At 31.8% G+C, this 72,089-nt stretch overlaps 3 protein-coding genes across 3 annotated transcripts in view; all 3 read right to left on the bottom strand.

The window, feature by feature from the left end:
• Positions 1-17,093: 17,093 nt before the first annotated feature.
• Positions 17,094-19,446, bottom strand: LOC130828679 (uncharacterized). The gene is made up of 4 exons (XM_057694642.1): positions 17,857-19,446; positions 17,634-17,759; positions 17,346-17,483; positions 17,094-17,234 (listed from the first exon to the last, which is right to left on the bottom strand). Exons 1-4 carry the CDS (start codon positions 19,444-19,446, stop codon positions 17,094-17,096), a joined length of 1,995 nt encoding a protein of 664 aa, XP_057550625.1.
• Positions 19,447-32,193: 12,747 nt separating this feature from the next.
• On the bottom strand, positions 32,194-53,011 carry LOC130828873 (probable inactive purple acid phosphatase 29). The gene is made up of 4 exons (XM_057694899.1): positions 52,363-53,011; positions 51,320-51,741; positions 32,636-33,080; positions 32,194-32,554 (listed from the first exon to the last, which is right to left on the bottom strand). Exons 1-4 carry the CDS (start codon positions 52,673-52,675, stop codon positions 32,514-32,516), a joined length of 1,221 nt encoding a protein of 406 aa, XP_057550882.1. The 5' UTR covers positions 52,676-53,011; the 3' UTR covers positions 32,194-32,513.
• Positions 53,012-70,890: 17,879 nt separating this feature from the next.
• Positions 70,891-72,089, bottom strand: part of LOC130828761 (probable inactive purple acid phosphatase 29) — a 20,810-nt gene continuing 19,611 nt past the window's right edge. The window contains exons 3-4 of the mRNA XM_057694732.1: positions 71,333-71,777; positions 70,891-71,251 (exon numbers count right to left, since the gene is read on the bottom strand). Of these exons, the coding sequence (XP_057550715.1) occupies positions 71,211-71,251; positions 71,333-71,777 (486 nt within the window). The 3' untranslated portion in view covers positions 70,891-71,210. The remainder of the gene's footprint in view (positions 71,252-71,332; positions 71,778-72,089) is intronic.

Below are 72,089 nucleotides of genomic sequence, written 5' to 3' on the forward strand. Positions count from 1 at the left end.
GGCACGAAAATTGGCACACAACACTAATTGGAATATATTTTTTTGTAGAAAAGGTTAGAATTGAAAACAATAGTAATATGCGTGAAATTACATGCTATGTTTCCTTTTTATGGTTTTTTTAAGTGTTTTTAGCACGTTCTCGCATGAATTGGTCCAAACTTGGTTTGTTTAGCACGAAAATTGGCACAGGATACTAATTGGAATATGTTGTTGTGTTGAAATGGTTACATTCGACAACAATAATCATATGCTTGATATTACATGCTAATTAGTTTTTTTTAATTATTTAAGCGTTTCAAGCATTTTCTTGCATAAAGTGATTCAAACTTGGTTTGTTTGGCACAAAACATAGCACAAACACTATATGGTATATATTACTGTGTTGAAATGCTTAGAATCGAAAGCAATAGTCATATGTTTGATATTATGTGCTGAGTTGCTTTTTTAATGTTTTTTATGCGTTTTTGGCATTTTCTCTTATAAATTAGTTCAAACTTGGTTTGGTTGGCACGAAACTTGCCATAAAAACACTATTTGCTATATATTGTTGTGTTGAAATGTTTTGAATCGAAAGCATTAGTCATATGCTTGATAATACGTGCTAGGTTGCTTTTTAAATGTTTTTAAAGCGTTTTAGACACTTTCTCGCATAAAGTGGTTCAAACTTGGTTTATTTGGCACGTAACTTGGCACAGAACAATATATGGTATATATTTTTGTATTGAAATTGTTAGAATCAAAAACAATAGTTATCTGCTTGATATTACGTGCTAAGTTGTATTTTTTAACGTTTTTTAAGCGTTTTTGGCACTTTCTCTCATAAATTGGTTTAAACTTGGTTTGTTTAACACGAAAATTGGCACACAACACTATTTGGCATATATTGTTGTGTTGAAATGGTTAGAATTGACAACAATCGTCATATGCTTGATATTACGTGCTAAGTTGTTTTTTTAAGCGTTTTAAGCGTTTTAGGCACTTTCTCGCATAAAGAGATTCAAACTTGGTTTGTTTGGCACAAAACCTGGCACACCACACTATATGGTATATATGGTTGTGTTGAAATGTTTAAAATCGAAAACAATAGTCATATGCTTGATACTACGTGCTAAGTTGCTTTTTTAAGGTTTTTTAAGCGTTTTTGACTTTCTCGCATAAAGTAGTTCAAACTAGTTTTGTTTGGCATGAAACTTACCACAACACTATTTGGTCTATATTATTGTGTTGAAATGGTTAGAATCAAAAACAATAGTCATATGCTTGATATAACATGCTAAGTTGTGTTTTTTAACGTTTTTTAAGCGTTTTTAGCACTTTCTCGCATAACGTTATTTAAACTTGACACAACACATTATTTGGTATGTGTTGTTGTGTTGAAATGTTTTGAATCTAAAACAATAGTCATAGGCTTGATCTTACGTGCAAAGTTGCTTTTATAAGCGTTTTTGCACTTTCTCGCATAAAGTTGTTGAAACTTGGTTTGTTTGGCACGAAACTTGGCACACAAAACTATATGGTAAATATTTTTGTGTTGAAATGGTTATAATTCAAAACAATAGTCATATGCTTGATATTACGTGCTAAGTTACTTTTTTAAGGTTTTTTATGCGTTTTTGGCACTTTCTCGCTTAAAGTGGTTCAAACTATGTTTGTATGGCACGAAACTGGACACAGCACTATTTGGTATATGTTATTGTGTTGAAATGGTTAAAATTCACAACAGTAGTTATATGCTTGAAATTACGTGCTATGTTGCTTTTTAAAGGTTTTTTTTACGTGTTTTAGACACTTTCTTGCATAAAGTGATTCAAACTTGGGTCGTTTGGCACTAAACTTGGCACAGATAACTTTTTGGTATATATTATTGTTTTAATATCGTTAGAATAAAAAAAAAAGTAGTGATATGATTGATATTACGTGCAAAGTGGCTTTTTAAGCTTTTTTAAGCGTTTTTGGCACTTTCTCGCATTAGTAGTTCAAACATGGTTTGTTTGGCACGAAACTTATGGTATATATTATTTTCTTGAAATGGTTAAACTTGAATACAATAGCCATATTCTTGAAATTAAGTGCTAAGTTCTTTTTATCAGGTTTTTAAGCGTTTTTGGCACTTTCTCGCATAAAGGAGTTCAAACTTTGTTTGGCACGAGATTTACCACAACAACACTATTTGGAAAATATTGTTGTATTTAAATGGATAGAATCGAAAACAATAGTCATATGCTTTATATTACGTGCTAAGTTGCTTTTTAAAAGTTTTTTAAGCATTTTTGGCACTTTCTCGCATAAATTGGTTTAAACTTGGTTTAATTAGCACGAAAATTGGCACACAACACTGTTTAGAATATATTGTTGTGTTGAAATTGTTAGAATCAACAACAATAGTCATATGCTTGATATTACGTGCTAAATTGTTTTTTAAGCTTTTGTTAAGCGTTTTAGGCACTTAGTCACGTAAAGTGATTCCAATTTCGTTTGTCTGGCACAAAACCTGGCATACAAAACTATATGGCATATATTGTTGTGTTCGAATGAATCGAATCGAAAACTATTGATATTACGCGCAAAGTAGCTTTTTAAAGCTTTTTTAAGCGTTTTTGGCACTTTCTCATATAAAATTGTTCAAACTTGGTTTGTTTTGGCACGAAACTTGGCACACAAAACTATATGGTATATATTTTTGTGTTGAAATAGTTAGAATTGAAAACAATAGTCATACACTTGATATTACGTGCTAAGTTTCTTTTTTAAGGTTTTTTATGCATTTTTAGCACTTTCTCACATAAATTAGTTTAAACTTGGTTTGTTTGGCACCAAAATTGGCACACAACACTATTTCGATATATGTTGCATTGAAAAAGTTTGAATCGACAACAATAGTCATATGCTTTATATTACGTGCAAAGTTTTTTTTTTAATGTTTTTTAAGCATTTTAGGCGCTTTCTCGCATAAAGTGATTCAAACTTGGTTTGTTTGGCAAAAAAACCTAGCACACAACACAATATGGTATATATTATTGTGTTCTTAAATGGTTAGAATTGAAAACAATAGTCATATGCTTTATATTACGTGCTAAGTTACTTTTTTAAGGTTTTTTTATGCGTTTTTGGCACTTTCTCGCTTAAAGTGGTTCAAACTATGTTTGTATGGCACGAAATTGCACACAACACTATTTGGTATATATTATTGTGTTGAAATGGTTAAAATTGACAACGATAGGTATATGCTTGAAATTACATGCTATGTTGCTTTTTAAAGGTTTTTTACGCGTTTTTGGCACTTTCTTGCATAAAGTAATTCAAACTTGGGTTGTTTAGCACAAAACTTGGCACAGAACACTCTATGGTATATACGGTTGTGTTGAAATGGTTAGAATTGAAAACAATAGTCATATGCTAGATATTACGTGTGATGTGCTCATTTATGAACACATTTTCTACCGCTTTATTGTGCCAAATTTTATGCTTTTCAATCGTTATTATGCACAATACGCACGATTTTACTTTGTTCTTGTCTTTGGGGTTGTTTTGTGGTTATTTCAGGAGATTCGAAGACAACAAGGTCAACATTGATGCGTTGTGAGACTTCGGCACGCAAAGCGAAGACTTCCCCAGAGGACACACTGAGCTTGGAAGCCTCTAATCACTAGCTGTTACTCCATTTAGGCTAACCAAGACACCATTCAAGCAATTAGTGTTGTTCGTGCTCAAGTTAAGAGGCAAAAGAAGTTGAAATTGCCGAATCAAGCTCCATTCGGCCGAATGGAAAAGTCATTCGGTTGAATGCCCCTTTTTTCTCAAAGAAAATTCACCAAAGCTGCTGGAATAGGCGAATGACACACCGTTCGGGCAAATGGTCCCATTCAACCGAATGGACCTTTTATTCGGGCGAACCAACCTCAGAGAAAGTTCCTGAAATTATTCAAACATCGAGATTCGGGCGAATGGATCCCCCATTCGGGCGAATAGACCTATTTTCTGCGCGAAACATATTTCTTCTCAAGCCAAACTCAAGGGCATTTTCGGGCATTTGAATTTCCTTTGCTTAGAGGGTATAAATACCCCACTTTCTGTAGAAACAAGGGGGGCAAGCCCTAATACATTTTCTAATATAGCTTTATTACTTAGCTTTTTAAGTAAAAACCCTAGTTTTGTCATAGTTTTATTATCTCAATCTTTTATTTCAAGTATTTACTTTCTAGTTTTGATTTCAATCTTGATTATTGAATCTTTGGAACCTCCTTATTGTAGCATCAACATTTGGTTGTAAGTATCAATCTCCTCATTGCTTCGAGTTCATTTAATGCATTTACTTTGAGTTTATTTATTGCATTTATTGTCTTGTCTTATATTTATTGCTCATCTAGAATAGTTTCTACATTACTTTTACTATTGTTGGTTTCTTTTCATCACCATTATCTATGGTTTTTGTTCTATTGATTATCATTGTTTCAATCATCACCATTATATTTCAATCATGTGTGAGTAGTTCTCCTTGGGGATTGATTAGTGAGACCCTAGGAATGTTTATGCTCTTTATTGTTTAGGATTAGGGAAAATATGATAATGATTGGTTCTCAAAACCCAATGCGAATCTTGTCCTGCAACTCCTCCGGAGACATAGGGCGATTATAGGTCGTTCATTGTGATTTGTGGAATCACCAACTTCCTCTCGCACTCATGGGTGTCTAGACTAGTTATTGTTTTATTTCCTCTGACCCAATATATGCTCTTTTAAGATCGCCTTCCTAAGGTAATCTAATCTCAACCCCTTTTTCTCCACTTTGATTTATATTGTTAATCAACCATGCTTGTTATTTCCTTCATTAGTTTTAGATGATCTTCAACCTACAAAAAAAAATAGTTATGTTGAGACGCAGAGTTTATTGTCGACCTTGTCCTCGTGGTTCGATAGCCTACCCCACTATACTTGTGTAGTGCTTAGGTTGTTCTAAGTATTGTTTGGTTCAAGTTTTAGCATAGACGACTGTGAAAATCTTGCTATCAACGTGCTACGTTGCGTTCTTAAGGTTTTTGTAAGAGTTTTTTGCACTTTCTCGTATAAAGTTGTGCAAACTTGCTTTGTTAGACACGAAACTTGGCACACAAAACTATGTGGTATATATTTTTGTGTTCAAATGGTTAGAATTGAAAACAATAGTCATATGCTTGATATTACGTGTTAAGTTACCTTTTTGAGGTTTTTTAACCGTTATTAGCACTTTCCCGAATAAAGTGGTTCAAACTTGGTTTGTTTGGCATGAAACTACACACAACACAATTTGGGATATATTATTGTGTTGAAATGGTTAAAATTGACAACAATAGTTATATTCTTGAAATTACGTGCTATGTTTCTTTTTTAAGGTTTTTTATGCGTTTTTGGCACTTCCCTGCAGAAAACGATTCAAACATGGGTTGTTTGGCACAAAACCTGGCACATAACACTCTATGGTATATATGGTTGTGTAGAAATGGTTAGAATCAAAAAAAGTAGTCATACGCTTGATATTACGTGCTAAGTTGCGTTCTTAAGGTTTCTTTAATCATTTTTGACACTTTTTCGCATATTTTGGTTCAAACTTGGTTTGTTTGACACGAAACTTGGCACACAACACTATTCGATATATATTATTGTGTTAAAATGGTTAGAATTTACAAAAATTGTGATATGCTTGATATAACGTGAAAATTTTCTTTTTTAAGCTTTTTAAAACATTTAAGGCACTTTCTCACATAAGTGGTTCAAACTTTGTTTGTTAGGCACGAAAACTAGCACACAAAACCATATTCCTGAAATTACGTGCTAAGTTTCTTTTTTATGGTTTTTAAAGCGTTTTTGGCACTTTCTCGCATAAATTGGTTCAAACTTGGTTTGTTTGGCACGAAAATTGGCACACAACACTATTTGGAATATATTGTTCTGTTGAAATGGTTAGAATGGACAACAATAGTCATATGCTTGATATTACGTGCTAAGTTGTTTTTTTAAAGTTTTTTAAGCGTTTTAGGCACTTTCTCGTATAAAGTGATTCAAACTTGGTTTGTTTGGCACAAAATTTGGCACTCAACACTATATGGTATATATTCTTGTGTTGAAGTGGTTAGAATCGAAAACAATAGTTGTATGCTTAATATTACGTGCTAATTTGCTAAGTTGTTTTTTTTAAGTTTTTTTTAAGCGTTTTGGGCACTTTCTCGCATAAAGTTTTTCAAACTTGGTTTATTTGGCACGAAACTTGCCACAATAGAACTATTTGGAATATATTATTTTGTTGAAATGGTTAGAATTCGAAACAAAAGTCATATGCTTGAAATTACGTGCTAAGTTTTTTTTAAAAGTTTTTTAAGCGTTTTTGGCACTTTCACGCATAAATTGGTTCGAACTTGGTTTTTTTGGCACGAAAATTGGCACACAACACTATTTGCAATTTATTGTTGTGTTGAAATGGTTAGAATCGAAAGCAATAGTCATAAGCTTGACATTAAGTGCTATGTTGCTAAGTTGTTTTTTTTTTAATGTTTTTAAAGCTTTTTTGGCACTTCCTCGCATAAAGCAGTTCAAACTTGGTTTTTTTGGCACGAAAGTTAGCACAGAACACTAAAAGGTATATTTGTTTTGTTGAAACGGTCATACTCTTGCTATGGCGTGCTAATTTGTGTTTTTTAACGTTTTTCAAGCGTTTTTAGCATTTTCTCGCATAAAGTTGTTTAAACTTGGTTTGTTTAGCACGAAACTTGGCACACAAAACTATTTTGTATATGTTGTTGTGTTGAAATGTTTTGAATCAAAAACAATAGTCATATTCTTCATCTAACGTGCAAAGTTTCTTTTTTAAGGTTTTTTAAGCGTTTTTTGCACGTTCTCGCATAAAGCTGTACAAACTTGGTTTGTTTGGCACGAAACATGGCACACAAAATATATTTTTGTGTTGAATTGGTTAGAATTGAAAACAATAGTCATATGCTTGATATTACGTGCTAAGTTTCTTATTTAAGGTTTTTTAAGCGTTTTAAGAACTTTCTCGCATAAATTGGCACACAACACTGTTTCAAATATATTGTTGCGTTGAAATGGTTAATATCGACAGCAATAGTCATATGCTTTATATTACGTGCTAAGTTGAATGGTTTTTAAGCGTTTTAGGCACTTTATCGCATAAAGTGATTCAAATTTGGTTTATTTGGCACAAAACTTGACACACAACACTTTATGGTATATATTTTTGTATTGAAATGGTAAGAATTGAAAACAATAGTCATATGCTTGATATTACGTACTAAGTTACCTTTTTAAGGTTTTTTAAGCATTTTAGGCACTCTCTCTAATAAAGTGGTTCAAACTTGGTTTGTTTGGCATGACACTACACACAACACTATTTGGAATATATTATTGTCTTCAAATGGTTAAAATTGACAACAATACTTATATGCTTGAAATTACGTGCTATACTTCTCTTTTAAGGTTTTTTACGCGTTTTTGTCACTTTCTTGAATAAAGTGATTCAAACTTGGGTTGTTTGGCACAAAACCTGGCACAGAATACTCTATGGTATATATGGTTGTGTTGAAATGGTTGGATTCAAAAACAATAGTCATATGCTTGATATTACGTGCTAAGTTGCGTTCCAAAGGTTTTTTTTAGCGTTTTTGGCACTTTCTCGCATATAGTGGTTCGAACTTGGTTTGTTTGGCACGAACCTTGGCACACAACACTATTTGGTATATATTATTGTGCTAAAATGGTAAGAATTTTAAAAAAAAGTGATATGCTTGATATTACGTGCAAAGTTGCTTTTTTATGCTTTTTAAAGCATTTTTTGCACTTTCTCCCATAAGTGGTTCAAACTTTATTTGTTAGGCACGAAACATGGCACACAAAACTATATGATTTATATTTTTTTGCTGAAATGGTTAGAAATAAACACAATATTCATATTCTTGAAATTGAGTGCTAAGTTTCTTTTTTATGGTTTTTTAAGCGTTTTTGGCATTTATTCGCATAAATTTGTTCAAACATGGTTTGTTTGGCACGAAAATTGGCACACAACACTATTTGGAATATATTTTTTTGTTGAAATGGTTAGAATCGAAAACAATAGTCATATGCTTGGTATTATGTGCAGAGTTGTTTTTTTAAACTTTTTTAAGCGTTTTAGGCACTTTCTTGCATAAAGTGATTCAAACTTAGTTTGTTTGGCACAAAATTTGGCACACAACACTATATGGTATATATTCTTGTGTTGAAATGGTTAGAATCGAAAAGAATAGTCATATGCTTGACATTAGGTGCTTAGTTGCTAAGATTTTTTTTAAGGTTTTTTAGACGTTTTTGGCACTCTCTCGCATAAAGTAGTTTAAACTTGGTTTATTCGGCACGAAACTTGCCACAACAACACTATTTAGAATATATTATTTTGTTGAAATGGTTAGAATTCAAAACAATAATCATATGCTTGAAATTACGTGCTAAGTTTCTTTTTTAGAGTTTTTTTAAGCGTTTTTGGCATTTTCTCGCATAAATTGGTTCAAACTTCGTTTATTTTGCACGAAAATTGGCACACAACACTATTTGGAATATATTGTTGTGTTGAAATGGTTAGAATTGACGACAATAGTTATATGCTTGATATTACGTGCTATGTTGTTTTGTTAAAGTTTTTTAAGCTTTTTAGGCACTTACTCGCATAAAGTGATTAAAACTTGGTTTTTTGGCACAAAACCAGGCACACAACACTATATGGTACATATTGTTGGGTTGAAATGGTTAGAATCGAAAACAATAGTCTTATGCTTGAAATTACGTGCTATGTTGCTAAGTTGTATTTTTTAAGGTTTTGTAAGTGTTTTTGGCACTTCTTCGCATAAAGTAGTTCAAATTTGGTTTGTTTGGCACGAAACTTGGCATAGAACACTATATACTACATATATATATATATATATATATATATATATATATATATATATATATATATATATATATATATATATATATATATATATATATATATATATATATGTTGTGTTGAAATGGTTAGAATCGAAAACAATAGTCATATGCTTGCTATGGCGTGCTAAGTTGTGTTTTTTAACGTTTTTCAAGCGTTTTTAGCACTCTCTCGCAGAAAGTGGTTTAAACTTGGTTTGTTTAGCACGAAACTCGGCGCACAACACTATTTGGTATATGTTGTTGTGTTGAAATGTTTTTTAATGTTTCTAAGCGTTTTTTGCACTTTCTCGCATAAAGTAGTTCAAACTTGGTTTGTTTGGCACGAAACTTGGTGTACAAAACTATATGGTATATATTTTTGTGTTGAAATTGTTAGAATTGAAAACAACAGTCATATGCTTGATATTACGTGCTAAGTTTCTTATTTAAGGTTTTTTAAGCGTTTTTAGCACTTTCTCGTATAAATTGGTTCAAACTTGGTTTGTTTTGCTCGAAAATTGGCACACAACACTATTTCGAATATATTGTTGCATTGAAATGGTTAGAATCGACAACAATAGTCATATGCATTATATTACGTGCCAAGTTGTTTTTTTAATGTTTTTTAAGCGTTTTAAGTCTTTTCTCGCATAAAGTAATTCAAACTTAGTATGTTTGGCAAAAAACCTGGCACACAACACTATATGGTATATTGATAACAGGTTTCTAGCGCGTCACTAATACTAAAAACCAAGTTATACAAAATATTTATAATCATCATGATACTACTACAAGGAGTGTAATGGTAAGTCGGGGGTCGAACGACAAGGACAAGGAATGCTAGACTACAGACTTGGTGTGGGAAGGTTATATGGAAGGTTGGTTGGTAGGTGAACTTAAGTAATAACAAGAATAAGAAACGAAACTCAACAATGAAAGATAAGCGGGAAGTAGACTATGTCCACCCTAGGATGGTCTATTGGAAATAAAGATAACCTAGGTCAAGGGAGTTTGAACGATAATCAATCAAGACACTCTAGGTATCGAGAGGAAGTGGGTAACCCTATAAGCCACGCGAACAACCTTTAATCGTCCTATGTCTCTCTAGGAGTGGCAGGACAAGATTCAAATCGAATATCTATCAACAACCATCATCAACCTCAACCCTAATCCTAAACATTGAAGACAAGACCAAACCTAGGGTTTCTCTAACCTAAAACCCCTAAGGAAACTACTCTAACATTCTAGAGACAAAAGCAATGAACAAAGAAAGCATTAAAGGAATTGAAGAACATGAAAGCATTAAATCTAAACTAAGAAATCATTAAATGAAAGCATTAAAGAAAAGCAATAGAAAGAAGCAATAGAGGAAAGCAATAAAGACATCAAAGCATTAAATAAATAAACTTACATAAATGAAGTGACATGAAAGTAGATGAAAGCATAAATGAAGAATTAAAAATCCATATTAAGGCAAAAACTAGAGAAAGCATTAAAGGGTTTGATGTTCTAAAATGAGGCACTAAGGCACTCAAACTAGGCATCCCCTCTCTTACAGAAATGAGGGGTATTTATAAGCTAAGAAACAAAAGGGGTAAAATGCCCTAAAAGCCCTCAGAGTTTGGTTTGCGAAGAAAAGAAGTCGTGCAGTCTGGGGCTTAAATTCGGCCGAATTAGAGGTACATTCGCCTGAATGGGCACCCATTCGACCGAATAGGGCTCCATTCGGGGTTTCTAGCAAGTCTAGGTACATTTTCATGGGGTTTTGCAGCCATTCGCCCGAATCAAAGCCCATTCGCCCGAATGGTAATCTACATGGAGTTTTTTCGTCTTTTGAAGCTTTGGATGCTTTTCCGACTTTGTGGAGACCTTGAGGAAGACTTGAAATGCTTGGAAAGCTTCAGTACGCGTGTCTAATCTTTGATCAAAGCATGTAATTCTTGTACGCAACGTAAAATACCTTGAACTCTCCGAAAATACCTGAAATTACCTCAAAACACTATGGAGACAAGAACAAGGTAAATCGATACGTAAAGTGTGTAAAACGCATTTAAAACGAGAGACTCGAAACTACAATGAGGAGATAAATGTTCTCTAAAAACGAGCACATCATATATATTTTTGTGTTAAAATGGTTAGAATTGAAAACAATAGTCATATGCTTGATATTACGTGCTAAGTTACCTTTTTAAGGTTTTTTAAGCGTTTTTGGCACATTCTCGAATAAAGTGGTTCAAACTTGATTTTTTTTGCACGAAACTACACACAGCAGCAGTTGGGAAATATTATTGTGTTGAAATGGTTAAAATTGACAACAATAGTTATATACTTGAAATTACGTGCTATGTTTCTTTTTTAAGGTTTTTTACGCTTTTTTGGCACTTTCTTGCATAAAGTGACTCAAACTTGGGTTGTTTGGCACAAAGCCTGGCACAAAACACTCTATGGTATATATGGTTGTGTTGAAATGGTTAGAATCGAAAACAATAGTCATATGCTTGATATTACGTGCTAAGTTACCTTTTTAAGGTTTTTAAAGCGTTTTTGGCACATTCTCGAATAAAGTGGTTCAAACTTGATTTTTTTTGCACGAAACTACACACAGCAGCAGTTGGGAAATATTATTGTGTTGAAATGGTTAAAATTGACAACAATAGTTATATACTTGAAATTACGTGCTATGTTTCTTTTTTAAGGTTTTTTACGCGTTTTTGGCACTTTCTTCCATAAAGTGACACAAACTTGGGTTGTTTGGCACAAAGCCTGGCACAAAACACTCTATGGTATATATGGTTGTGTTGAAATGGTTAGAATCGAAAACAATAGTCATACGCTTGATATTACGTGCTAAGTTGCGCTCTTAAGGTTTTTTTAAGCGTTTTTAGCACTTTCTCGCATATAGTGGTTCAAACTTGGTTTGTTTGGCATGAAACTTGGCACACAACGCTATTTGGTATATATTATTGTGTTAAAATGGCTAGACATTAAAAAAATAGTGATATGCTTGATATTGCGTGCAAAGTTGCTTTTTTAAGCTTTTTTAAGCGTTTTTTGCACTTTCTCGCATAAGTGGTTCTAACTTTTTTTGTTTGGCACGAAACTTGGCACACAAAACTATATGGTTTACATTATTTTTCTGAAATGGTTAGAATTAAAAACAATAAACATATCCTTGAAATTACGTGCTAAGTTTCTTTTTAATGGTTTTTTAAATGTTTTAGGCACTTTTTCGCATAAATTGGTTCAAGCTTTGTTTTTTTGGCACTAAATTTGGCACACAACACTATATGATATATATTCTTGTGTTGAAATGGTTTGAATCGAAAACAATAGTCATATGATTGACATTACGTGCTAAGTTGCTAAGTTGGTTTTTTTAAGGTTTCTAAAGCGTTTTTAGCACTTTCTTGCATAAAGTAATTCAAACTTGGTTTATTCAGCACTAAACTTGTATTGACCCGTCTTAATAAAGGATGTATTGGCGGAAACAATACACTAAGTTGGGTCACTATTTTATAACTTCGAATAAAATAAATCAAAAGTCATTACATAATAATCCAGGGAGTAAAACACTCCCATAAATAAAAAGATAAAACATCTAAACTACAACTTAATGTTCTAGGTAACCCTACACTCTCTCAGTCTTATTCCCCAGTTGCTCCGAGTGAATTCAATCATCACCTGCAACAACTAAACAGCAAATTACCACTTAGTGGCTAGTAACTAGACTGTCCTAAACACCAAGGTTCAAATTTAAACAAAGAACTAATGCGAGGCTTAATTAAAATTCAAATTAATTAACAACGATCCAACCATACAAGCCAAACCAATTAAGTCCAAATATGTTGATCAATTCAAGTAATACCAAAGTAGGATAACCAAATCAATTAAAACCAAGGATAACTTTTCCAAAACAATTTAATAAAATCAAGTTAACAATATTTTCAAGTCGTACTTGGAACAGACGCAGTGAACAAATTTGCGGCCCACTAAGCCTAGATAAAGTCAGGGCGAACCTCGGGTCAACCACAATGATATAACCCTGTCTAAGAATGGCCAATCTCTCTCGTTTTCCGAAGATCCAGCATAACGAGAACGACAACTAAATCTAAAACCAATCTACTATAGATGTGCTGTCCAATCGAAGGAACCACTATGGACTTACCCAACGATTTCCAAATAACAACAAAACCAATGTTCATAAGGAACCACTATGGATTTACCCTTAAGAACCCAAAAGTCAAATTCCAAAACCAAATCAAATGTTCATAAGGAACCAATATGGATTTACCCTTAAGAACCCAAAGGCCACAATGACCATTTCCAAAATACCAAAACTCCTAAGGAGTAGTTCAAAACCAATCAAGATCAAAATCATAAAGTTTAAGTTGTAATGTCTGAGTTTGGAATAAGGATAATTCGAACTTAATCAAGAATACACCTTACTACAACTCTTGGCAAGAATATACTACAGACAATGTTATTTTATTCTTAAGTATAAACATGTCGACAAGCAACAAAACAGTTTTATAAACCATCAAAATAAAATCACATAACCATTATAATAGTCAACAAAAGTCAATGGTCAAGGTCGAAGTCAATGCCAAAGTCAAGTTCTGTATTTACATTACTTTAACAACAAATGGTCATAAACTATCTAATTAAATAAATAAGTAGTACATGAAATTAACACATAACCAAGCAATTAGGTACATGACCAAAAATAATAAATTAATAAATTAAATCAGATTTAAATAATAATTTTGTAAAATTAAACCCACGTTCATCAAAATTAATTTACACTATTACCTACTAATTGTAACATATTTTAGTGTTAAAATAATGTGAAAATAAATTAAAATCAATAAATTACAGCCAAATTACTATTAATAAAAAGTGTAGATTTTCCAGATTTTCATAATAATTTAAAATAAAATTATTCAAATCATGAAAATTAAATTTTAACCAATCCTAAATTAAGTCTATGTTATAACACATCATAGAAAATTAAAATAACAATAATATATGCACGAAAATAATTAAAGCAAAATTTACAATATAAAACCGAATTAATCAATTTAAATTTTAATTAATTCTAAACAAGACTTCTATGTTTAATTAAGAAACTAAGTGAAGAAAAATCTAGTTACCTGGATAATGGAGGAAAGTAATAATCTTTAGAAGATTAAAGAAAACTCCAAGAAAATCTCCCAAATAATTTGCAAAGTAAATTCCTTGAAGTAAGCTTGAATAATTCAAAATAACTCTTCAAAAGTAGCCCAAAAATATTATAATATTTTGGCACTTGAAGAAAAATAAAGCAAGTATTCTCTTTTTTTATTTTGAGAGAAAAGAATGAGAGAAAGAAAGTTTATGAGCTAGTTTATGAATGAATGAAAATTTTCATAACAATAGGCTAGTATTTATAGGACGGGAAAAACCATCCTAAAAGACTTCTCATAATGGCTGAAATTTGTGAGCATTAGGAAGTTCAATCAACTTGAGGAAAAGAAAGATGAAAAGATTTGAAGGATGTTCATGCATTTATTCCATTCTAGAATGTACCAAATAATTAAGCATGAATTAGAATCATTTAACCTAATTAAACACTAATTTTACATGCCTATCATGATAATAATGCACTAAAAAAAATATTTAGTCCTCCTAATTTAAAACTTGTTAACACAAGTTGGTCCAAAATTAAATAACCTAGGACATATAATAGTAGTACATAAATTTAATGAAAATAATATATTAACACAACAACAACAACAATAACAACAACAACAACAACAACAACAACAACAACAACAACAACAATAATAATAATAATAATAATAATAACTTATGCACATTTTAAATCACATTATAAAGCATAAAAGAGATAGTTATAATAAATCACAAATAATATCATAATAAATTATTTTAAATTAAAGACTAGACTTAAAGAAAAGTAACTAGAAAGAGGAATAAAATGGAAATTATGCCATAGAGAAAAAATTCGGGTCATTACAATCCTACCCACTTATTAAAAGTTTTCTCCTCGAAACTTACAAAGAGAAAGATGAGGAAACAAGGAAGAAATAATTACCTTTGTTCGGCTACAAACAACTCGGGATACTTAAGTCGCATTGACTCCTTAGTTTCCCAGGTGGCTTGTTCATACTTTTGACTACGCCACAACACTTTCACTAATGGAACTTCCTTTCTCCTCAAAGAACGTACCTGACGATCAAGGATTTTGACTGGCTTCTCCTCAAAAGTCAAATTAGGGTTGACCTCTACCGACTCTACGGCTATGACATGCGAAGGGTCACTTCGATAACGCCGTAACTGAGAGACATGGAACACATTGTGAACCTTAGATAGCTCGTCTGGCAAAGCCAACTTATAAGCCACTTCACCAATCCTCTCAAGTACCTCATAAGGACCCACATACTTAGGGCTGAGCTTGCCCTTCACACCAAATCTCATTACTCCCTTCATTGGGGACACCTTCAAAAGCACCTTATCCCCAACATCATAAGTAATAGGTCTCCTACTCAAATCAGAATAAGACTTTTGTCGATCCTAGGCAGCCTTCATCTTTGCTTGAATAATTTTGACCTTATCTACAATAGATTGGATAAGATCGGGTCCCAACACCAACGAATCACTTATGTCGCTCTAGAAAGTAGGACTACGACATTTCCTGCCATAAAGAGCCTCGTAGGGAGCCATTTGGATGCTCGCATGGTAGCTGTTTTTGTAAGAGAACTCTACCAAGCTTAAAGACTTCACCCACGATCCTTGGAATTCCAGGGCACAAGCGCGGAGCATGTCTTCCAAAGTCTGGATTGTTCTCTCTGTTTGCCCATCAGTTGTAGCATGGAATGCGGTACTCAACTTCAACTTAGTACCAAAAGCCTTTTGTAACCAGGAACAGAAATGAGATAAGAACCTGGGATCACGATCGGACACAATTTCCCTAGGTACACCATGCAACCTTATTCATTTGAATAAGCCTCCGCCATTTGTTCCATCGACCAAGTCTTCTTCATAGGAATAAATCTGGCAACCTTGTTCAAGCGATCAACTATTACTCACACTGCATTCAAGCCACCAGCGGAATTAGGAAGCCCCATCACAAAATCCATGGAAACGGAGTCAAACTTCCATGCTGGAATAGGAAGGGGTTGTAACAAACCACCTGGCCTTTGATGCTCAATCTTCACCTTCTGACACACCAAACACTTGGCAACAAATTCAGCAACCTCCTTTTTCATACAAGGCCACCAAAAGCTTAGCTTGAGGTCCTTATACATCTTCGAACCTTCAGGATGCACTGAATAAGGAGTGTTATGAGCTTCACTCATGATTTCGTTTTTCAAAATCGGATCATTAGGCACACACCATCGCCCTTTGAACTTTATACTCCCATCCTCTGCAATATCAAAACTCTCAGCTCGTCCTTGAGCCTTTGCAGCCCGAATCTTTCGAAGCTTAGGATCATTTTGTTGCTTCTCTCTTAACTCAGCATAAAGAGCAGGCTCAAAACTCATAGCGCTTAAGCGAGCTTTAACCCCACCTAATGATACCACTTCAATTTCCATCTTGCGGAATTCCTCACGTATGTACTTGGAGAGAACCTTCATAAAATTCAGCAAGGGTCCAGGCTTTCGACTCAGGGCATCAGCAACCCTATTAGCCTTTCCTTTCCTATACTCTAAGGTCAAATCATAATACTTAATAAGCTCGAGCCAGCGCCTCTGACGCATATTCAATTCTTTCTGAGTGAAAATATACTTGAGGCTTTTATGATCAGTGTAAATCTTGCACAAAACACCATATAAATAGTGTTGCCAAATCTTTAATGCAAACACCACTGCAGCCAATTCAAGATCATGCGTAGGGTAATTCTTCTCATGAACTTTTAATTGCCTTATGCATAGGCAATAACCTTACCTCGTTGCATCAACACACACTCTAGTCCACTCTTCGAGGCATCACTGAACATCTCATACTCCTCTCCTTCTGTCGGCAAGACTAAGACAGGAGCAGATGTGAGCTTTTTTTTCAATAATTGAAATGCCTTTTCGCACTCTTCGGACCATCTAAAATTGCAGTCTTTCTTCATCAATTTTGTCAAAGGTTAAGCAATAATAGAGAAGTTATGCACAAACCTTCAATAATAGCCTGCAAGTCCTAGAAAACTCCGAACTTCAGTTACACTAGAGGGACTTGCCCATTCTAGAATAGCTTTAATCTTCACTGGATCAACCTTCATACCTTCCTTGCTAATAACATGGCCTAGAAATGCCACCTCCTTAAGCCAGAATTCACATTTTGAGAACTTGGCAAACCATTTCTGCTTCCTGAGAATGTTTAACACCATTTCTAGATGTTTAACATGCTCTTCTTCATCCTTCGAGAATACCAGGATGTCGTCAATGAAGACAACTACACATTCATCCAACAACTCGTGAAAGGACCTATTCATCTGGTCCATAAACACAGCAGGGGCATTCGTAAGACCGAAGGGCATGACGACAAATTCATAATGCCCATATCTAGTCTGGAAAGCCGTCTTTTGAATATCATCTTCCCTCACAGGGATCTGATGGTAACCAGACCTAAGGTCAATCTTAGAAAAGACACCCGCGCCCTTTAATTGATCAAAAAGATCGTCAATTCTTGGCAAAGGATATCTATTTTTGATAGTTACCTTGTTCAGTTCACGGTAGTCAATACACAGTCGCATACTACCATCTTTCTTCTTCACAAATAGAACTGGAGCACCCCAAGGAGAAGCACTGGGCCGTATAAAACCCTTATCGATAAGCTCTTGCAACTGAGTCTAAAACTCTTGCATTTCTGAGGGTGCCATTTTATAGGGGGGGTTTAGAAATAGGAGCGGTACTTGGAATCAAATCAATCCCAAATTTTACATCTCTTTTGGGAGAGATTCCAGGTAATTCTTCGGGAAATACATCTAGATAGTTTCTGACAATGGGAATGTCTTCAAGCTTAACACCTTCGGAGACTTCAGTCACTTTGCACAAGAAAACTTCATTCCCTTTCCTTTGTATTTTCATGATCTTCATTGCAGAGACGATTTTCACACCAGGCTTTGCTTTGGTGTTAAAATAAGAAACTCTCTCCCCTTTATGGTTTCTCAACACCACCTTCTCATCCCTACAATGGAATACAACAAGGTATTCCTTCAACCAATCTATGTCGAATATCACATCGAATTCGTCCATGGGGAACTCTTTAAGATTTGCAGTCAGTTCTACCTCGTTAATGATAACAGGAACACTTCGAAAAGCGCGATGACAAGAAATTTTCCCCCCATTAGGAAGAGAAATCACAGATTTAACAGACATAGAAGAGTTCAACTTGGCTTTTTCAATAAAGGAAGAAGAGATGAAAGAAGCAGTAGCACTAGTATCAAATAAAACATAAGCAGGAATAGAGTTCACGAGAATAGTACCGGCAATGACATCAACATCTGATTCTTCCTCGGTTTCGATCATATTATAAACCCTGTTGCGGAGAGGGGCATTACCACCAGTAATTGTCTTGCCTGCATCAGAATTCTTAGGGCAAGAGTACGAACGGTGACCCTCACCATTGCAATAGAAACACTTGACAGCAGAACCATCACAACTTTTTCCAGGGTGCCAATATTTCTGGCACTTGAAACACTTCTTCGGTCTAGAATCAGAAGTATTCTCCTTCTTTGCAGGAATAAGCTTAGACTTCTTGGAGGGGTTTGCGGTATGAAATGAGGGAGGGGGCCTCTTGGCTGTGAGAGCACGCCTAGCAGCTTCTTCCTCCTGAACTGCAGCATAAGCACTAAGGGCAACTTCATAAGCCTTCTGGAAAGTAGCAGCACCTGAACACATCACTGGTACCCTAATCCGGGCGTCTAACCTCCTCACATACAACCTCACTTTCTCAGCTTCAGAAGGGATCAAAACAGTAGCAAAACGAGACAACTCTGTGAACTTGTCAGTATATGCTTGCACTGACATAGAACCTTGTTCCAGAGAGAGAAACTCTTCTCTTTTCAGCCACCTCAACTCGTCCGGATAGAATCTCTCCTTCAACTTCGTGGAGAACTGTTCCCACCCAAAGCCAGTGGTAGCAAGACATTCAGCTTTGACCATACCCCACCAGTTGTCAGCCTCTTTCTTCAGGTAATACGAGCCAATAGCTACCTTTTCAGCATCCAGGCAGCCGGTCGCGTAAAAGAGTTTTTCTATCTCACGCAACCAACCTTCGAGAACTACAGGATCGACAGTACCCTCATAGGCTGGGGGACGGTGACGATCAAACCGATCAAAGACAAACTGGTTGTTAGCCGGACCTGTGGATCGATTTGCGCGGGCAATGATAGCATTCTCTAGAGCTCTCAGACGTTGGCGAGAAGACTCCTTCTCAGCAGAGGTTCTTCTTTTAGGAGGCATCCTACAAAAACATAAATTTATATGTAGTCTTACATACTTCCTTGCTTTTCTAAAAGCAATTCTCATTTCTTACTATCCAAGTAATCCTCACTCTACGGTCAAGTCAATTGCTTAGGTTCCAAGTAACTTACTCAAGCAAGCCTCGGCTCTGATACCAACTGTAATGACCCGTCTTAATAAAGGATGTATTGGCGGAAACAATACACTAAGTTGGGTCACTATTTTATAACTTCGAATAAAATAAATCAAAAGTCATTACATAATAATCCAGGGAGTAAAACACTCCCATAAATAAAAAGATAAAACATCTAAACTACAACTTAATGTTCTAGGTAACCCTACACTCTCTCAGTCTTATTCCCCAGTTGCTCCGAGTGAATTCAATCATCACCTGCAACAACTAAACAGCAAATTACCACTTAGTGGCTAGTAACTAGACTGTCCTAAACACCAAGGTTCAAATTTAAACAAAGAACTAATGCGAGGCTTAATTAAAATTCAAATTAATTAACAACGATCCAACCATACAAGCCAAACCAATTAAGTCCAAATATGTTGATCAATTCAAGTAATACCAAAGTAGGATAACCAAATCAATTAAAACCAAGGATAACTTTTCCAAAACAATTTAATAAAATCAAGTTAACAATATTTTCAAGTCGTACTTGGAACAGACGCAGTGAACAAATTTGCGGCCCACTAAGCCTAGATAAAGTCAGGGCGAACCTCGGGTCAACCACAATGATATAACCCTGTCTAAGAATGGCCAATCTCTCTCGTTTTCCGAAGATCCAGCATAACGAGAACGACAACTAAATCTAAAACCAATCTACTATAGATGTGCTGTCCAATCGAAGGAACCATTATGGACTTACCCAACGATTTCCAAATAACAACAAAACCAATGTTCATAAGGAACCACTATGGATTTACCCTTAAGAACCCAAAAGTCAAATTCCAAAACCAAATCAAATGTTCATAAGGAACCAATATGGATTTACCCTTAAGAACCCAAAGGCCACAATGACAATTTCCAAAATACCAAAACTCCTAAGGAGTAGTTCAAAACCAATCAAGATCAAAATCATAAAGTTTAAGTTGTAATGTCTGAGTTTGGAATAAGGATAATTCGAACTTAATCAAGAATACACCTTACTACAACTCTTGGCAAGAATATACTACAGACAATGTTATTTTATTCTTAAGTATAAACTTGTCGACAAGCAATAAAACAGTTTTATAAACCATCAAAATAAAATCACATAACCATTATAATAGTCAACAAAAGTCAATGGTCAAGGTCGAAGTCAATGCCAAAGTCAAGTTCTCTATTTACATTACTTTAACAACAAATGGTCATAAACTATCTAATTAAATAAATAAGTAGTACATGAAATTAACACATAACCAAGCAATTAGGTACATGACCAAAAATAATAAATTAATAAATTAAATCAGATTTTAATTCCTCTTAACCTAAATTAATTCACAAAATTCAAATTCACTAGTTTAAGCCATTATTAAATAATAATTTTGTAAAATTAAACCCACGTTCATCAAAATTAATTTACACTATTACCTACTAATTGTAACATATTTTAGTGTTAAAATAATGTGAAAATAAATTAAAATCAATAAATTACAGCCAAATTACTATTAATAAAAAGTGTAGATTTTCCAGATTTTCATAATAATTTAAAATAAAATTATTCAAATCATGAAAATTAAATTTTAACCAATCCTAAATTAAGTCTATGTTATAACACATCATAGAAAATTAAAATAACAATAATATATGCACGAAAATAATTAAAGCAAAATTTACAATATAAAACCGAATTAATCAATTTAAATTTTAATTAATTCTAAACAAGACTTCTATGTTTAATTAAGAAACTAAGTGAAGAAAAATCTAGTTACCTGGATAATGGAGGAAAGTAATAACCTTTAGCAGATTAAAGAAAACTCCAAGAAAATCTCCCAAATAATTTGCAAAGTAAATTCCTTGAAGTAAGCTTGAATAATTCAAAATAACTCTTCAAAAGTAGCCCAAAAATATGATAATATTTTGGCACTTGAAGAAAAATAAAGCAAGTATTCTCTTTTTTTATTTTGAGAGAAAAGAATGAGAGAAAGAAAGTTTATGAGCTAGTTTATGAATGAATGAAAATTTTCATAACAATAGGCTAGTATTTATAGGAGGGGAAAAACCATCCCAAAAGACTTCTCATAATGGCTGAAATTTATGAGCATTAGGAAGTTCAATCAACTTGAGGAAAAGAAAGATGAAAAGATTTGAAGGATGTTCATGCATTTATTCCATTCTAGAATGTACCAAATAATTAAGCATGAATTAGAATCATTTAACCTAATTAAACACTAATTTTACATGCCTATCATGATAATAATGCACTAAAAAAAATATTTAGTCCTCCTAATTTAAAACTTGTTAACATAAGTTGGTCCAAAAATAAATAACCTAGGACATATAATAGTAGTACATAAATTTAATGAAAATAATATATTAACACAACAACAACAACAATAACAACAACAACAACAACAACAATAACAACAACAATAATAATAATAATAATAATAAAAATAATAATAATAACTTATGCACATTTTAAATCACATTATAAAGCATAAAAGAGATAGTTATAATAAATCACAAATAATATCATAATAAATTATTTTAAATTAAAGACTAGACTTAAAGAAAAGTAACTAGAAAGAGGAATAAAATGGAAACTATGCCATAGAGAAAAAATTCGGGGCATTACAAAACTTGCCACAACAGCACTATTTGGAATATATTATTTTGTTGAAAAGGTTAGAATTCAAAACAATAGTCATATTCTTGAAATTACGTGCTAAGTTTCTTTTTTATGGTTTTTTAAGCGTTTTTAGCACTTTCTCGCATAAAGTGGTTCAAACTTGGTTTGTTTGGCACAAAATTGCGCACAACACTTTTTGGTATATATTATTGCGTTGAAATCGTTAAAATTGACAGCAATAGTTATATGCTTGAAATTACGTTCTATGTTTCTTTTTTAAAGTTTATTAAGCGTTTTTGGCACTTTGTTGCATAAATTGGTTCAAACTTTTGTTGTTTGACACAAAACACTCTCTGGTATATATGGTTGTGTTGAAATTGTTAGAGTCGAAAACAATAATTATATGTTTGATATTACGTGCTAAGTTGCTTTTTAAAGGTTTTTTAAGCCCTTTTTGCAGTTTCTCGCATTAAGTGGTTCAAAATTGTTTTGCTTGGCACCAAAACATGGCTCACAACACTATTTGGTATACGTTGTTCTGTTGAAATGGTTCGAATCGAAAAAAATTGTCATATTCTTGATATTACGTGCTAAGTTGCTTTTTTATAGTTTTTTAAGCGTTTTTGGTAATTTCTCGCGTAAAGTGGTTCAAACTTGGTTTGATTGGCACAAAACTTGGCACACAACACTATTTGGTATGTATTTTTGTGTTGAAATGGTTAGAATTGAATACAATAGTCATATGCTTGGCATTACGTGCTAAGTTACTTTTTTAAGGTTTTTCAAGCGTTTTTGACACTTTCTCGCATAAAGTAGTTTAAAACTTTGTTTGTTTGGCACGAAACTCGCCACAACAGCACTATTTAGTATATATTTTTGTGTAGAAATGATTTGAATCGAAAAAAATAGTCATATGCTTGATATTACGTGCTAGGTTGCTTTTTTAAGGTTTTTTAAGCGTTTTAGACACTTTCTCGCATAAAGTGGTTCAAACTTAATTTGTTTGGCACGAAACTTGACACAGAAAACTATATGGTATATATTGTTGTGTTGAAATTGTGAGAATCCAAAACAATAGTCATATGCATGATCTTACGTTCTAAGTTCCTTTTTTACGATTTTTTTGGCACTTTCTCGAATAAAGTGGTTCAAGCTTAGTTTGTTTGGCACGAAACTTGGCACACAACACTATATGGTATAAATTGTTGTGTTGAAATGGTTAGAATTAAAAACAATAGTCATATGCTTGATATTACGTGCTAAGTCATTTTTTAAGGTTTTTTAAGCGTTTTTGACACTTTCTCGCATAAAGTGGTTCAAGCTTGGTTTGTTTGGCACGAAACTTGGCACACAATAATATTTGGCATATATATTTTTGTTTTGAAATTGTTCAGAATCGAGAACAATAGTCATATGCTTATTATTACGTGCTAAGTTACTTTTTTATGCTTTTTTAAGGGTTTTTGGCACTTTCTCGTATAAAGTGGTTCAAATTTAGTTTGTTTGGCACGAAACATAGCACACAATACTATTTGGCATATATTATTGTGTTGAAATTGTTAGACTTTAAAACATTTGTCATATGATTGAAATTACGTGCTAAGTTGCTTTTTAAAGGCTTTTTAAGCGGTGTTTGCACTTTCTCGCGTAAAGTGGTTCAAACTTGGTGTGTTTGGCACGAAACTTGGCAAAAAACTCTATATGGTATATATTGTTGTGTTGAAATGGTTAGAATTGAAATCAATAGTCATATGCTTGATATTACGTGCTAAGTTGCGTTTTTAACGTTTTCTAAGCGTTTTTGGCACTTTCTCGCATAAAGTGGTTCAAACTTGGTTTGTTTGGCACGAAACTTGGCGCACACTATTTGGTATATATTGTTGTGTTGAAATGTTTTGAATCAGAAACAATAATCATACGCTTGATTTTACGTGGAAAGCTTTTTTTTACGGTTTTTTAAGCGTTTTTGGCACTTTTTCGCATAAAGTGGTTCAAACATGGTTTGTTTGGAACGAAACTTAACACACAACACTATTTGGTATATATTATTGCGTTGATATGGTTAGTATCGAAAAAAATAGTCATAAGCCTTAATTACGTGGTAAGTTGCGTTTTTAAGGTTTTAACGTTTCTTTTTGCATTTACATCTATTTTCTCTTAGTGTTTTCGACAAGATAATGGTATTGTTTGGGGCTACTACACTCTCAAATATATGGACGATCTCTTACAAGTCTTGAAGAACGTTGGAGTTAAAAATATAGATGCGGTATGTATATGTTACGTTGCTTAGGAAAAATATAAGGGGTATAGAGTTTATAAAACTCGAGTACTAAAACAATATCAAAGCAAGAGTACAAGCGATAAATAGCAATGAATGACAAACAGGGATGGAGTAGATGTACCCTAGGAATGTCTATATTAACTTAAAAAAAGCTAGGTCAAGGGGAAATCAAACGACAATCAATCAAGACACTCTAGATGACGAGAGGAAGTTTGTGACCCTATCAATCACACGAACAACCTATAATCTCCCAATGTCTCCTATAGAGTGGCAAAATAAGCTTTACATCAAATATCAATCATTCAATCATCAACAATCTCAACCCTAACCCAGCACATGAAGAACATGACCAAACCTAGGGTTTAACTAAACCAAAATCCCTAAAAGAACTACTCACATATGGTAACAATAACTAAGACAAAGCAAGTACATAAAAGCATGATTTGAGGCATAAAGAACTAGAAACAAACCAATAAGAAACAATGAAGAAGCAATAAATTATAGCAAACAATATTAAAGAGCAAGTAAAACAATAATAAATGCAACAACTACTTTACAAAAAAGAAAGCAATGAAAGTATTAAATGAAAGTATTAAAAGACATAAAAGAACTAAAATAGAATAAAACTTACATAAACTAACATCTTGAAGGAAAGAATAAGAGGAATCCAAAATACAATGGTTGAAGATAAATAAAAGCAATAAACAAAGCTTAAACTACACTAGGACATAAATAAAAAGGAAAGAAATAAAGAAATTGACGTTCTAACTTCATCGTTCTCCTTTAAAATAACAAATGTTGATTAAATTTTATAAACCACTAATTAAATAAGTCATATATAATATGTGGATTGATGGTTTTGATATTGTTGACAACGTTTAGTTTTTATAAACTCTCTATAACCAATTAAATACAACATTGGATGACAGATGATTATTAAAGACTCAACTCAAAGAAAGATGAGAACTCAATACACATACTACCTCCTATTCAGCCTAAATGTCTCATTTTTTGACACTATTCACTTATCACTTTTAATTTGTATTTTACCCTTAATCTATAAGATAAAACATAGTCATGTGGGATCTTGTTTGATTCGTCTCAATACAAAGATTATTAATATCAACTTTTTATAATTTTTAATTAAGAATAATTTGAGATATTAAGGATTAAAATATTGTCTCGACAAGTGTGAAAAGTCAAATGGGACAATTGGGCTGAATTGGAGGGAGTATTAAATTAAGCAATAAATTGAGTAATTAAATTATTTGATTAATGATCTAAATTATAACTTAACATAAAAAGCGTTTTATTATTTATGTATGTCCAAATGATTAATTAATAAGTTAAATTGATTAAGCTGGAAAAAAAGTTATTCTAAGTTAAATCAATTACGAAAATCACCTAAAGTATAGGTATTAAAATATATTTGAATACTACCTGCAATTATGAATCTAATATTGTTGGGAATCTAAAATCTAACTTACACGTTTTTATCCACTTTGTTAGATAGATTGAAATGTAACTTTGAATATTCCAGAAGATATAATTTTTTTTTCCTTATATTAGCTAGATTATGCGTTAAATATAAATTTGTTTTAAAATAATAATTAGTTATGTTAGTTGCAATATTTTTTTGATTATTGTTTTATTATCCTATTATTTAGACTAACTTTAAAGGTTAAATTGATTAGAATTTAAATATTCAAATTACCATATAAATTGGATTCCTGGCTTATAAAGATCCAATGTTTTGAAAACCCAAAATTAATGCAACAAAAACTTAGAAATAGACTACATTATTGCAACGACTAAATTGAGAGGCTCTATTAAAAGACTCCTCATCAACACTCAAGAGAAGAACATACATACAACAAATGCCTACTATCAAACGTCCAAAGCTCAAAGTGTTAGATCAAATGTTCTTCTTTGTTTAGCTTTCACTTCATTTGTTTAGTTCTTATAAGTTAAATTAAAATTATAGTTTTTAAGTCACTTGTGTAGAATGCTTTTTAAAGTATTTATTTTTTTCATTTATGAAAGTTGGGTTTTATCTTTTATTAATAAGGGACTTACAGATCGTTCTTCAGAGGAAGAACGTGGTATGTAAGAAAATAGTGATTTCTTATTAGTGATATAGATTCCAAGAGAATAATAAAAGAGTTTGAATCCTAAGGGTTGCAAGAACCCATAGGCGTAAACTATTTGTAACCGAACCTCGATAACAATTTATTGTGTTTTGTTTCATTTTATTTACGTATTTTATTCTTGTTTGATTACGAATTGCAAAATCAGCCTAAGACCAACTTCCGGAAAACTGTTTAAAGCGATATACAAAGCCTTAAAACTTATTTCAAAGAAAAATAAAAATCTACCAAACTCTTTATTCACCCCTCCAGAGAGTTATCTTATTACTATAACCATTAATTTTAAACATAGATTTCAATTAACTTCAATTTTAATGTTAATTATAAGGGATGTACATAATTGGCTAACCGAAAATCGAGTACCCAGTTAATCGGGTACCTATTTTAACAACCTGTGTCCCCAACCGATTTATCCGGGTACTGAGATATCAGGTATCCGGATAAATCGAGTCGGGAGATGGGGCACCCAACATTAATTGTGTTGATGTTTTTTTTAATTTTTGTGGCATAATTTTAATATGTTAGAAATAACACAATTAGAATTTGCGGCAAATCATTTTTTAACACAACAAATGTAAGCATTATGTAGCAAAATTTAAATTAAACAATGATATTCTGATTGCTTCCCATATTAGTCGAGTAGAATGCCCATTATATTACCAGTAGGCAGTAGCAAGATCCTTTGATTCCTTTCGTTTCTAGTCCATTTGTTTGAGTTTAGTAAATCATTATGTAAAATTAAATAGGTGACAAAAAATTATATTCATCAACATTGTATAACCACTAAATCAAACTAGCAAAAACAACTGCATTTAGTACCATTTATCTGAACAGAGAGACATCATAAGAATCGGACTGTGGGACCTCTAGCATCCAAAGGCTTACAATAATAATTTATTAATGCTAACTTACTTACACCTATCTAGTAAGTAGCAAGTTATGGTCTAACAAAATTTATTATCACAAATTCTTAAATTTTACTTTAATATAAGGGGTACACGACTCAATATATTTTGTTGCCTATGATTCGACTTGCAACAAATTATTTTTAAAATAATTGACCCGCCATTTTAGGATGTACGTCAACGGATCGGTTTGTCAGAATTTTTGAAGACCCCTAGTTAGCTATTATCACTTGTGCCACTAATTATGCCACGAAAATTTAAATTTGTAGCAAGTTTTGATATTGTCACACTAAAAAATAGATTTTGAAGATGATGTCAAATTATTTACTACTTTATGCCATGGCTAAATATATATTGTGACAAATAAGCACTTGTGCCATGAATATAATAATGTCATGTGTAATTATATATTGTGGCAAACAAACACTTGTACCATAACTTATGCTATGGGTAATTATATATCATGGCAAACAATCTCTTTTGCCACGAATTATACCACGAGTAAATATAGATCGTGGCAAACAAGAACTTATAACACAAACTATGCCAAGAAAAATATTTATCCTGATAAAAAATAAGTACTTGTGCCACTAATTATGCAATATATGAATTAGTAACACTTTTTGATACCTAGCTTTTTGAAAATATTAAGTAACACTTGAAACATTTTATCATTTAGTAACACTTTAAAATTTGATAACACTAATATATATGTAGCACATTTAAAATCCGTAACACAAATATATAAAACATTAAAAAATAGTAACTCTAATATGTACTCCCTCCGTTCTTTTTTGATCTTCCACATTACTATAACGGGTAGTTTCAAAAGTTCTTCCACTTTAGAATACTTTCTATTTTTGGAAACTTTTTATCCCACTTTTACCCCTTAAAATACCCTCTTTTACCTTAATGTACCCGGAATCATCCGGATACATTTATTACTATTCTTGGTCTTTGCATTTTTCATTATGACCCCTACTGCCTTCATAAACGGTCATTTTTTCCTTCTTCCTCTTAAACGGTCCATTCTCTCTTATCATGAACGCCATTTTCATGGCTTTTCCCCCTGTTTCTTCTTCATTTTTAGTGCATTTAACTGCATTAAAATGTAGATCGGTTTATTCTCATCATTTTGAGGTTAGTTTTGTTTGTTTTGGCGAAGGTTCGAAATTTGAGCCTCTGTTCTTGAATCCTCCATTAACTTCCTGTTGAATCTTTAAGTATTTTCAATGAAAAACGACGAGTCTAAGAGTGACTCCACAATTCTTTCATATCTTTATGACGGCCTATGCGATTATGGTGAGTTGTGTTCTTGTTCCCTCAATGGTCGTTCTCATTCCTACTCCAATGAAATTTTGAGATGGTCAAAAAAAGATCTTGAGGCATATCAAAAGGTACTTGAAGATGATGCAACTTCTGTGTATAATGAATCTCCACCAACTTCTCCTATTGTTGAAAAGGTACTTAAAGAAGATGACATCAATTTGGTTGTCCTTGACACTCCTGAAGATGTTATTGCGTCTAGGGAAAAATTGAACCCCAAAAAACGTGCTTAATGATTGTAAGGTTGTTCTGATATTTCGTTTTATTTTTTTTTTTAATTAAATTTGAAAAAATTGGAGCTGGTTTTATCTGTTGTTGTTTGATGCTGGATTATGATGATCTTGTATTTATGTTTGATGTTTGTTTTTTCGTTTGTGATTAACTGTGTTGTTTTTGATATTGTGTTCTTCTGGTTTGGGGTTTTTTTGGTTCTACTGTTGGTTTTATGTTGCTGGTTTTAGGGATGATATTTGTTGCTGGTTTTATGTGTACAAGCCCCTGCGATGTCAAATTGTTGAACCTCTAAATTCTGAAAAATTTACTTTGATTACTTGGTTGAGTAGCATTTGGTAAACCATTACCCGTCACTTGATTTTTTAGCATGTTCAGTTAATTCATTTGTTGATGATAAATTGTAATCTGAGAGGTTTCATAACCTCTATGATGAATCAGGGGGCTTTTTTTTTGAAATTATGTAAAATAATGAAGTGACTTGCTAATCATTAACATGGGTTGTGATTAACAATTTGTTGCTCCTAAGTTTTTAAAGCTACAATTTTAATGATGATTTGAACAAAATAAACTGAGGGGCTTTGATGTTTGTCATCCTTGAGTTTCTTCAACTGCCTGATCATAAGCCTCTTGAATGATCTCTGTTGTTTGTGCAACATCCTCATTTTCTGTTAATGGTTGTGTTTGTTGCTAATCCCTGTTTAGGTTAATAAACGTATGAATTCGATCCAAAGTACCAAGTCCCCTGTTGCTCATCTTCAATTCCTGAAGCCATTGAAGGCTAATGATGCGAATGAACAATTTTTGGCTACTGATTTGAGGCTGTGTGAATAAGTGTTGGCTACTGATTTGGTTTACTGTTTGAAGAATTATGGCTACTGATTTGAGGCTGTGTGAATAAGTTTTGCTTCTGATTTTGGTTTATTGTTCTGTGAGCGGTTAATATAGTGTCATTAGGAATATATAAAGTCATTGGATTACAAGCTTGTAATTTCAGATTTGATGAAAAATTAATGTGAATCCATGTAATTAAAGAATGCCCAATACAAGGCTCTTTTGTTTTTTTTGGAATGGAGGGTCTGTTTGCTGCTGTGAAGCTTCAAATTTTCCTAATTTGGAAAGTTTGTTTATTTCCTCCAAAATGTAAAGTTCTCTGTAATCATTAATAAATCAGAATTTTTTTTTCATTTAGTTTTATTTATAATTATTTTATCTCTCATACTTTCAATACAATCATTACTTCACACTACTATTTAATTAAAATAATACCCACTACAACCAAAGATTCCATTTTTCTTAATTTGTGTGAAAAACACAAAGTGGAACATCAAATAAAAACGGAGGGAGTAACACTTTACAAATTGGGTAACATTAATATATAACACTTTGAAATTTGATAAAATTAAATATGCAATATATTTTATGTAAGTAACACATTTATAATATTAATCTATTTAATTATTATTTTTGTAACTTTTTATGCTACAAATTAGATTTGAATATACTTGATCTAATTAAGTAAATGAAACTAATTTAAACAATTAATTAGACTAGAATACGTGTATATAATTTTTGAGTTTTTTTAGTACATAAAAACTTTAAACTAACTCAATGAAACTATTAGCTAGATTATCTATTAATTCATTTTAAACTAAATTCTAAATATAAATGATTAAAACTAGGATTATTTAAAACAAATAATGGGGTCAATATTGTATGTAGTCGTAAATGATGAAATTGAATACTTTAGCTAAACTTTTCCAAGATAAAGAATAAAATAAGAGCAATAACAGATCGCAAAAAGATAAGAGCGCAATTAAAAAAATTAAAAAACAAAAAAAAAAGAAAGAAAAACTCTTACATCAACTGGGATCTAAATGCAAGTATAATGTTCTCTTATAAAAGAAAACGTAAAAGAGCAAAATAACAAAAAAAAACCTTGTCCAACATTGCTTGGAAAATAAATTGCAAGTCTAATACTTCCTTATAAAAGACACAAGGAAGAAAAGTAAAATATCAAAATAAATTTTATCTCACAGTGATTGGGAAAACAAAATAAAAATTAAGTTTTCTTTTATAAAAAAAGGGAATAGACCTAGCAAAATAAATGCTCCCTTATAAAGAGCCAAACAAATTTTATCTCAATTATAAAATAAAGTAGAGTAGCAAAATAAATTTACATTATTTACTAAGAGATAAGTTTTTTGTAATGTATCTATAATTAATGTGAATTTCATGGAAAATCTTGTTAATTATTGATAAAATTCCCTACATTGTTGCAATACTAGACATTAGTTTTTGAAACATTCATAATTTGATAGAATAAATTAGTTATAAACTTGCAATACTAGACATTAGTGTTTGAAACATTCATAATTTGATAGAATAAATTAGTTATAAACTTGCAATACTAGACATTAGTGTTTGAAACATTCATAATTTGATAGAATAAATTAGTTATAAACTAGATAGTGCTCGTACGATGCTCGGTTTTTTTCATTTTATTGTAAAAAACGAATAAATTGAATAAGTCCAGCATAATAATATAGATCAATGATGCTTTGTAAATTTAAAATCAAAGATAATAATTTGTGCATCTTATTACATAGTACTATTTATTACATTGTTTTTCAAATTATAATAATGTAATAGTCCCTAGTAAAGCTTTTAATGATGGTCAAATTAATCATCTTATGATTATTCTTAGCATTTAATATTCCTATAGTCATTCTAATTCAATGACATCATCTTAACTTAAAAGAGGAAAAAAAATCTCTTCAAAAGATGATAACTCATTAATTTCTTGAGTTGCTTATGTTAGCTGTGTTTTGTTTTACTATATTGTATAAATATGTTGAAATTATTCGATAAATTAATAAAAATTTGAGAAACTAAAATCAATCAATCAAAAAATTCTTGTAGTTTCGACTTGCTCTCAGTGAAAATCGGTATGGGTTTAAATAAGTTTAGTTAAACATCGATTCAAATTTACCTCAATAAAAAATTAATTTAGGTTAAGTCGATTTTAACTGAAATAAAAATGCAGAAAGAAACATAATATTGATAGTTGTTCAGTTTACTTTTTTGGTGAATTAACTACTATAGTAGGTCATTGCGTTACCCAAGTTACTTTAGATAAATACCCCTAAAGTTAAAATTATTTATGATTACTCAATATGCGAAATTAATGTAGGAAAATCAAAAAAATATTTGATTATTCGAGATAGTGTTTTCTTAAATGAAAATAAGCACCATAATTTAGGAAAATAACATACTCTCTTAACAACCATGTTGACCTATTAATAAAAGACAATTCAGGAAACTAAAAACATTGAATAATTTATAAAAGTGTAAAGCTATAACTTACTATTTTACTCGCTCATAATTTTGGAAAATAGCAAACTATTACTATTTAATTCGGGAAACTAAAATCTACTTAAGAAGCTTACTGTTTTCCGCTATTTTATTCGGTCATAATCGAATTCAACGACCCAGATCGATCACCTGCATAAATAAGTCATCAGTAAAATATATCGACACATAAATATTAGAAAACTTGTTCAAGAAAATTAATGAGTAAAATACCAGTAGAAGCCCAAAGGACTTGAGGATCAATAACAGTTAGATGATCATCTTGGAGTCGCTTCCATGTAAGAATAGACTTAACAGGACCCCATGATCCGTCTTGAGTTTTATCCAACTTGATGTTGATCACCCTGGCTCTTCTAGGCCAACCAGGGATTCCATAGCCATGATATCCAAATCCAGCATCATAACAAAGTTGAATGTCACAATGCTTTCCACAATAGTCGTTTACATGACCATGTCCAACAAAAGCAGCTTTGATATCTCCTGCTGCCAGCATTGTGTCGAAGAATCCTGAATTCACTCCTGGGCAGATCACTTTCTCTTGCTTTTCACCCACCATTTGGGAATCTGTAATGTTGTTGAATTCAGGTATTGGAATGTGGAAGAATACTAACCCTGGAGCTGGCTGCTCTTGTGCTTCTGGTGCACTCATGTAGGCTTCCTGCAGATTAGATATTAATTAGTAGTCAATTACAAATACAATCATCATTCTGCTTTCCTAAATCAAGATTTAGACAAGTTCTGCTTCCGAAATTAAAGTCAGGTTGTTTTGTAGCTGCACATTTGAAACTTAAACATGTCTATACCTAAAAAGTAATACAAGTCATAAAGGAACCAATTCAATTAAAAACTTCAGTTGATATGTCCTACTACCTCTATCCACAAATTAAAAAAAAAAACAAAAAAAAATATTTGCTATTTCATTAAAAAATAAAAAAACATGTTTTTCCCTTGAATATAATAAATACTTTTTAATTATTAATTCATTATTTTTCTATGATAAATATTAATTTTAAGTATTATGAATATTAATATTATTTATTTTTATAATAAATATTAATATTATTTATTATGAATAAATTTATTAATTTAGGATGTATTTTAATTTTAAATATTTTTCTTAAAGAAAATTTAAGTTATATTTAAATCAATTATATAGATAATACAAATTAAAATGTAAACTTTTTTCTTTTATTTTCATATTACTATCTTCTATGAATAAATCCATAAATGAAAGATTCGAGAAATAACTTCATCGAAATAACCAAAATGAGAAAAAGTCTTGAGGAAGTCCGAAGTAAAGATAAGTCTTGAGATATTCGAAATGAGAGATGAGAAATCAAAAATGAAACTCTGATAGAATTCAAAAATGTGTTCTTTTAATTGTCCACTTCTAAACCGACAACAGCCTGGCGACCACACAAAAAAAGGTGATAGAAAGCAAGAAGACCACACCAAAAAATGTCTGGGGCGCAGCCACACCAACGCTATTTTATAATAACAATAATACTAATAACAATATTAAAATAAATATCGACGCCTGTCTACGGCCCCAGGTCAAAGCCAACTGTGCCGAAACCTTAGGCCATAGTCAGGCCATCGCCAATTAAAAAAATATATTTGAACTGTTAAATTCATGCTTAAAAATATTTACTTTGGTTATGTTTTGCTCTTTGTTGGGTTAGTTTGCTTAAAATCATGGTTATTGGTATTGTATTAGTTATTGTAGTTTTTGTTTTTGGGCTAGCCCGAGTGAAGGGAACAATATGGATAAAATCATAAAATGCATGATTTGGGTTAATTTGTTGCAGGACCGGCCCTAGACGGTGACCTTGAGGGTAGGCAAGGGGTGCTACCGCCCAGGGCCCAATGTTTTTAGGGGCCCAATTACAGGTTGAAAATGTACAGGTAAAAAAAATGATTTTCATCCGTATTCATTAGGTACAATAATCTTGAAAAAGGAGAATGAGTAAAGTAAGTAAAACGGTCATTGATCTCAACAGTCATACGTATTAATTAAGTAAAAAAACAAAAGATTTTTGGGTTATTCCTCATTAATACATTAATGACTTTTCAATTCCCAATTTTACCACTTTATGCCCCTTCACCAATAAACTTCATTTTTCAAGTAAAAAATTCCAATTTTCTATCACCATTTTCAAATTCCGACTTCTATTAGCATCAATTTGTTGGTTTATTTCAGTTTGTGGTCATGAATTTGGGCATTCATTTATGAAAGTTTTCCCTGGTAATTTTTTAGTCCTCTTTTCTTTGTTTCCAAATTACTTTTAAACTACACTATGTATATGTTTTTTTAAAGTGCAATTTTTAATTATTTGTTGAATTATTAGTTGAAATTGCTGATACTTTTTTATCATATTTTGTTTGAATATAAATTTAATTTTTGGTTTAATTTCGTTTTGATTATATTGTGAGTATGTCTTTTATTTGATTCATTTCGTTGACATTATATACTACTTGTTAGGCTATTGATGTGGTAGTTTTTCTCGCAATCTTCAACTCTCAAGTCATTTTCCTGCGAAATCTTTGCAATTTATGGCTTCTCTAAGTCTTTAAGGTTAGTAAGATTAGCATCTTGGTGAGAGCAAATATATATACATCGCATAATTCATAATAGATTTTTGGATACTAATGGACAAAGTTGAATTTTTTGACCATGAATATCAACGTGACAACAAAACAACATAAGAATTACTACGAAAAGGGGCCTAATTTTTCCATTTCCCCTAGGGCCTATAAAATCAGAGAAACGGCACTAATTTGATGCAGTCTTTATGTTCTGGTATTATGGGTCAGAGGTAGTGGCAGATCTATTCACAGGCACCCCCTAACATATGCCTCAGGGGGATTTTTATTTGAAAAATTTTGATGCTGTTAGGGGTCCAAAGTACCATGTTTCATTTCATCAACATTCAAAAAAAAAACTCTTACTCTTCTCTCTTTTCCTCTAAAAGAAAAGCAAAACTACTCTAAAACCCTAAAGACTCATGCGTCTGTCGCCGCCCACCTGCGCTTGTCGTCGCCCATTTGCACCTGCCGCCTGCTTACCTACGACCTCCGGCCAGCCGTTGCCGTCTATTTGCCTGCCGCTGCCCTGTTCGCTGCCTTTCTCTCCTCTCTTCTACTAAAAAAAACTCTACAATCAGAATTTTTGTTTTTTGAACGTATTTTCACTCATTTTAATCTTAATCTTTAATTCTTTATGTTCTCATCGTTTATCATAATCTATAATCATGATGTTTTACTTTCTCTATCTTAATCTCAATCTTGATTTTGAATTTTGTTAGAATGTTATATTTTTTTTATGTTATTTAATTGAATTATTGAATATTTGTTAATGTTATGTAAATGTGTTTGTTAATTTTGAATAATTGAATGTTTCTTGACTTTTTTTTGTTTATCTTCTTTGAGTAATTAAATATTTGACTAATTGAATAATTGAACATTTGTGAATGTGTTTTGATGTTCTTGCTAGAATTCAAAAATCAATATAGAGAAAACAAGAGAGTATTGTTTCTTTTTTTGCCGAACATTTCTAATCCTACTCCATCATCTATTCCTTCTCAAGATTAAGAGAAAGAAAGTGAAACGGTTCAAACTCCAACCCCAATAAATAAAGGAATATTAACTTTCATTGATGTTTTGAATCTTCCTCAAGATCCCAGAAAAAGGAGAAAAATGTCTCAATTTCACCCAAGTGACCAAGATATTGTTAGAAGAGAACATTGTTCAAGAAATACTTGTCAACCTTATAAACATGAATTTAAATTCACAAAGTTTGGGATAAAAAACCGTAGATTTAATCTGAAATGGTTTGATAAATACAAAACATGGCTTGAATATAGTGTTGAGACAGATGCAGCTTTTTGTTTCGCTTGTTATTTATTCAAGGATGATAATGTTGGACAACATTCTTTTGTGATGGATGGATTTCATAATTGGAAACGGTCGGATTCTTTGATGTACATGTTGGTGCAAATATGAGTGCTCATCGAATAGCAATGAAATGACTTGAAGATTAATTCAATCTCAGCTGCTTTGTTTAAGCAAGATGAAGAAGCTAAAATTAAATATCGAAGGAGATTAGAAGTTTCCGTTAAGTGCTTGAGGTGGCTTATAGTTCAAGGCATGCCATGTCTGGTTCATGATGAAAAACAAGATTCACTAAATAGGGGTAACTTAATTGAACTTTTAAAATTTCACGCGGAAGGTAGACCTGATGTTGAAGATGTTGTGCTGGACAATGTGCCGAAAAATTGTCAAATGATAACTCCTTCAATTCAAAAAGAAATCATTAATGCTTGTGCAAAAGAGACCACCAAAGCAATTGTCACAGAAATCGGTGAAGAGTGTTTTGCTATTCTTGCTGATGGTTTCTCATCTTTTGATTTAAAAAAATTGTATGGCTTGCTTTAGTCGTTGTGATTTCTCATCTTTTGATACAATAAAATTGTTGAATCTTGCTAAATTTTATCCAAATAAGTTTCCAAATGAAGATTTGATATTCTTTGAGGAATCGCTTCAAAGTTTCATTAGTGATGTGAGAAATGATGACTGATTCTTTGATGTGAAGACTCTTAATGAACTATCCATTAAACTTGTTGATACAAGGAAGCATGAAACTCATTCAGATGTCTATAAGCTGTTGAAATTGATATTTCTTCTTCCAGTGACGACATCAATTGTCGAAAGATCATTTTCTGGAATGACTCACATAAAAAGCAAAGTGCGAAACAGCATGGGAGAACAATTTTTGAATGATAGCTTAGCTACCTTTTAGGAGAAGGATTTGTTTCTCAATGTTAGTATTGATGCTATTATACATCGATTCCAAAATATGAGAACTAGGCAAGAATAATTGAAGTTTGTTCGTTGCTTTATATTTCATTTTGTTGGACTATGTTTTCATTGTAGATTTGAACAATTGTAGTTTGTTCGTAACCTTTTATATTAATTTGGCTTTGTCTTAGAATTATTGCACTTCTACAAGTCATTTTGCCGAAATAAAAAATATTTTAGTTGTTAATTTTACAAATGAACCTTTGACGAAATTTCGTTCATTTGTTAGTGCCCCAGGAGACTCTAAATCCTAAATCCGCCACTGGTCATAGGGTATGACCAAAGATTCACTCCTATTTCGAAATGAGCAAAGTTGAGTAAGAGCTTAGCTCTTGAGCTTGAAGGTAAAGTCTCAATCTAATTAACCATCAACTTAAAAGTTAGAAAATTGTTTGGTTTCACCATGTATACTAATGATGAAGTAGTATAAAAGCCAAACACTACCAGGTCATTCTAGTCACCTTAGAAAGTTCATGAAGGAGGTTGCCTATATGTTCAAGTTTAATGATATAGTCTTATGAATGGTTAATAGTAGGTTGAAATAATGAAATTTGATGAATTAAAGAAGGTAAATGTTTAGAAAGCTACACCTTTCTCTAACCTAATGACTACACATTCCATAAGGCAAGAAGTGAGAAAGACCTTGGTTAAGTTCCCACGTAAACAACAGTCTTTTGAACAACTAAAAGATTAGTATCATGGCAGAGCAAGGCCCCAATTCTAGAAGGTCAATTTTGGCTTCCCATGATTAATTTATGTTCTTTGAGACGATCTTATCGTGGAGCACTCTTTAACAATTGGCTGAATAGCCCAAACTAATACAATTATTAGCATATAGACTCCTTATTTCGAAGTTGTCTCATCAAAAGACAACCTCTCGCAAGAGTAGCTCCTAATATTTTAAGAAAAACACTTCCTTTATGTTTTTTACTTGCTCGAATTTCCATTTGGGTGTTTTTAAATACATACATCCTTATTAGAAGTGTTCTTTGGGACACGTAGGGATGGATCGGAGATCTTTCTTGATAGGTCAGGTTGGGCTAGGTCATATTATTTTTTATAACGGGTCGGGCCAGGCCAACGGCCCATTCCGTCCCTCATGGCCCATTTATGTAAAACATTCTCATTATATTAATTAATTATGAAATCAATTTTATAAATATTAATTATATTACCTAATACAGCATATATTGTAAAATTTTAAATATATAAATATTAATCAAATAACTACCACTAGCCGTTAAAACACTTTAAAAATTTTAATTACTATTTAAAATTTGTTCAAGTTGACATTAGAAAGTATTTAAAGCCCGACTTGTTTTAAGTTTTTCCTTGTCCAACCAGAAAGTGGAGTAACCTTATGAGTTTTACATCTCAAGATGACAAATTACTAAAGCTGCTTATGGGTGGGTTACCTACCAGGCTCAAAAGACGGGCAGGCTTGGACAACAGTTTCAAAAAAAATATAATATTTGGACCTGTACTACTTGTCCTCCAAGTTAAGCGGGCGGGTAGCGGCACAAATGTAATACCGGTGTGTAAACCCGTCTGCCTACTTATTTAATAGATATACAATTTTCTAAAATATATTATATGTGATTAATTGTTTCTATGCTTTTGCTTCAGATCACAAGTAGGCATCTTTATTTTCATGCTTAGATGTACTTTTCTTAGGTGCAAAAAATCTTTGAACTCACAAGACACAACATACTAAAGCTTTAATCCAAACAATACGAAAAGTCGTTAGTTATAAACTAACAATATATAAGAACATAAATATGTAAATTAGTTTTTTACTTAATTATAAATTAAAAATTCGTTTGTCTACGAATCCTGCCTGCTAAGAAAGAGGATGGGGACTATTAATATTTTGGGCCCGCAGGCAGGATTTTAGGGCCAGGTTTGGTCTGCATCCAAATCCACCCACGAATACCTTGACAAATTATCATTCACAAAGAAACAACAAAGATCAACATTGTTGCCCTTTTGTTGAGCAACATTTCTCATAACTTCTTTGGCTTTGGAAAATTTAGCCTTCAACGCGTCTAGCGTATTAACAAATGCAAAACCTTAGTTTGGTCCATCTCCAACAATATACCAGTATAAAATCAACCCATTCAAACAAACCATGTCTTAATTCAAGGACTCTTTGTTGTAAATCACAAATTATCGTTCAATGTTGTGATTTCGCTTTCTTTACGTTGTGTCAAGCTCCAAATCTCACCTTAATGGAGGTGAGTTCAATCACCTCGTTGCTTACTATTTGGCTTGCACATTTGAGAATGAAGTTATGAATGCAAAGAAGTATGGGTGCATATGCTTTGGATCACTCAATGAAGTGATAGACGAGGATGATTTAGAATGCCTTAATGAAGGGAAGGCACGAAGATTGGGAGGATTTGAAGACCACTCGACCAGTATTTGCTACAATCCAGTAGGTTCTATGAATCCGCTCACCTGGTGGAGCATGGCCCGCTCGATCGAGCAACTTTCAGTGCCCAAAACAGAATGTTTCTATTTTATGCGGGTTTTCTTGTAGGCTTTCAAATATGACATGGGACTATATAATGGATCTTAGGGATTCATTAGGGTTCAATAGAGTGCCTAATACTCAGAATCAACTATCGTTTTAACTAAGAGAGTTCATTCTACTTGCATTAGGGCATTTGAGAGAGATTGACATCAAAGGTTCAATCTTTACTTTGAGAGGTTGTTCTCAAAGGTTGTGTGAGTTGAGTCATTAATATATTGTTGAGTATATTAATGATAAGATACTTCTTTTGAGGGAGAGGTATCCTTAAAGATACCTCATATATCTTGTGTTTTGTGTTCTCTATTGTTGTGCTCAGTTTTTGTTGCTTTCTTTGTGCTTTCTTTTTTCTTGTTTGTTATTCATCATTGTCATACCCTATTCATCTTTGTGCTTTTGGTGAGATTTGTGGGTTGTTTGGTAGGTGAAAGTTAGGGTCTTTGGTGAAGAAACAAGATGGCAAAGTTTTATATTCCATTGTTTGATAGAAAATGAATTTTTCAGTGTGGAGAAGCACCGTAGAAGACTTGTTGGTGCAACAAGGGATTGATGATGCTCTTGAGAGATCCAAGCCAACATCAATGGATGAAGGGAAGTGAGTGGCTATGAAGAAGAAGGTGGTGAGCACTATTAGGCTTGCCGTTGCACCCAAAATCAAGTATAATTACTTGAAGGAGACTGACCCTGGTGTGTTGTTGGAGAAACCTCAAGCGGTGTATGCTTCTAAAAATCTCTTACCAACAAATTTTGCTCGAGATGGGAGTTGTATCAACTCATGAAGGAGGATAATACAAGTATGCAAGATAATATCAACAAATTAACCAATTTGTGTGCCAATTGTTGAATGCCGATGAGAAGCTTTCTGATGAGGGGAAAGCCTTACTACTCTTGGCTTCACTTCCTAAGAGCTATAAGAATATAGTTCAAACGTTGCTCCATGGGAGAGAATCTATCACACTCGATCAAGCATTTGTGGCGTTGAGAGAGAATGATAGGTTTTTAGAGAAACATGATGGGGAAGACAAGTAGGGGAGTAGTGAGGCACTATTTGGTGAGGGTTCAAGAGGGAGAGCAAAGGACAAGGGTTATCAAGCTAGGGGGAATTCTCAAGGGAGAAATGACTATAGTAACGAGGAGTGTTACTATTGTAAAAAGAAGGGGCACATTCAAATGATGTGTAAGGAGATGAAGGAAGACCTCAAGAGATGAAAGACTTAAGGGTTGGAAGAAGAGATGGTGAAAGTAGCGGGGATGCCGCTCTAGGCTTTGTGGATGATGATGACTATGATGGTGCGCTTCTTATTGATGGGGGAGTGACTCATAATAAGAAATGGGCGATTAACGCCGGTTGTTCATTCCATATATGTTGTGAGAAAGAGAAGTTTGCTAAGCTTAGCTATGTTGATGAAGGCCTTTTCACTTTGCCAAATGATGAGAGGGTGAAGGTGGAGGGTATTAGTGAGGTTGTGATTATGACACGTAATGGTGTCAAGAGAAGGCTAGGTGGTGTGAGGTATGTTCCCAAGCTTGAGAGGAACCTCATCTCACTTGGTAGATTGGAGTCAAAGGTATGCACCTTCAAAGCTAGTGATGGGTTCTTGAAGGTCATTAAGGAGAGCATGGTGCTCATGAGAGGGAGAAGGAGTGAAAGCAACTTGTATGTGTTACAAGTTGATGGTGGTTGCCTAGGCCACATGGATGATTGCAAGTCACCCAAGAAGGTGACATTTGATGATGATGAAAGATTTGAGCTTGAGGGGGAGATTGTTGTGTCAAGCTCCAAATCTCACCTTGATGGAGGTGAGTTCGATCACCTCGTTGCTTACTCTTTGTCTTACACGTTTGAGAATGAAGTTATGAGTGCAAAGAAGTATGAGAGCATATACTTTGGGTCACTCAATGAAATGATAAATGAGGATGATTTAGAGTGCCTTAACGAAAGGAAGGCACGAAGATTGGAAGGATTTGAAGACCACTCGACCAGTCGAGCAAGAGTAGCTCCGTCAAGCCAAGTCTCTACTACTTCATCCGCTCTCCTGGTGGAGCTTGGCCTGCTCGATCGAGCGACTTCTAGCGTCCAAAACAGAATGTTTCTATTTTATGCGGGTTTTCTTGTGGGCTTTTGAGGGATTGTCTTAAGGCTCCCAAATATGACATGGGATTATATAATGGATCTTAGGGATTCATTAGGGTTTAAGAGAGAGCCTAATACTTAGAATCAACTATGGTTTTAGCCAAGAGAGTTCATTCTACTTGCATTAAGGCAATTGAGAGAGATTGACATTAAAGGTTCAATCTTTACTTTGAGAGGTTGTTCTCAAAGGTTGTGTGAGTTACGTCATTAATGTATTGTTGATTATATTAATAATAAGATACTTGTTTTCAGAGGGAGGTATCCTTAGATACTTCATATATTTTGTGTTTTGTGTTTTCCATTGTTGTGCTCTATTTTTGGTGCTTTCTTTGTGCTTTCTTTTCTCTTGTTTGTTCTTCACCATTATCATAACCCATTCACAACACTTTAGAATTTTCTTGTTAATCAGAAATAAAGGTGTAATAAAATATAAAGTCGACATGTTAAAAACCTGTGCCGACCTGCTAATTTTTAAAACCGTTCTAACTCGTTAAAAGTCCGACCCTTTTACAAAAAGACAATTTTTTATTAAGACTGTCATATCGTGAGACGGCTTAATATGGGCTGGCCCAATATTTAATTTTAAAAAACCTAAAAAAACAACTCGTCTTATATGAGACTGTCTCAACATGGGACGGGCCCATATATTAGCTTATTTCTTTAATTAATTACTTTAAAATCATAAGTGATCGTTTTAAGATTATAAGTAATAACTCTAAAATTCTAAAAAAATAACTATTTTAAAATTATAAATGACCACTTTAAGACAGAATGTGTGTATTGGGTCAGCCCAATAAAGATGGTCTCACCGTGAGACCGTCTCATTTAAGAATTAGTGAAAAAAACACTATTTTTGATTTACTTAATTGAATTATTTTTGAAAAAGGACATTAATTGGGCTATTTGTATGAACCCCTCTCACCATAAGATGGTCTCATAATTAACGGACTTGACCCTGTTATGATGGGCCGGATCACATGCTTTTAATAGGCTCCTAGCATTAATTAAATGCTCCCCCTATAAAAAAAAAAAAAAGAAAACGCACTCATTTACTTCTTTAACATCAATTATGTATTTCTTACATATTTAATATCCTCACTTCAATAATTTGATCCCCACTGTTTTCCACCATCTTTTCATTCTCCAACTTTTCTAATTATTTAAATATTCTATACTTAAATTGAAAAATTAATCATTTTCTCAGATCCTCCCTCTAATTCAACATTAACGTCTCATTTGCTTTATGCACTTATTCAATCCTTAATATCTCTAATATTGCATTATTAAAAATTATGAAAAGTTAATATAAATAATCCTTGCATTGAAACGAATCAAACAAGATCCCACATGACTATGTTTTAACTTGTAGATTAATAATAAAATACAAATTTAGAGTAAGAGATGGACAGTGTCCAAAAAGCAAAGAAAATGTTAGTGTTAAATTGGAGGGAGTATACTAGTACTAACAAGTGTTAAATTGAAAAACTAGTCATTTTCTCACACTTATTTTGTGTGTACTTTCTCTATATAATGTATCTAAAAAATAGTACTCCTTGAAAATTTAGAAAGTGTTAAAACTTAGAGAGATAAGGAGGAAATAGAATGAGTAAAAGTTAGAAGATAGAGATGTTTTTATTCATTGGTGTGATTTTTTACATTAGTGAACTTCCATATTTATATGCAAGTTCAACTACAATTACATTGAATGCATTCACATTAGGGTAAATTCATTAATTACCTTTCACACTATATTCATTAATTACCTTTCACACTATATTTCAACACTCCCCCTTGAATTCACATTCTAATTATGTAAAAAAGAGTAAAATATTATTACAATATTTCTATTTAATACTGCCTCATTAAAAACCTTGTCAGGAAAAACCCAATGGGATAAAAACATGAACGAAGGGAAAAAGAGTGCAGTAAATATGATTCTCCCCCTGAGTTCAACAAATATCTCGTAGATGACACATTCCAATTTTATATACAAGTTGCTCGAATCTCTTTGTTGGAAGGGACTTTGTGAATTGATCTATAAGATTTTCACGTGATTGAATTTTTTTGACTTTTATTATTTCGTACTTCTGGAGGTCATGTGCAAAGAAAAAGTTTAGTGCTATGTGTTTGGTTCTATCCCCTTTTATGAAGCCTTCACTAACTTGTTCAATACAACCGATATTATCTTCAAAAATTACAGTTAGAGAATTTATTATTGAGTTTATCCCACATTCTTCTTGAATGTGACCAATTACGGACCTTAAACAAACGAATTCTCTACTTGTTTCATAAAGGGCGATCAATACTGCATGATTTGATGATGTAGCTGTCAGTGTCTGTTTCGTGGATCTCCAAGATATTGGGTACCTCCATATGTGAATACATATCCATTTTTTGATTTAGCCTTATGGGGGTCTAATAAGTATCCAGCATCTGAATATCCAACAAGAGTAGCAACTTGCTTTGATCTATAAAATAGTCCAAGATCTTTAGTTCCTCGAACGTAGCGCAACAAATATTTTATCCCATTCCAATGTCTCTTTGTTGGTGAATTGCTATATCTAGCTAATAAATTAACAGCAAAAGCAATAACAGGTCTCGTATTATTAGCTAGATACATCAGAGCTCCAATTGCGCTTAAATATGGCACTTCAGGGCCAAGAATCTCCTCGTCTTCTTCACAAGGTCGAAATGGATCATCTTTTGGTTTTAATGATCGCACTATCATTGGAGAGCTCAGCGGATGAGCTTTGTCCATATGAAATCTTTTTAGGACTTTTTCTGTATAGTTGGATTGGTGTACAAAGATTCCACCCCTTAAGTGCTCTATTTGTAATCCAAGGCAAAACTTTGTTTTCCCAAGATCTTTCATTTCGAATTCTTTCATCAAATATTTTGCAGTTTGTTCAAGCTCTTTGAGAGTTCTAATGATATTTAAATCATCAAAACATAAACTGCAATTATAGAAAATCCTGATTAAGTTCGTTTAATAAATACACAAGGACTGATTTGATCATTTATGAATCCTTCTTTCAGGAGATATTCACTAAGACGGTTATACCACATTCTTCCAGATTGTTTTAGTCCATAAAGTGACCTTTTCAGCTTTATGAAAAACATTTCTCGTGATTTGTGGTTTTCTGGCAACTTAAGTCCTTCAGGGACTTTCATATAAATGTCTGTATCAAGTGAACCATATAAATATGCGGTCACAACATCCATAAGTCGCATTTGCAAACTGTTTGAGACAGTTAGACTTATCAACAATCTTAATGTAGTCGCATCTACTATTGGAGAATACGTCTCTTCATAATTAATCCCTGGTCATTGGGAAAAACCTTGTGCTACAAGTCGTGCCTTATATGTAACCACTTCATTTATCTCATTTCTTTTTCTTACAAACACCCATTTATAGCCGACCGGTTTTATACTATATGGTGTTTGGGTAATTTGTCCAAAAACTTCTCGTTTCTTAAGTGACTTTAATTCCGCTTGAATAGCATCTTTCCATTTTGGCCAATCATTCCTATGCCGACATTCTTGTATCGTTCTTAGTTCTATATCATTTTCATCAAGTGTTATTTCGGTAGCGATTGGATGAGCAAGTGCATCATTAACAATAACATTCTTTCGATTTATTTGTCTTTTAGTTGAAATGTAATTAATCGAAATTTTATTGTTATCTTTGATATCATTATTTTCTTCTTCTCTGAGATTTTCATCCTCATCTCCAAAACTTCTTTCTTTACAATTCATTGAAGAAGTAATATTGATAACATTTGCCATTTCATTCAACCTTTTGGATTTTCTTTGTTTCAAATCCTTTGAACCAAGTGGTCTTCCACGCTTCGGGCGTGCAATAGATTCATTTTCGGTGGCTTTGTTATCAGTGGGAATTTCAATTCGTGCCGGAATATTTGCCGCAGGAATATATGATTTTGTCACTTGCTTTGTTTCTAGAAATGCATCAGGTAATCTGTTTGCAATATATTGATTATGGACAATTAGTCTAACTTCTTGTTCAGAAGCATTCGTTTTTGGATCATATATTTTCAAATGTATTGCATTCCATGTGAGATCTATTTCCTTCTTATTTGGGTCCACTTTCTCTCCCCCTAAGGATGGGAATATTGTCTCATTAAAATGACAATCTGCAAATCTAGCATTAAATAAATCACCAGTCATTGGTTCTAAATATTTGATAATTGACGGGCATTCAAATCCAACATAAATTCCCATCCTTCTTTGTGGACCCATTTTTGTACGTTGGGGTGGTGTAATAGGGACATATACTGCACATTCAAATATTTTCAAGTGTGATATATTTGGTTCTCGACCATGCACTAATTGCTGTGGTGAATATTTATGATAAGCACTTGGTCTCAATCTTATCAATGACGATGCGTGTATTATTGCATGGCCCCATGCAAATGATGGCAATTCGACCTCATTAATAATGGTCTTGCTGTTAATTGGAGTCTTTTAATCAATGATTCAGCCAGACCATTTTGAGTATGAACATGAGCTACTGGATGTTCTACGTCAATTCCAATTGACGTACAATAATCAATAAAAGTTTCAGATGTAAAATTCTCCGGCATTGTCAAGCCTTATTCGCTTAATTGTATAATCTAGAAATTGATTTCTCAATCGAATGATTTGAGCAAGTAATTTCGCAAATGCCACATTTCTAGTTTGTAGGAGACTTACATGTACCCATCGTGTTGAGGCATCAATCAATACCATAAAATATCTAAATGGCCCAGAAGTAGGATTAAATGACCCACATATATCTCCATGAATTCTTTCCAGAAATTTAGGAGTTTCAGTTGCAATTTTATTTAAAGATGGTCTAATTATCAATTTGCCTTGTGAGCATATAGAACATGATAATTCATTTGGTTGGAAAATTCTAATTTCTTCATTGAATGCCCAATTGAATTTTCAATAATTTTTTGCATCATTCCCACAACAAGTGACCCAATCGGTCATGCCATAAATTCATCATTTCTTTATTATCTAACTTCTGGTTAGACACCATGTTTATCTCAACAGGTTTTATATTAATGCGATATAATCTCGATGAGTATGCTGGTAATTTTTCATGAATGCTTTTCTTGCCGCATTTTTCAAATGTGACACATAAATATTCAGTATGATTTTCAGTCATTGTTTCTAAATGATAACCATTTTGGCGTACATCTTTAAAACTTATGAGATATCGTCGAGATTTACTCGAATATAAAGCATCATTAATTACTAGTTTTGTCCCATCAGGAAGTATTATTTGAGCTTTTCTATATCCTTCTATTAGTGTAGTAGTTCCAGAGATTGTGGTGACATCTGTTTTCACCATCTTCAACTCAGAAAAATATTTTTTGTTCTTTAGGATAGTGTGAGTTGTTCCACTATCTAGGAGGCATTGATATTTGAATCCATTTTCAAACTGATCAATATCTTCATATTAAATAAATAGATAGTTAAAATAAAATTTCATTAACATTAGATGATATCAATACATAAAAAGGAGATTGCATATAAAAAAAAGGAAATACAACTAAATAAGCACCACAATATTGTTAAGAAAAATTCAAATATCTTCGTCGTATTCTTTATCATTTTCATCGCCATCTAAATAGAAGTCTGAAAGGTCAAGATTAGGCATTGACGTGCTTGCTTTATTATAAGGATCGACATTAGGCATTGAAGTGCTTGCTTCATTAAAGTTTGCTTCCACACCTTTACCCTTTTTTCTTTTGGGAAGCTAAATACAACTCCACCAAATGTTTGGCAGTACGACATGTACGTGCCCAATGCCCCGTCATGCCACATTTGTAACAAATATTTTCTTTTCCTTCTTGATGACTATTTTTATTTTGATATCCAACTTGTTTTCCCCTTCGAGAATTATTATTGTAATGACCATTTTGGCAATTTTGGGGAAAGTGGCCTCTACCAAATCCTTGAAACTTTCTACCATGTCCATTAAAATTTCCACGACCTTGTCCTAATCCTCTTCCTTGGGAATTTCCGCGTCCTCTACCACGATTATTATAATTTCCACGGCCTTTATTTTCAACAACATGTGCTTTAGGCACATGTGTTTTAGTAGAGTGTGTCTCACGGATAGTTTGAGATCCAATAGGTCTCATATTATGATTTTTCCAGACAAGATCATTATGTTGTTCAGCCAGTGAAAGTACTACACTCAGATATGAATATCTTTTGAAATTTTTTTCCCTATATTGTTATTGCAGAATAATGTTTGATAAATGAAAAGTAGATGATGTGAGTTCAATCATTTCTGCATCAGTCACCGGGTGCTCAACAATATTTCAACATTGATGCAATTCGGTATAATGTTGAATTGTACTTACTGAGAGTCTTAAAATCAGAAAATCATAAATTCTTCCACTCATGGCTAGCTTGTGGAAGAAGCACCCTTTTGTGGTGATTAAATCTTTCAACAAGAAAGTACCACAATGTTTTGGGATCTTTTATGAATAAATTTTCGGATTTAAGGCTATCATGAATATGATGCCTCAAGAGGAGTAAGGCTTTGCCCTTTTCTTGATTTGTAGCTACCTTTATTTTAATAGCTTGAGTTCCATCTATTGGATCCTTTTCTTTTACTTTCAATACAGTATGTTCAAGTCCTTGAGCTTCTAAGTTCATGATGGCATCTTCTTTCCATTCTAAGAATTTTTGTCCAATTAAGTCTAGTATGTTGAATAGTCTTTTGGTAATTTATGCCATACTTGCTACATAATATATATACTTGTTTTGTAAGTATATGACAATGCAATAATTCTTATATTTTCAAAATAATAAACCATTAGAAAAATTATGATGTTTTAATTTCATAATCTTCTTCCCCTTGGTTTGTTATGAATTTGTTGTAGATAATAAATTTATGAATAAATCAAGAACAAGAGAAATAATAATAATAATAATAATAATAATAATAATAATAATAATAATAATAATAATAATAATAATAATAATAACAAGGAGAAGAACGAAAAAAAAATTAAAGACAATAAATGCTAAAGAGGGTAAAAAAATAGCATTTACATAATATATTAGTATAATTTATCATACAAAATGCACTAACAAACAAAAGAAAATATGACAAAAAAATCATGTGCATTTTGTTTCTTCTTCTTCAAAATAAATTAGTTCTTCATAATTATTATAATTCCTAATGCTACAAGAAGGACCACCAAATCCATAATTAAGGAGATATATAATTTGAGTTTGGCAAAATTATCTTCAAATCTAAAAGTATGGGAAGAGGAAGAAGATGGATTGTTTTTGTGATGTTGGTACATTGTCGATGGAAGGAAGAAGGAGAAGGAGGGTTTTTGATGTAAAGAGTAAAGTTGAAAGGATAAGGGGTATGAGGTAAAAAAATTGGGGTAATCCGATTTTATAGATGGTTATCCCAAATTGTACAATATACCGTATTATTTATGTATACTTAAAAGAAATACGTAAAGTAAAAGGTAAAAAAATGCACATGGATATAAATGCAAATACTGCAAATAAAAAAATGCACTTATAAATATATGAGAATAAAAAAATAATGCTAATCGTCCATTTAGGCGGTAAAGGAAAAACAATTAGCCAACCATATAGGCGGTTTAAAGAGTAACAAAAGAAATAAATAATACTAACCGTCCATTAAGGCGGTAAAAGAAAAAAACAATTAGCCAGCCATATAGGCGGTATAAAATAAAATAATAACAAAAGCATTAAAGTGTTCTTGTCATCCGTAAAGGTGACGTATTTGTCCAATAAATTATTTTATGGGTCATTTAAATTTATCTTGTAACGTTTAGTACTTGTTTCTCCCTCATCATCTTTGGTTCTTTTATTACTTGGTGAGTGTTTATTTTCAGTTGATGTTGTCGAGGCATTATTAGTTGGTTGTATTGATGAATTATTTGTTGGTCGTACTGGTGGAATATTAGTCGGTGGAACTAGTGGATTATTAGTTGGTCATACATGTGAATTACGAGTTGGTGGTATTGGTAGACCATTAGTATTATTGGGATTATTATGTCGGAGCTGATTTAAATCAGTCCTTGCTGGGTTTGTCCTGAAGGGTATGGAATTATGCTCAATTATAAAATATAAAAATGTGTTGAAAACATCTTGTATGACGATGTTGATACCATTTGATTGTTGGTCTATTTGTGGTTACTGATGAAGAAAAATGCTTAATTAGGTTTTAAAAATATTACCTTCTTGATTATTAAGGGTAGAGCTGGTACTGATAACGTGTTAAAACTTAGAGAGATAAGGAGGAAATAGAATGAGTAAAAGTTAGAAGATGGAGATTTTTTTACTCATTGGTGTGATTTTTTACATTGGTGAACTTCCATATTTATAGGCAAATTCATCTCCAATTACATTTAATGCATTCACATTAGGGTAAATTAATTAATTACCTTTCACACTATATTCATTAATTACCTTTCACACTATATTTCAACAGAGAGTAAATTTCAACGTAAAATTGACAGGCAACAACTTTTGCTTTTTTTTTGTTTTGTTTTTTTTCCAACTATGTAAATGGTACTTTGTAAACACTATTTATATTTACTTTTAATTTGTATTATGTTCTTAGTTTATAAGTTTAATTATAGTTAAAATTTTGTTTGTTCGTCTCAATGTGAAGGTTATTAATATAAACTTTTTATCTAATTTTTAATTAAAGATATTATGTATTGAATTAGTTGGCAAACATGAAAAAAAAGATAAACATTAATTTTGAATTGCAGCAGGGAGTATATAATACTCCCTTCTATTTAACTCATGTGTCTCATTTTAGTTTTTAGCAATTTTTAGGTGATCAAATTGAAACTATATGGGAAGAAGAAAGAGTGCATTATCTTTCAATTTGATACGGGTAAAGTGAAAATAGTAAGTGTAAAGATGTGAAAATTTTAAGTTTTATTAAGGGTAAATTGATAAAGTTAACATATCTAAAATTGAAATGAAATATTTAGACTGATTTGATCCAATAAGAAAATAAGACACTTACGAATAATAATCCCTCCTATTCGCCCAATGTGTCTCATCTGACATTTCACTATTTTTTAGATGGTTAAATAAAACCACATTTGAAAGAAAAGTGTTTAATATGCATAAAGTAGAATTAAAAGGTGTGAAAAAAGTAGGTTTAATAAGAATAAATTAATAAAGTGAACACTTTTAAAATAAAAATAAGACATTTAAGGTGATTTGACCAAATAAGAAAATGAAACACTTAAAGTGAATAGAAGGGAGTAATAATAATAATAATAATAATAATAATAATAATAATAATATAGAGTAGCTAGATAATGAATGAAGAGTAGGTAATAATAACCTGAAGTTGTTTGGATGTGCGAAGAAACCAAGACTGCTGAGAAGGTTGAATCCACTCATATCCAACGTAGTAAAAAGGAGTGAAACTGTAAGTGTAATCACCACTATCAAGAAGATAAAGGTTGAGTACAGATTTGTTCTGTAAAGAGGAACCTTCTACTCCACCAACCTCCAAGTTATAGTTACCCCAACCCCAAATACTCTCTCCTTCTTCAAGATTTGCTGGGTTTTTCAGTGACAATGTGTTTTTCATACCTACTATGTATTCCATTACAACTTCTCTTGAAAGTCCAGTTTGTAGATAGTTTACATCATGGTTCCCTAATATTGCAGTCCATGGTTTGTTTGACTCAATTGCTGGCCCAAACATTTCGTCCATGGATCTATTGTAGTTATAGCAGTCTATTGTATGCACGTTGTCACCTGCACATCCAATTCAAATAAATACAACTATTAGGCTGTGACAATTATAATCACTGCGTTAGCACACTTGTGTCGAGGCACCCACAGGCTCAAGCCTCCAAATTCATGATTAATGAGCATTAACTTGCGTACATGCTTAATTGTTAGAATTAGTGTTCAAAATTAGAAACTAATTAGTAACTTCAATTTGAAGTTCTTATTAATACCTTAAAATTAGTTTTAAATCGTTATTTTGCAGAGTTTCTTTAATGGATAATTTAATTGCTAGAAATATAAGAGTTAGTTAGTGGATTATGTTTACCCAATATTTAAAGTTAATTTCCTTTAGTTAATATAGTTTTATAACTTGGTAAGTCTATAAAAAAGTTATTTCTGTTGAATTAATTATAATAGTTTTACTTTTATAATTATACCATATTTACTTCCTTTTAATCTTTTTCCTAATAAGACATTGAACCTTTTTCCTAAAATTATATAGTAGAATACTATTAAATTTGCAAGTTTATAATCCACTATTTTAATAATATAACATGTAAAATATATCGACAACAATCAGTTCATCATGATTATTATGATAAGACCATTATACACAGAAAAAAAAAAAGAAAAATAATAAGTTACCAGTGAAAACAATGAGGTCAGGGTTCTCAGCAGCAATAAAACGACGGAGATAATCAGTGGTATTAAGATCAGAGCAAGATTCCAATTGAGAAGGTAAGACATCAGTACAAGGAGTATCCTTGCCATTAGCGTAGTGGGAATCTGAGATTTGTAGAATCTTAAACTCTCCATTAGAGTTGAATCTTAATTTGCCCTCATATCTTGCTGACCCTGTTCCAACTACTACTATTAGGAGTACTACTATTAAACGCACACTAAATTCTTGTGGCTTCCAACTTCTTGAACAACAACATAGAAAGCCTGACCTCATCATTTTTTTATTCAATGATTTTCTTTGAAAGCTCAGATAGTCTGAACTGTACTTAACCAACTACATATATTCTGGTATGAAGTATTAATCTCAAAACAATAACTCTTTAATTTGCGTTAATCGTCCCACGAAAGTATATATCACTGTCACGTCACGTGTTGTTAAACCCAATTCTTATATTCCGCCACCCTTTTTATTTTATCGCCACCCCCCTGAGTAAATTACCATTTTACCTTTACTTTATAAAAAATTAACAACATTACTATTAAGGGTAAAATTCCTATATATACCACACTCCACCTAAAATTATTCTCACTACTACTAAATACAACTCACTAGAGCTATACTCAGTTTCCATTTAGAAACACAGGATTTGCACCCGTGCTGCACGAGGCACCAAGAAAAACAAAGTAGTCCCCAACTTTATTGGTTTTGCTTTTTATTTTTTATACTCCCCTCAAATTTGAGTTATGATATTTTATTTGTTTTTTCCAAGTTTGTTAATATACTAATTTAATTTATAGTATTACTGATTATAAATAATTAAAAATTATAAAATATTGATTTAATAATTTTTGTGTTGAGACGAATCATATAAGACCTCACTTAATTATATTTCAATTTATAAATTAAGAATTAAATATCAATTAAGAGTGAAATGTACATAGTGTTAAAAATAAAAATGAGACATTAATTCCGAATTCAAAAGAATACATGTATTTTTGATCCGTTTAATGAGATTCGCTTTATTTTATTTTCTAATTGTGACTCAAATTCTTTGTTTAATTCTCATAAATACATTCAACATACATTTCAAATCATTTATATACTTCTATGTCTAACGCTTCTCCATAAAAGACATTTTTTATTCACTTATATTTAGTTGAGATGGTCTATAATATAGACCTCTCAATATATGGGCTGACCCATATTTCAAATTTTAAAAAAAATTAACAAAAATAAAATGAAAACTGATTCTGATGAGCGGTTTCTTAATCACTCCTCAATAACTTTTCAACTTCCATCTCCCTAAATGTATGAATATATAACTACAAATGTTTTTATTACAATTCTCCAAAAATTAACCGCAGTTGTGTTCTTCAACATTACTATTTACCATCATTAATGAACCTTAATTTTTTTTAAAAAAAAATTTAGAAGAACCACAATAGTTTTTATTACCTTCCCCAAATAGTATACATTGTTATCTTCTTCAAAATTATTGTTTTTCACCATTGATGAAGCTTAATTTAAAAAATCCCACAGTCGAATTCAAACACTAAATTTTCCATTATATTATGAAAAACCGATTTTTTTCATTTTCAAGGGATAAATTAACGTGGGAAAGAGACAGTTAATGAATAGACTTTTTATATTCTCGAATATAATACACGCGCGTGGAAAGAAAGCAGCGATTTATTTTAAGAAAGCAGCAGTTTTTTTAAAAAAAAGAATTTAAAAAGGAGATGTAGGCCGAGCTATTTCGCTATACTATAGACGGTCTGAGAAGATCTGTATCCTTTTTCCTTACAACTCTCATCTTTTAACAAATGCTATAAGAGAGAGGGAGTAACTTACAAACTTAGACCAATACAATTAATTTAGAAGTACTTAACATTAATTTGGAGTGTATATAAACCACTCAGAACCAGTTGACCATTAATTTTGGATCATTTAAATTAGAACTGTTAAATTGTGTCTCCACCTAAAAATTTGAATCAGAATCTAAGTTAACCAATTTAAAAGTGTATTTTTTTGGTTTGTTGAATCGGTATGATTGGAATTGAAGTTGCACTTAAATTGGTTGATAAATGAGAATGGTATAATTGAATATAAATTGCAACCGATTGTAATAATCTATATATATTCTTTGGATTTTGACTGTTAGCTATAATTCCTGTAGTAATTAATGTTTGCTGACTGGTCTTATTTGGTATAAATACTTCTCAACGTATAATGTAAAATGAACATAATTAAGTGAGATCTTGTTTGATTTGTCTAAATATATTTTTTATGATATGAAATTAAAAATATCAAAGATTAAATTGTGCAATTGATAGAGTGAAAAAAAAAATTTGCAATATAAAAACCAGAGGAAATATAACCGTTATTAGAGTTTAAACTTAGTAGTGACTGAACTAAGGTATATCCAATATGGATTATGCACAAATCCATGGCAAACCATGCAAAACCCACTTAACATGAACCGAATTTAAGTGATTTTTGTAAATTCGAACCAATTATTAATCAAATTGACCCGATAACTTGAATGACACACACTAAAATTGACAAATACCCTAAAAATCTAACTGAGCTGAATAACTCTCGTAAAAATTGACTCGATAAAATTTTAACTGATGCTAATATATCATGTAGAAAAATACGAATATTTATTATAAGTATAATGAAATGAAAGAATAATAATACTATTAAAAAACTTAAATAATGAATAAAGAAGGATCTCAAAATTTCCTGCATGCAGCAAAGGCTCAAGGTGTTTGACAACACGTGACGTGACACTACCATGCGGCGGTTTCCAAGTGCACACACGTCCTTATCACTCGTAAATCGTCACCTGTATCGGTATTCTCATATCTTATTTACAAGTTATAAAGACTATTTTTAATTAGACCAATTTATTATATATTTTTTAAAATATTATAAATATGCATTAAGAATAATATAAGTAGATAATTAAAATATTAAAAGTAGAAATTAAAGATACAATAAGTAAGCATTAAGAATAATATAAGTTGACACTAAAAATACGATAAATAAATATTAATTTTTAATGGGGTAAATTTAAAATACGTCTCTGTGTCCAAACTAGTTGAATCTTATCATCACTTTGCTTCCAATTTCTACAATGTCTTTTATCATATGTGTAATTCTTTTAAGAAACTGGGTTGACAAGATAGAATGAAAATTAATTCATTTTAAAGTATTACTAAGTGTCTCATTTACTTTATGTACTTTATTCAATACACTTATTTAATTCTTAATATATCTAATTCTGTATAATTAAAAATTATAAAAAAAATTGATATTAATAAACTTTATATTAAAACGAATTTAATAAGATCATACATGACTATGTTTTAACTTATAAAATAAATAATAAAACATAATTTAATAGTGATAATTGAATAGTGTCGAAAAAGTAAATGAAACACCTAAGTTGAATATGAGGTAGTATCATAAAGTAATTTGTAAATAGCAACCTTCAAGTTTAGAGCTTTTGTGAGTTTACTGTCTCAATGGATTTTTTTTTTTTAATAATTGCCACTAAAGTATCAAATTGTACACCATTCAAGCTAAGTAATCGTTAACCAACCCAAATGTCCTTTGACCAGTCTAAATAATCGTTGACCATTAGTCCATTACTAATTATCTTTGACATTTGTTGACCATCCCTGATCACTTCTAACTTTTCTAATTACCCATAATACCCATGTGTTTTAGCACTTTAACATCGTTTTTACCTATCCTCATGATATCTGTAACAGACTAGAAATTCTTAATTTTAATCTTCCGATTAATTATTCTGAATTTTCAATTCAAATCTCTAATCCTTTGATTATCCATTTCAAACCATCTTTAATTCCTAAATCTTTTTCGATTTTGTAATTTTTTTCGAATATTAAACTTTAAAATAGTATTTTGTTTAAAATCTTTTTATAAGCACTAAAATATTATTTTATTATTTTATAGTAAGAAAAGTAAAATTTTATTATTATATTCACGGTTTTGTAAAACGTTACTTTTTAAACTAACATTACTACTTATTATTTTAACCTTATAATTTTGATATAATTATTTTATACATAAAAATGAGTCGTATTTTTATTATGAACATTAAGTATAGTTTAAGCAAAATTTTAAATAAACTACATATTTTCATGATCAAACTTACCCATTATTTTAAAGTATATTCACTTGTACATACTAGAACAAAATTTTGATAAACCAAAATCCTTTCTATGTTAACCCATGATGTTCATCACTTACACAAGCTATCACCATTTCCTTACACAAGCTAACATTCTTCTACACTCCAAACTCTTACACATTCACTTACACACTACAACTCTTACACATTCAGTTACACACTCTAAATCACTTACACAAGTTAACCTTTTTCTATACTCCTAACACTTTTTTTCATACAATCTAATGAACTACAAAGTTGCCCAAACCCATTATTGAATACCCCCTTAGCCATGAGATCACTTACACCACCATCATCAAATCTTTCTAACATTCTTTCTTATATTTTCACTTCATTAAAATCTTACTACATTAATACCTTTATTAATTGAAGAAATTAAAGAGCATGGAGCATAGAACACTCTTTATTTAGCTTAAATCATCATCATTATTTTGGGAGTTGGATTAATTATCTTTGGAGCATTATTATCTATCATGGAGGATCTTATTTCTTATTATTTTCCTAATTAGTACTTAGTACTAATCCTTGGTGTTAGTATGGTATAACTTCTTACCCTACTCTTTTTGTAGAATTTTACATTATGTTTACTTTATAATATGCAAAGTATGAAATATGTTGATATATTTTAGTGGAATTTAGTTTAATGAAATTATAATCAAGATTATATTAAGTATGTGTATGCTAAAAGTATTTTTAATATGTTAATTTAATAATCTTTGAACAAGTTTAGGTAGTTGAGTGCAAAATTATATTTTAGTGATATTAAGTATGATTTATGTTATAAACTAGTGCTAGTATATTTATGAGTTATGTGTTACATTAGAAATGTTATTATATTTAAGAATTTATTTTATGTTAGAATTTTGTATTAATATGTTTATGTCAGCCTTCAAAGTAGTTTATAAGGTAGTAAGTTATTTTATGAACGTAGTTTACTAAGTATGATTATATTAAGAATATTGTTATTATACTTTATTCTGAGATTAAAGTTTATCCTTAAAGTTATAGTAAATTTCTAAGTTATTGTGTAAAGTTTTTATTCTTTTAGTGGTTACGTTAATTATTTAAATCTTGAATTTACTATAATAAATTAAATGAAGTTGTTTTGTTAGTGAAAAAGGCCCCAAAATACTCATAGGCCATTTGACCATTATCATATTAAAAAGAAAAAGAGTTTGATTTATTTTTTTTTATATTATTATAAGCTATTTTGTGATAATATTAGAATAAAATCTTAAAAGTTATTTTTGAGAAAGCTTTATAAGTTATTAAATATTGAAGTGATTTTCTTGAATGTATGAGATTTCATAATTAAAAAAAATAAAATAACTTTTGTGACATTTAATTACTATTTGACCAAAATTTATATAAAAAGATGTAAACGTATTTTTAGTAAACTTGTTCTTAAACTATGTGTGAAATATTGATTTTTGTGAAATTATAAGTTTTATTTGTTTTATAACTAGAATATTGACATTTGTGAATCTAATAAGTTTACTTGTTTTTCCAAACTTGAAATAATTATTTTTGGTAAACTTGTTGAATTGTAAAAACTTATCCAAAGGTTGCAGTTTAACTTGAATTTTAATTAGAATGTTTGATTTTGTCAGGAGAATAAAGTTTTACTTATTTTACAGTTGGAAATTTTGATTTTTGGAACTTATTCAAGAGAAATAGATTTTAGCAGCTACTTGTGGAAAATACTAATTTGGAGACTATTAATAAAATATTAAGTTATTAGTGTGAATTTAGTGACCTATTAAAATAAAGTTATAAATAAAATTTAATGTGTAAAAATTCAGTGTTGAACATATAAAGACGTAAAGGTAAATTAAACGTTATGATTAAGAATTATATTAAATAAATAAAGTTACCACTTAGGTTGGTCAAATTCAAATTCAAAGTCAACTTGGAGTAATAAAAATGTGATGTACTTGTGTGAAATGTATTGATTGAATGACCCTGATAGTAAGGTAATGTCGAACCATGGACCGGCATGTAAAATCCCGGCATCCGTGTTGGCCGGCACGTAAAATGCGGTGTAAGACAGGGGGTTCGCTACCTATCCTGTAGTGCTCGAGCATAAATATTATATTGGAGGGGTGACGACTCCCACCACAGTTAGGGTTTAGGACTAAAGTTCTCACCTAACCAGACCCTTACATATATCAGGTGTCATATTGATGTGCTTGTTGATCAGTGATAAACTTGATTAACGTTGATGCTATGATGCATGGTACGGTTATGAGTATTAACCAAATGAACTTACTCAAGTGTTAAGATTACCGAATTGTATAAGTGGCAGTAACGTACTTCTGTCAGGATCGAGAATAGTATCTTAATGACTTAAAAGTATGTAACAGAAAAAGAACATGGTAAAAGTATACGGTGATGTCAATTAAGTATAAGTTCGTACTTAAATTATTATTTTGTAAATGTAGCGTATAATTTCCGTATTTTGAGCTGGATAGGAAGTTATGCTCGGCGTTAAGCGCTGACCGATTCAATCGGCTGTCTTCCGTATCATGGATGGCAGCATTTTGCAGGATTTAGTTCAGGTTCCGATCAAGGCCGCAACAATTACTATTTATCGAGAACTTAGCTGCTTTTTGTATCTTTATTGATGACTTGATGATGATGTATTTTTTTTCTTTTTGAGCAAACAATATTTCTTATCAGAGGTAATAATATTTTACTTTTGTTTTAAACAGTTTTAGTTTTATGATTTACAGTTTTTAACAATTCTGCATTTTGAGACTTCCGCAATATTTTTTGTATTAAACATTATTATTAAATGCTAATTATGTATCGAGATTGCCGCTTTTGTTACAATATCTTTTTAAAAAAACGGCCGACGTAATTACCCTTATGCGGTTAATCTTTCGGATATCCGGTCAAAACATGTACTCGCCTAACGTAAACCGAAAAAGATATTTAACATCGTTTTTACCCATCATAACGATAATTTTTCAAAAATCGAATGTCGCGATTATTCTTACAAGGTAACTCTTTTGAAAATTTGGTCGAACCAATTACTTATTACCTATTTTCCGACATGTGGATCAAAAAAAAATATTTAACGTTTTTACATATCATAATGATAATTTTTCAAAAAACGAACGTCGTTATTTTTCTTATTGATTAACTCTTTTGAAAATCCGGTCGAAACAAGTACTTACACCTAATATAGACAGAAATAGATATTTAACGACATTTTTACCCATCATAGATATTTTTTCAAAAAACGGACGTTACGATTATTTTTATGGGGTAACTCTTTTGAAAATGTGGTCGAACCAAGTACTTATTTACCTATTTTATGATACATAGACCGAAATAAATATTTAACATTATTTTTACCCATCATAATGATATTTTTTCAAAAAACAGACATTGCAATTAACTTTAAAGGATAACTCATTCGAAAATTTGGTCGAAACAAATAGTTATTCGTTTATTTTCTGACACATAGACCGAAAAAGATATTTTAATAAAGAGTAATAATATTATTAAAAACTTAATTAAAGAATAAAAAAAGGATCTAAAACTTTCCAGAATCAGCTAGGTGTTTAACAAGGGAGTCGCTAAATTTCGCCACCCCTTTTCATTTTATCGCCACCCCCTGTAAAATTACATTTTTGCCCCTGTATTTAAAAAAATTACAAAATTGCCACTATACTTAAAAATTAATTAATAAATGTAAATCACGCTTAATAACACTAATAAGAATTTAATGCGTAAGATTTGTCTATATATATGGAATTCTGAGATGCGTATGAAGTACGAATTCAAACACGGTACTATCTCTTTAAAAACTGGTACTATCTCTCTAAAAAGTGTTAAAGAAGTGGTAACCCGTAATTGGTTAAATATGGCTAACGAAAGCGATTATGAGTCGGATGCGGTACGTAAAGTTGTCGTTGGAAAATTAAAAAAAAAAAAAAGGCGCACAAATCTGGGCGGCTGAACCATGGTTCAGGCGCACAAATCTGGGTGCCTGAACCATGGTTCAGGCGCACCAATCTGGGCGCCTAAACCATGGTTCAGGCGCACAAATCTGGGCGACTGTGAATTTTTTTTTTTTCCGTATTAATTTTTTTTAAATTATTATTATTATTATTGTTAGTACTACTTTTTATTTTCCGTATTAATTTTTTTTTATTTTCCGTATTAATTTTTATTGTTGATAAATTTAAATTTTTAAGATTTTTTTATTTACGTAATGTTTTTAATTTGTTGTTGTTGTTGTCATTATTATTATTATTATTATTATTATTATTATTATTATTATTATTATTATTGTAGTCATTAATGTACTTAATTTATATTATTTATATTTCAAATTTTCAGGAGTTTGAAAACTTTGGAGACAACGTAGACTACTCCGGTAGCTTTGTTACGGATAGGGAATTTATCTACTTAGATGAGTTACATAGTTGGGCCGATGCGATAGCAATAACAATCGGTTTTCAATTTACACGTGCTTCTTATAAAAAGAAAGAAGGACGTTCTAGAGTTAGTGTCTATTTAAGATGTCACCGCTATGGTAATATTAGGGGTGATGTACATAATCTAGATAATACTGCCCGACCTGGTTCTAAAAGTAGAAGTTGCGGGTGTAAATTTATGATTGTAGGAAGTAGTCGTAAACCACCCGTTCTTGGTGTACAGAGATGGTTATGTAAGGGCAAATAGGATTAATGTAGACATTCGGGAGCACATACGACAGCTTAGTGCAACCGGAATGCAACCGGCCTTTATTATGAATTCTATTAGAGATAATTTTCCTGGTTTTTTTGCTAGTATGAATCAGATATATAATATTAGACAATCAATAAGGAGAGAAGAGATGGAGGGTAGGACTCCCCTTCAACACTGTCTTCATATGGCCACAGAACTTAATTATGTGGTCTGGACAGACTTGGATAACGAAGGGCAATTGAGCAGACTATTAATTGCAAATCCTACCTCTATCCAAATGATACGTACGTGGCCGTATGTTGTGCTGATAGATACAACGTACAAAACGAACAAACAAAAGTGGCCACTATGTGAAGTGATCGGAATGACGCCAACCAATCACAATTTCTTGGTTGCGTTTTGTTTGATGCGAGATGAGGCGGCTGTGTCGTATTCGTGGGTGCTGCAGGGATTGAGAGATATTTTTGGCACTGCTCAGACTCCTAGCGTCATTGTAACCGATCGAGACGAAGGTTTATCTGCAGCTATTCGTGACGTCTTCCCAGGTAAAAAGGCTTTGCTAATTCATTATTGTGGTTATATCTAATGATAAGGTCTTAATTACATTCAATGTTTTTTTTAATGTAGATGTGCGGCATTTGTTATGCATCTGGCATATTGGCAACGACGTTGAGAACATGGTGGACAAGTTGTGTGGCGGCAAGAAAAATCAACAAGGGTAGGTATTCAGGAAAAGTAGATGGAACCCCTTGGTTGAAAGTTCTACGATCGAGGAATATGAAGATAAATGGCAAGTGATCGTCAGTACGTGGTCGGTTAGGAACAAAAAGGTCGTTCGGTATTTGACTGGAACATGGATTCCACTGAGAGAGAAATTTGTCCGTGCGTGGACGAATGATTGTTTACACTTGGGTAACCGGACTACCAGCAGAGTTGAAAGCCAACACTCGTCTTTTAAGTATTACGTTGGTAGCGGTAATAGCTCATTCGATACCCTTTTCAAAAGGGCGCACGCACAGATTACAAATCAGCAAGCTACAATCCGACAAGCGCTACAGGATTCCATGTCTTCTGTACCAAGATCGATGCGACAACATTACTTTAGACCTCTATATCGCCACGTATCTCTCTATGCCTTGGAGCAGCTCCAGCTTGAGTATAACCGCATGTTAGAACTCGGTGATTTTGTGTTTAACAAATGTGGTTGTGTACTTCAACAAACCCATGGATTGCCGTGTGCATGTTATTTACATATGTCCATCGGATCACATGGTGCTTTGTATTTGGATGACATTCATGAATTCTTGAGTACTTTGAGGTACACAGAGGTAGGAGACGAAACCGATGAAGGAGTACGATACCCGAACGCCAATGACAAAGAGTACTTTCAATCTCTGGTCGATGAAGTCCTCAAATCTGATCCCGCTGTTGTTCGCCGAATGTCTCAGTTACTTGAATATGAACTACACCCAGATGGCGCAGAAATACCTGAGCCTTACGCTAGTCCACCGAGAAAGGGAAGACCAAGAACAAGTAAAAACATGAGAAGGAGAAAAAGTTCATTTGAATATAGCAGATCATCTTCTCGCGGTCGAGGGTCTAGATCTTCTTCCCGCGGGAGATCTAGTGGCAGATCTAGTGGTCGAGAGACGCAATCCTCAGTAGGAATTAAGTTCAGTTTCAACTTATCCGGTACTTGACTATATTTTTCGTTTTTTGCATTAATTCGTCTCAGTTTACGCATATTAACTTTATTTACATTTATTGTAGATGATCCTGGAGGTCGAGATTTTTCACACTTTCCATGGCCTAATAACATCCCATTTATCCTTCCTCCTTACTTGTTCGACTGGATTGATATGTTAGGTGATGGTAACTGTGGATTTAGAGCAATTGCCGTCACAGAGCTGGGAGGCGAGGAAGCATGGCCTCTTTTAAGGCGTGCTATGAGTATGGAAATGCAAATGAATAGAGCGCAATACCTAACTTTGTATCTATCCCAAGAGTCACTAGACGAGTCTATATTCAGAATAGGTTCACACGCAAACGGACCTGCTCCTTTCATGCACTGGATGGATGCACCGATGGCTTTGTACTCTGCAGCAACATTTCTAAACATTGCCATTGCTTATTATGGTTCTGCTGACTGTGATTCGCAATACAACTGTTTGATTCTCCCGTTAAGGAAAGCATCGGGCGTGAATAGTGTAAATAAAGTAATACATATATGTTGGGTTAATAGAAATCATTTTGTTCAACTTTTAATGAATGACGATTCGTCCCCTCTACCGCCGATCCATCCAAGTTGGAACACAAGCAGCTGACAATTTCACCAAACATCTTGACACACATTTCAGTACGAGGAATCCAAAATAGAAAGCATTAAATGAAAGTATTAAAAGACATAAAAGAACTAAAATAGAATAAAACTTACATAAACTAACATCTTGAAGGAAAGAATAAGAGGAATCCAAAATACAATGGTTGAAGATAAATAAAAGCAATAAACAAAGCTTAAACTACACTAGGACATAAATAAAAAGGAAAGAAATAAAGAAATTGACGTTCTAACTTCATCGTTCTCCTTTAAAATAACAAATGTTGATTAAATTTTATAAACCACTAATTAAATAAGTCATATATAATATGTGGATTGATGGTTTTGATATTGTTGACAACGTTTAGTTTTTATAAACTCTCTATAACCATTTAAATACAACATTGGATGACACATGATATTAAAGACTCAACTAAAAGAAAGATGAGAACTCAATACACATACTACCTCCTATTCAGCCTAAATGTCTCATTTTTTGGCACTATTCATTTATCACTTTTAATTTGTATTTTACCCTTAATCTATAAGATAAAACATAGTCATGTGGGATCTTGTTTGATTCGTCTCAATACAAAGATTATTAATATCAACTTTTTATAATTTTTAATTAAGAATAATTTGAGATATTAAGGATTAAAATATTGTCTCGACAAGTGTGAAAAGTCAAATGGGACAATTGGGCTGAATTGGAGGGAGTATTAAATTAAGCAATAAATTGAGTAATTAAATTATTTGATTAATGATCTAAATTATAACTTAACATAAAAAGCGTTTTATTATTTATGTATGTCCAAATGATTAATTAATAAGTTAAATTGATTAAGCTGGAAAAAAAGTTATTCTAAGTTAAATCAATTACGAAAATCACCTAAAGTATAGGTATTAAAATATATTTGAATACTACCTGCAATTATGAATCTAATATTGTTGGGAATCTAAAATCTAACTTACACGTTTTTATCCACTTTGTTAGATAGATTGAAATGTAACTTTGAATATTCCAGAAGATATAATTTTTTTTTCCTTATATTAGCTAGATTATGCGTTAAATATAAATTTGTTTTAAAATAATAATTAGTTATGTTAGTTGCAATATTTTTTTGATTATTGTTTTATTATCCTATTATTTAGACTAACTTTAAAGGTTAAATTGATTAGAATTTAAATATTCAAATTACCATATAAATTGGATTCCTGGCTTATAAAGATCCAATGTTTTGAAAACCCAAAATTAATGCAACAAAAACTTAGAAATAGACTACATTATTGCAACGACTAAATTGAGAGGCTCTATTAAAAGACTCCTCATCAACACTCAAGAGAAGAACATACATACAACAAATGCCTACTATCAAACGTCCAAAGCTCAAAGTGTTAGATCAAATGTTCTTCTTTGTTTAGCTTTCACTTCATTTGTTTAGTTCTTATAAGTTAAATTAAAATTATAGTTTTTAAGTCACTTGTGTAGAATGCTTTTTAAAGTATTTATTTTTTTCATTTATGAAAGTTGGGTTTTATCTTTTATTAATAAGGGACTTACAGATCGTTCTTCAGAGGAAGAACGTGGTATGTAAGAAAATAGTGATTTCTTATTAGTGATATAGATTCCAAGAGAATAATAAAAGAGTTTGAATCCTAAGGGTTGCAAGAACCCATAGGCGTAAACTATTTGTAACCGAACCTCGATAACAATTTATTGTGTTTTGTTTCATTTTATTTACGTATTTTATTCTTGTTTGATTACGAATTGCAAAATCAGCCTAAGACCAACTTCCGGAAAACTGTTTAAAGCGATATACAAAGCCTTAAAACTTATTTCAAAGAAAAATAAAAATCTACCAAACTCTTTATTCACCCCTCCAGAGAGTTATCTTATTACTATAACCATTAATTTTAAACATAGATTTCAATTAACTTCAATTTTAATGTTAATTATAAGGGATGTACATAATTGGCTAACCGAAAATCGAGTACCCAGTTAATCGGGTACCTATTTTAACAACCTGTGTCCCCAACCGATTTATCCGGGTACTGAGATATCAGGTATCCGGATAAATCGAGTCGGGAGATGGGGCACCCAACATTAATTGTGTTGATGTTTTTTTTAATTTTTGTGGCATAATTTTAATATGTTAGAAATAACACAATTAGAATTTGCGGCAAATCATTTTTTAACACAACAAATGTAAGCATTATGTAGCAAAATTTAAATTAAACAATGATATTCTGATTGCTTCCCATATTAGTCGAGTAGAATGCCCATTATATTACCAGTAGGCAGTAGCAAGATCCTTTGATTCCTTTCGTTTCTAGTCCATTTGTTTGAGTTTAGTAAATCATTATGTAAAATTAAATAGGTGACAAAAAATTATATTCATCAACATTGTATAACCACTAAATCAAACTAGCAAAAACAACTGCATTTAGTACCATTTATCTGAACAGAGAGACATCATAAGAATCGGACTGTGGGACCTCTAGCATCCAAAGGCTTACAATAATAATTTATTAATGCTAACTTACTTACACCTATCTAGTAAGTAGCAAGTTATGGTCTAACAAAATTTATTATCACAAATTCTTAAATTTTACTTTAATATAAGGGGTACACGACTCAATATATTTTGTTGCCTATGATTCGACTTGCAACAAATTATTTTTAAAATAATTGACCCGCCATTTTAGGATGTACGTCAACGGATCGGTTTGTCAGAATTTTTGAAGACCCCTAGTTAGCTATTATCACTTGTGCCACTAATTATGCCACGAAAATTTAAATTTGTAGCAAGTTTTGATATTGTCACACTAAAAAATAGATTTTGAAGATGATGTCAAATTATTTACTACTTTATGCCATGGCTAAATATATATTGTGACAAATAAGCACTTGTGCATGAATATAATAATGTCATGTGTAATTATATATTGTGGCAAACAAACACTTGTACCATAACTTATGCTATGGGTAATTATATATCATGGCAAACAATCTCTTTTGCCACGAATTATACCACGAGTAAATATAGATCGTGGCAAACAAGAACTTATAACACAAACTATGCCAAGAAAAATATTTATCCTGATAAAAAATAAGTACTTGTGCCACTAATTATGCAATATATGAATTAGTAACACTTTTTGATACCTAGCTTTTTGAAAATATTAAGTAACACTTGAAACATTTTATCATTTAGTAACACTTTAAAATTTGATAACACTAATATATATGTAGCACATTTAAAATCCGTAACACAAATATATAAAACATTAAAAAATAGTAACTCTAATATGTACTCCCTCCGTTCTTTTTTGATCTTCCACATTACTATAACGGGTAGTTTCAAAAGTTCTTCCACTTTAGAATACTTTCTATTTTTGGAAACTTTTTATCCCACTTTTACCCCTTAAAATACCCTCTTTTACCTTAATGTACCCGGAATCATCCGGATACATTTATTACTATTCTTGGTCTTTGCATTTTTCATTATGACCCCTACTGCCTTCATAAACGGTCATTTTTTCCTTCTTCCTCTTAAACGGTCCATTCTCTCTTATCATGAACGCCATTTTCATGGCTTTTCCCCCTGTTTCTTCTTCATTTTTAGTGCATTTTAACTGCATTAAAATGTAGATCGGTTTATTCTCATCATTTTGAGGTTAGTTTTGTTTGTTTTGGCGAAGGTTCGAAATTTGAGCCTCTGTTCTTGAATCCTCCATTAACTTCCTGTTGAATCTTTAAGTATTTTCAATGAAAAACGACGAGTCTAAGAGTGACTCCACAATTCCTTCATATCTTTATGACGGCCTATGCGATTATGGTGAGTTGTGTTCTTGTTCCCTCAATGGTCGTTCTCATTCCTACTCCAATGAAATTTTGAGATGGTCAAAAAAAGATCTTGAGGCATATCAAAAGGTACTTGAAGATGATGCAACTTCTGTGTATAATGAATCTCCACCAACTTCTCCTATTGTTGAAAAGGTACTTAAAGAAGATGACATCAATTTGGTTGTCCTTGACACTCCTGAAGATGTTATTGCGTCTAGGGAAAAATTGAACCCCAAAAAACGTGCTTAATGATTGTAAGGTTGTTCTGATATTTCGTTTTATTTTTTTTTTAATTAAATTTGAAAAAATTGGAGCTGGTTTTATCTGTTGTTGTTTGATGCTGGATTATGATGATCTTGTATTTATGTTTGATGTTTGTTTTTTCGTTTGTGATTAACTGTGTTGTTTTTGATATTGTGTTCTTCTGGTTTGGGGTTTTTTTGGTTCTACTGTTGGTTTTATGTTGCTGGTTTTAGGGTTGATATTTGTTGCTGGTTTTATGTGTACAAGCCCCTGCGATGTCAAATTGTTGAACCTCTAAATTCTGAAAAATTTACTTTGATTACTTGGTTGAGTAGCATTTGGTAAACCATTACCCGTCACTTGATTTTTTAGCATGTTCAGTTAATTCATTTGTTGATGATAAATTGTAATCTGAGAGGTTTCATAACCTCTATGATGAATCAGGGGGCTTTTTTTTTGAAATTATGTAAAATAATGAAGTGACTTGCTAATCATTAACATGGGTTGTGATTAACAATTTGTTGCTCCTAAGTTTTTAAAGCTACAATTTTAATGATGATTTGAACAAAATAAACTGAGGGGCTTTGATGTTTGTCATCCTTGAGTTTCTTCAACTGCCTGATCATAAGCCTCTTGAATGATCTCTGTTGTTTGTGCAACATCCTCATTTTCTGTTAATGGTTGTGTTTGTTGCTAATCCCTGTTTAGGTTAATAAACGTATGAATTCGATCCAAAGTACCAAGTCCCCTGTTGCTCATCTTCAATTCCTGAAGCCATTGAAGGCTAATGATGCGAATGAACAATTTTTGGCTACTGATTTGAGGCTGTGTGAATAAGTGTTGGCTACTGATTTGGTTTACTGTTTGAAGAATTATGGCTACTGATTTGAGGCTGTGTGAATAAGTTTTGCTTCTGATTTTGGTTTATTGTTCTGTGAGCGGTTAATATAGTGTCATTAGGAATATATAAAGTCATTGGATTACAAGCTTGTAATTTCAGATTTGATGAAAAATTAATGTGAATCCATGTAATTAAAGAATGCCCAATACAAGGCTCTTTTGTTTTTTTTGGAATGGAGGGTCTGTTTGCTGCTGTGAAGCTTCAAATTTTCCTAATTTGGAAAGTTTGTTTATTTCCTCCAAAATGTAAAGTTCTCTGTAATCATTAATAAATCAGAATTTTTTTTTCATTTAGTTTTATTTATAATTATTTTATCTCTCATACTTTCAATACAATCATTACTTCACACTACTATTTAATTAAAATAATACCCACTACAACCAAAGATTCCATTTTTCTTAATTTGTGTGAAAAACACAAAGTGGAACATCAAATAAAAACGGAGGGAGTAACACTTTACAAATTGGGTAACATTAATATATAACACTTTGAAATTTGATAAAATTAAATATGCAATATATTTTATGTAAGTAACACATTTATAATATTAATCTATTTAATTATTATTTTTGTAACTTTTTATGCTACAAATTAGATTTGAATATACTTGATCTAATTAAGTAAATGAAACTAATTTAAACAATTAATTAGACTAGAATACGTGTATATAATTTTTGAGTTTTTTTAGTACATAAAAACTTTAAACTAACTCAATGAAACTATTAGCTAGATTATCTATTAATTCATTTTAAACTAAATTCTAAATATAAATGATTAAAACTAGGATTATTTAAAACAAATAATGGGGTCAATATTGTATGTAGTCGTAAATGATGAAATTGAATACTTTAGCTAAACTTTTCCAAGATAAAGAATAAAATAAGAGCAATAACAGATCGCAAAAAGATAAGAGCGCAATTAAAAAAATTAAAAAACAAAAAAAAAAGAAAGAAAAACTCTTACATCAACTGGGATCTAAATGCAAGTATAATGTTCTCTTATAAAAGAAAACGTAAAAGAGCAAAATAACAAAAAAAAACCTTGTCCAACATTGCTTGGAAAATAAATTGCAAGTCTAATACTTCCTTATAAAAGACACAAGGAAGAAAAGTAAAATATCAAAATAAATTTTATCTCACAGTGATTGGGAAAACAAAATAAAAATTAAGTTTTCTTTTATAAAAAAAGGGAATAGACCTAGCAAAATAAATGCTCCCTTATAAAGAGCCAAACAAATTTTATCTCAATTATAAAATAAAGTAGAGTAGCAAAATAAATTTACATTATTTACTAAGAGATAAGTTTTTTGTAATGTATCTATAATTAATGTGAATTTCATGGAAAATCTTGTTAATTATTGATAAAATTCCCTACATTGTTGCAATACTAGACATTAGTTTTTGAAACATTCATAATTTGATAGAATAAATTAGTTATAAACTTGCAATACTAGACATTAGTGTTTGAAACATTCATAATTTGATAGAATAAATTAGTTATAAACTTGCAATACTAGACATTAGTGTTTGAAACATTCATAATTTGATAGAATAAATTAGTTATAAACTAGATAGTGCTCGTACGATGCTCGGTTTTTTTCATTTTATTGTAAAAAACGAATAAATTGAATAAGTCCAGCATAATAATATAGATCAATGATGCTTTGTAAATTTAAAATCAAAGATAATAATTTGTGCATCTTATTACATAGTACTATTTATTACATTGTTTTTCAAATTATAATAATGTAATAGTCCCTAGTAAAGCTTTTAATGATGGTCAAATTAATCATCTTATGATTATTCTTAGCATTTAATATTCCTATAGTCATTCTAATTCAATGACATCATCTTAACTTAAAAGAGGAAAAAAAATCTCTTCAAAAGATGATAACTCATTAATTTCTTGAGTTGCTTATGTTAGCTGTGTTTTGTTTTACTATATTGTATAAATATGTTGAAATTATTCGATAAATTAATAAAAATTTGAGAAACTAAAATCAATCAATCAAAAAATTCTTGTAGTTTCGACTTGCTCTCAGTGAAAATCGGTATGGGTTTAAATAAGTTTAGTTAAACATCGATTCAAATTTACCTCAATAAAAAATTAATTTAGGTTAAGTCGATTTTAACTGAAATAAAAATGCAGAAAGAAACATAAATATGTTGAACAAAATATTGATAGTTGTTCAGTTTACTTTTTTGGTGAATTAACTACTATAGTAGGTCATTGCGTTACCCAAGTTACTTTAGATAAATACCCCTAAAGTTAAAATTATTTATGATTACTCAATATGCGAAATTAATGTAGGAAAATCAAAAAAATATTTGATTATTCGAGATAGTGTTTTCTTAAATGAAAATAAGCACCATAATTTAGGAAAATAACATACTCTCTTAACAACCATGTTGACCTATTAATAAAAGACAATTCAGGAAACTAAAAACATTGAATAATTTATAAAAGTGTAAAGCTATAACTTACTATTTTACTCGCTCATAATTTTGGAAAATAGCAAACTATTACTATTTAATTCGGGAAACTAAAATCTACTTAAGAAGCTTACTGTTTTCCGCTATTTTATTCGGTCATAATCGAATTCAACGACCCAGATCGATCACCTGCATAAATAAGTCATCAGTAAAATATATCGACACATAAATATTAGAAAACTTGTTCAAGAAAATTAATGAGTAAAATACCAGTAGAAGCCCAAAGGACTTGAGGATCAATAACAGTTAGATGATCATCTTGGAGTCGCTTCCATGTAAGAATAGACTTAACAGGACCCCATGATCCGTCTTGAGTTTTATCCAACTTGATGTTGATCACCCTGGCTCTTCTAGGCCAACCAGGGATTCCATAGCCATGATATCCAAATCCAGCATCATAACAAAGTTGAATGTCACAATGCTTTCCACAATAGTCGTTTACATGACCATGTCCAACAAAAGCAGCTTTGATATCTCCTGCTGCCAGCATTGTGTCGAAGAATCCTGAATTCACTCCTGGGCAGATCACTTTCTCTTGCTTTTCACCCACCATTTGGGAATCTGTAATGTTGTTGAATTCAGGTATTGGAATGTGGAAGAATACTAACCCTGGAGCTGGCTGCTCTTGTGCTTCTGGTGCACTCATGTAGGCTTCCTGCAGATTAGATATTAATTAGTAGTCAATTACAAATACAATCATCATTCTGCTTTCCTAAATCAAGATTTAGACAAGTTCTGCTTCCGAAATTAAAGTCAGGTTGTTTTGTAGCTGCACATTTGAAACTTAAACATGTCTATACCTAAAAAGTAATACAAGTCATAAAGGAACCAATTCAATTAAAAACTTCAGTTGATATGTCCTACTACCTCTATCCACAAATTAAAAAAAAAACAAAAAAAAATATTTGCTATTTCATTAAAAAATAAAAAAACATGTTTTTCCCTTGAATATAATAAATACTTTTTA

The sequence above is a fragment of the Amaranthus tricolor genome, chromosome 12 (assembly GCF_026212465.1).
Source record: "Amaranthus tricolor cultivar Red isolate AtriRed21 chromosome 12, ASM2621246v1, whole genome shotgun sequence".
NCBI classification, from domain to species: domain Eukaryota; kingdom Viridiplantae; phylum Streptophyta; class Magnoliopsida; order Caryophyllales; family Amaranthaceae; genus Amaranthus; species Amaranthus tricolor.

Coding starts and splice junctions, on each gene's coding strand:
- LOC130828679 (XM_057694642.1), bottom strand. CDS start 19,446: ATGAGAATTGCTTTTAGAAAAGCAAGGAAGTATGTAAGACTACATATA. Junction 17,760..17,856: donor GAATCTCTCCCAAAAGAGAT/GTAAAATTTGGG, acceptor TTTTAGACTCAG/TTGCAAGAGCTTATCGATAA. Junction 17,235..17,345: donor TCTTCATTGACGACATCCTG/GTATTCTCGAAG, acceptor TTCTGGCTTAAG/GAGGTGGCATTTCTAGGCCA.
- LOC130828873 (XM_057694899.1), bottom strand. CDS start 52,675: ATGATGAGGTCAGGCTTTCTATGTTGTTGTTCAAGAAGTTGGAAGCCA. Junction 33,081..51,319: donor GCACATCCAAACAACTTCAG/GTTATTATTACC, acceptor TCTAATCTGCAG/GAAGCCTACATGAGTGCACC. Junction 32,555..32,635: donor AGTCCTTTGGGCTTCTACTG/GTATTTTACTCA, acceptor TTATTTATGCAG/GTGATCGATCTGGGTCGTTG.